General features: G+C 36.6%; 3 protein-coding genes across 3 annotated transcripts; 1 reads left to right on the top strand and 2 right to left on the bottom strand.

The window, feature by feature from the left end:
• Positions 1-30,008: 30,008 nt before the first annotated feature.
• LOC130746325 (uncharacterized) lies at positions 30,009-30,491 on the top strand. The gene has a single exon (XM_057598920.1). It carries the CDS (start codon positions 30,009-30,011, stop codon positions 30,489-30,491), a length of 483 nt encoding a protein of 160 aa, XP_057454903.1.
• Positions 30,492-38,344: 7,853 nt separating this feature from the next.
• On the bottom strand, positions 38,345-40,932 carry LOC130710773 (LOB domain-containing protein 15-like). The gene is made up of 3 exons (XM_057560127.1): positions 40,563-40,932; positions 40,067-40,316; positions 38,345-39,708 (listed from the first exon to the last, which is right to left on the bottom strand). The coding sequence occupies exons 1-3, from the start codon at positions 40,574-40,576 to the stop codon at positions 39,328-39,330; spliced, it is 645 nt and encodes a 214-aa protein (XP_057416110.1). The 5' UTR covers positions 40,577-40,932; the 3' UTR covers positions 38,345-39,327.
• A 5,923-nt stretch (positions 40,933-46,855) lies between these two features.
• On the bottom strand, positions 46,856-48,723 carry LOC130710779 (uncharacterized). Its single transcript, XM_057560136.1, has 4 exons — positions 48,370-48,723; positions 47,996-48,049; positions 47,333-47,389; positions 46,856-47,231 (listed from the first exon to the last, which is right to left on the bottom strand). The coding sequence occupies exons 1-4, from the start codon at positions 48,487-48,489 to the stop codon at positions 47,085-47,087; spliced, it is 378 nt and encodes a 125-aa protein (XP_057416119.1). The 5' UTR covers positions 48,490-48,723; the 3' UTR covers positions 46,856-47,084.
• Between the last annotated feature and the right edge of the window lie 23,366 nt (positions 48,724-72,089).

Here is a 72,089-nt window from a genome sequence, read left to right as displayed (position 1 = left end):
TGTAAATAAGTTTACACATGTTCAACCATATCTCAATTTTTGGCTCATAATTAATTTTAAATTTAATAATATTTAAAATAGGAAATAGAAGGTTGTGATTAAAGATTGTGTAAAACTTTTTATACTGTTAGTGCATAAAAATTAACATCAACGAAATAACCTGATTTTAATTTTTGGCGCTTAAAATTAAAATTTTCCCGCTCATATTTTGATTTTTTTGAGATTAAAACACTGATTTTAGTCAATTGATTTTACATGTGAGCTCCTCCTTTTTTGGCTTATTTTAATCTTTCTGCTCCTTTCAGAGTTCCCGTTCTTCCTTCTTTTAGTTTCCCTCTCTTATTCATCTGTCAAAGTATTCAGGACTCAATTGGAGAGAGGAAAAATAAAAGATTATAGAAATCTTATCTCTATCGTACTTGAGATTTTCTATCTCACTAATTTGTCCTTTTCATCTTACTCTCACATTTTCACTATCTCATTATCTCTACCTCTTCTGCATCTCCTTATCACTATACAGTTGGATCCGGTTCCTCTCCGGCGTCTTACCGCACACAGCCGTTGAAGCTCATGACCGCGTCGCGTCTCATCGTTCTATCACCGCTCTCGGTGCTGGCCTGCTCACCATATTCCATTCTTCTTCTCCTTCTCTCACGACAGCCAACATGGCTCCTCCTTCCTCCACAGAGCCAAGCACCATCGTCGCCTCTTCTGTTCCAGGCGAGCCACACCCACACCACCAGCAAACCGCGAGCTCCTTCCCTTCCATGGCCGTGAAGCCATCACCACTCCCAAGCTCCATCACTTGGTTACTCAGATAGTGAACAATGACCCTCCACTTGTTCACCTTCGTCGTTTTGCAGTCCTCCGATGTCGTTTTGGGTTTTTTTTTGCAGGATGCAAAAGTGTTCATGGTTGGCACTGGCGGAATTGGCTACAGACTCCTCAAGACTCTAGCCCTATCCTGTTTCTCTGACATAAACATCGTCAGGTTCATTTCTTCTCTTGTTTTTAAGGGTTTTTCAGAATTTGAAATATCGGTTTCTTTTTTAGGGTTTTGAGTAAATGGGGTTTCTGTGTTTTTGTTTATTTTTCATGGGTATTTACTTTTGTGGGTATCTGTGGAAACCTGCAAAATCTTAGCTTTATGGTGTTTGATTGTAAGTCTGAAATGTTACCCATGTTGAAATTTTTGAAAACTAAGTCATGGATACAGCAAGGAGATGCCTTTTGTGCTTTGAGAACCTTGTTTTGTGTATTGGAGGAATGCAAAATTGTTTTTTTTTCTTTAACGGATGAAGTATTAGCTTAGCTTGGATAATGACTATTGTTTGTGGTATATTGCTGAATAAGAAAATATCTATTTGCTTAAATCTGAATTATAAGGATAATTACTATTGTTTGTGTTGTGGTATATTGTTGAATCTGAAAATCTTTATTTGCTTGAAATTATCAATATATCTCTATTATATGATGAATCTCCCCCACCCCCTAAATAGTATCATGTTCAATTAATAGCTGATTTTTGGTCCTAAAATTGATGTCACTTATCACTGTTTTTTGAAATTTTAACTAAGCTAGAGAATCTATTTGCCAAATTCTTAACTAAACCGGTCAACAACGGTGCAAGCCCGGAAAAACTGAAAATCCAGTGGTTAATCAATTTTAACTAGATCCAAATCTACATGCTCAGGCGGCACAGTTCCTTCACTTCTATCAGTTCCAATTAACACCTTTTTATGTGAATTTATTGTTAGAATATAAATTAGACTTGACCTTTATTACTTTTTGAATTATAAGGACAAATGCAACACTATAGCCTAGGGAGTAGATATCAACACTGTTGGGGTTGATTGTCAAGTCCCACATTGCCCAAGTTTCTAAAATAAAGAAGGAGGTTAAAAATTAGCTATTGGAGAAGTCCCACATCGCTTAGTGTGGTGAAGCAAGGGGAAGACCAAGGCTATATATTGGACCTAGGTTCTTTGTTTTTAGATGCACCAGTCAGTAGCACTTTAAGCTTATATCTGACTTAGTTTAATATTTGCTTTGTGAGAGTGTGGTTGTACTGGGGCATTGGGGTGAGAGTGAGAGAAGTCTATGTGTTGTAACAATTTTCACTAGTGATATTTCTCTGGTTGTCGGTTTAGACAACGGTCGTGGTTTTTTCTCCGGTTTTGGAGTTTCCACGTAATTTTCTTGTGTTGTGATTGTGTTTTATTTTTTCTTCAGCTCTGTTGTTTCCCAACAGTGGTATCAAGAGCTTCGGTTCGATGAGATATCACAATTCTTAGTATGCTCTGTGGTCGCAGAATTATCTGATCTTCCACACCAGAAAAGAAGTGTGATATTGTGGAGGTGCTGAAGAAGAAGTTTGCAGCTGCTATGTCTTACTCGAGCGCTATGAAGTTTGACATAGAGAAGTTTGATGGAAGAATCAACTTTGGCTTGTGGAAAGTACAAGTCAAGGATGTGCTGATACAATCAGGATTACACAAGGCGCTGAAAGGAAACACTTCTAACATGGAGGCCGACAAGTGGGAGGAACTAGATTTGAGGGCTGCAAGTGCAATTCGTCTGTGTTTGCAAAAAAATGTTCTTGCAAATGTGCAGAATTTATCATCAGCCAAGGAGCTCTGGGAGAAGCTTGAAGGGTTATATCAGGCAAAGGGCATCTCAAATCGGTTGTTGCTGAAGGAGCAATTCCACAATCTGCGCATGGATGAAGGTACGAAAATATCTGATCATCTGAGTACTTTGAATAATATTATCTCCGAGCTGGAATCTATCAAAGTAGAGATTGATGATGAAGATAAAGCGTTAAGGCTCATTTTGTCCCTTCCATCTTCCTATGTTCATCTTAAACCTGTTTTGATGTATGGGAAGGAAAGTTTGAGTTTTGAAGAAGTTGCAACTAAAATTATTTCGGAAGAAAGGAGAATGAAAAATGATGAAAGCACTTCAACAAGCTCAATATTGCTAACTGGAGGTGGGGCTAATGGGAAGAAGATCCTTGCAAAGAATCTGGCGTGCTGGAAGTGTGGAAAGTCTGGGCATGTGAAGAGAAATTGTCCAGGTGGAGCAGTATCTGAAAAAGACTCTGAGGTAAGTGCTAGCACTGTCTCCCTTGTTTTGGGAGATGATGGTGATGATCTCATCTAGAAGATACAGTTTGTCCTTATGGTATTTCCGCTATACCATGGAAAAGGACAAGTTATTGCTAGCGGATTCAGAAACAACACACGGGCATTGGTTGGCATTGATGCAAGGTGTGTGGTGAAAGGTGTCGATGGCTGAAGAACTTCCTGGAAGCCAACATGGGAGTTGCACCATAAAATTTCAGCAAGGTTTCGACATGTGGAAATTCTTGGAATGGTTTAGTTCCAAGTGAAGAAAATTCTTGGGATGGTTTATTTCCAAGTAAAGTGTACTCTTTTATGGTGGAGTATGATTGTCGGTATAGACAATGCAAGCGGAAGATGTGTAACTCTTACAATCAAGGTGGAGATTGTTGGGGTTGATTGTCAAGTCCCACATTGCCCAAGTTTCTAAAATAAAGAAGGAGGTTAAAAATTAGCTATTGGAGAAGTCCCACATCGCTTAGTGTGGTGAAGCAAGGGGAAGACCAAGGCTATATATTGGACCTAGGTTCTTTGTTTTTAGTGCACCAGTCAGTAGCACTTTAAGCTTATATCTGACTTAGTTTAATATTTGCTTTGTGAGAGTGTGGTTGTACTGGGGCATTGGGGTGAGAGTGAGAGAAGTCTATGTGTTGTAACAATTTTCACATAGTGATATTTCTCTGGTTGTCGGTTTAGACAACGGTCGTGGTTTTTTCTCCGGTTTTGGAGTTTCCACGTAATTTTCTTGTGTTGTGATTGTGTTTTATTTTTTCTTCAGCTCTGTTGTTTCCCAACAAACACTAGATATCAAAGATGAGTAAAGAATAGCATCAACAACTTCACGTTGATGTTTCCTTTTTGAAATTTCAGCAGCTTTATTGTGATTAGGAGCTCTACCTTGACTATTTGCATCTCTGGTCTCTCTTTTTATGGTGGAAGCAGAAACTTTTGTAGAACCGGTTATTGGAACTGGCTTTTGTAGAAGTAGCATTGGTGTTATTAATAAAACTCTTTAATTAGCCTTGAAATTGGTTAATATTGAATCTGAAACTATAAATTTGTGCTATATACAGGTGGATCACACAAGAACCCATTTGTGATTGAAGCATAGTGGTGACTAGAATTACAAACTCAAGTGTGAAGAATTTCCACCAAAGCAACTAAAGTTTCAACTTTGAAGTTGAAAAATCAAGTGTGAAGAACATCTATCAAGAACAAGACTTTGTACTCATTTCATTAGTATAAGATAGCAAGAACATGATATTTGAACTCCTTGTACTCGTTACCTGTACCATGTTGTAACAAAAGTGAAGATAACAATAAAATTATTTTGTCCAATTCCTTGTGACAGAATTTATTCTTAACTAGGTAATATGGGATAATTATATCTTCACACCTCAAAAATGAGGTGTGGAGAAGTGGAGGAAGAGAGAGATAGGAAGAAAGGAAAGAGAGAGTAAAGATGTGATAGATGATTTGATTGATAGAAAAAAGAGAAATAGATAGAAATGAAGGTGGAAAATAAGTGGAAATGTGTGTATATATCATAATTCGGTAATATGTGATATGTAGGGGGCGATAAGTAATAAGATCAAATTTATAATCAATTCTTAAACTAGTTTTCTTTGCACAAGACATTGTTAGGAATTGGATGATACTTGACCGAACTGCAAATAGCATATTCAGGCTCTCAATATAGTATAGCTTAAAATCTAGTGTTTCACAAAGTCAACAAAAAATTTTGAAAAAAAAAAGAAGAGGTAATGATTCAAGTGCTACACAAAGTCAAGAAACTACTATGTTAACTCAAGATGCGCCTACAGAAGTAATGACACTTTAAGCCAATTTGACATCAATAATTCCACTAGTTTATTTGTTGTACAAATTTTATGATCACATACAGCTAGTGAAAAACCAAATCTCAGCAATCAGAGATGGCGTATGAATATAGAAGAGTTGAGATAAGGTCCAACGAAATATGTGAGAAGATGTGTTTAAGTGCATTGTTAAGTGTGTGGATATGAAGTAATGGAGCACAATGACATAAAGTTGAAGTGCATCAGGAAGCGTGTCGACATAAAACTGACATAAAGATGATGACATCGTATAGCGTGTTGACATAAATGGTAAATGGTGTAACCTAATTAATTGAGTAAGGATTTATTCACACCTTAATTTCACTTTTACTTCACTTTTTTTATTTATTTGTCTCTTATCTTTCAATCATATTATCACATATCACATGAGTAATGATATATACACACCTCATTTTTAAAACACTTCATTTCCACCTCTTTTTGTTTCTATCTCTCTCCTCTTACCATCTATCACATCTCATACTTTCTCTCCCTTACTTTTTCTTTTCTTCCTATCTTTCTCATCATTCCACCTCACACACCTCAAAAGAGAGGTGTGTGAGTAACATTATTCCATATCACATCTCTTATTTTTTTTCTCTCTCTCTTTCTTTCTATAACTCTATTCTTTCCACCTCTTTCACACTTTTGATGTTTCTGCAAGGTGGCTCAGACCACAGTCATATCAATGTGACGTATTGGTAGCCAAGGAAATCCTATAATGCACCCTAAACACACACGTGGTTTCACTTGCACCATTCATGAATGTACTTCAATGCAAGAAATTCTATTTTATTTGGTCTGTCCAGTTTTTAGACTTGGAGTGTCTATTGCACAAGGACTGTCAGATTGATTTGAGGTTCATTTAATTACAGCGCCACTTTACTTTGTAACTTATGTCATTTATGCAATTTGGTAAAAGAAATATATATTTACTATTCTGAGTATTTTCCTCTTTCTCTTTTATAGCAACGAATAATAGCATTGGGTACAGATTGTACTGTACAATCTTAATGTGCATATGGAGCTCACTTTTACAAAATTTGGTGCAATATTGGGCATATTCACAAAACTATGGTATACAGGAAAATTGAAAAAAGAGATGGCTTCTGATTTACGTTGTTAGCATAATAATTAAATCTGGTCTAAGATCAGGAAGCATATGAATTTCGAGGTAGCCTTGTAATTAAGAATGGTGGTCTCTTAAATTTGCACCCAGGAATAATTACATAGACAGTTCTTGTTGGTCTTTAATGGTCCTATTGGCCTAGCTTACTACCTCTGACAAAGTAGTTTCAACAGATCTGTAATACAAACTTCAGCCCCTTTGACTTTAAATTTAAATTTACATCTTCCTAAACCTTTGTTTTTCCCTGTTTCAAATTTATCCCTTTTTTTTTGGAAAAAAAACCTGGCTTTGTTGTTAAAAATAAAATTATACAAAAAGAAAGTAGTACATAGGGAACTAATTCTTTGGAAATTAAATGGACGCAAGACTTGTTTAACTAAGCTGAGAAAAGAAAGTTGAACAGCCACAATAACCGTTAAAAACTGGCCACGCTAGTCATTCCACTAAAAAAAAAGACAATCTAGAGAGCAGAATCTAAAAGTTAAAGTTACATTAAAAATGTAGGAGCTTAATACAGTGACACACAATAATTACCATTCTGACAAAGTAATGCTACTAAATTAAGGGTAAATAGCTCCCAACTTGCACAAATTTTCTTCAATTTGAGGCGAAGAAGAGGAAGAACTATAGAACTCTCATACTAAAAACAATAGACAAATTATATGAGTCACTTACAAAGAACACATTTGAAAAGTCAAAGCAACGTAAACATAATTTAGATAAGAGGCTAACTTTGCCGGTTAACAGTGGAGGCATAAAATCAAAGTGTATGGAGCATAAAATTTCAACAACAATAAAAAGATAAACATAACATTATGATGAAATGTAACTCATGGAAACTCAAAAACTTACTCAATGACTCTTAATAAAGTGCAATCAAAGTATATAAAGCATAAAATTTCAACAGCAATAAAAAGACAAACATAACATAACGATGAAATGTAACTCATGGAAACTCAAAAGCTTACTACATGACTCTTAATAAAGTGCAATACCATTGACTTTATAACTGAATCTTAAAAGCACTTTTACTTTGTAACTGACTAAAGACACTTTAAGCAAGATTAAAAGTAGGAAACATAACTGGCATTCAGCATTATTTCTAATAGTTATAAGCAAGTAGAAAAATGATTAATATTATTCATGACTTATCAACTAATGAATGAGGAAAGCATAACAAAAAATTATGAGAAGGCAATTTTCCTGCATATAGCATGGAGTTGTCAGATTCTTTCTACTTCAATGGTACTTCAAAAGAGCTATGAAGAAAACACAATTTCATTAAACAAAAGATCAGTTGCAGCTAGTCATCCCCGTTAGTTTTAGTTTTAGGCTATAAACCATTAAATAGTAATTTTAAATCTGAATTTTATGAAAAGGAATTTCATTCTGGAAGTTACTAATATATGTATATACTATATAGTACCTTTAGTGGCATGAAGTATGGATATACATGACCTTGGAGAAGGAGGGAGGGAAGAGAAGATTGAGATCACAGAGAGAGTCCTCATCTTTGACAACCCCCCTTTCTCTGCCGCTTGCACCCTGCCATGGATGACCCATCTTCTCAATCTCCCCTTGCTTTGAAATCAAAACCATAGATTTAGCACCCAAGATTGTTATAGTCTAATTGAAATCATAATAAACTAAAGGGTGATGTTATGCTTCACCATATTGCCAAATGAATAGCATACTTGTAATACCAAAAAGAAGGAAGGAAGAATGGTTAGTAGAATACGTTCTTCCCCAAATTTCTAACAGAAGAAAAAAGGATCAAGTAAAATCATAAAACACGAAACATATTTGAAAATCAATTGAATCACGTACCTCGATAAATCCATGCCACCAAGAACCATTTTTTTCAACGAATAAAAATATTCACATCCCAAAGGTGAATTTCCGAGGATGAATCTCACTTCAAACACAAACACAAATTCAATTCATAAGACAAAGCAATCACTGAGCCCATACTTTGTTAGCTTCCAGCACTGGTCTTGCATCAAGCTTATCAAGGGTGAAATCACAACCACCACTTTCCCAATTAACAATGAGGAATCTGAAAGCACAGGGACTTACCTGCATAGAAAAAACCTTCCTGTAAATAAATACACAATTACTAAGAAGCACACAAGATTAATCAGAGAGAAATAACAAAACCAGATCCTGTTGCAGCAAGAACAAGACAATCTTCATTTGCAACCCAAGCAGCTAGGGCTTCCTTCTGAAAACTTTTCAATGCTGAAAACCAAAAATGCTTTTGCAACAGCTTGCTAACTCTGTGCTCCCAATCAGATACTACATCCAAATCTCCATTCACATCAGAGTCGCTGACGACAAAGGGAAACTCTGGGACGGTCTCACGACCAGTTCCTCAAGACACGGCGGAGCACTGGTGGCCGGCGCGGCGGGAGACGGCGAAAGGCTGGCGACTGTTTTTGGAGATGTTGAAATGGGCGAAATTTCCAATGTCAGGACGGATTGAAGCTCTCATGACATTAGGGATGGAATGGTGGTGGCAGCATCGGCGGACGCATCGTCTCTTTTTCTGGTGGTGTGGTCGTGGCTGTTGTGGCTCGCCTGGAATAGAGGAGGATGTTGTGGCTCGCCTGGAACAGAGGAGGAGACGATGGTGCACAACTCTGTCGAGGAAGGAGGAGCCATAGAAGAAGAGTGGAACATGGTGATGTTTCAGCAGAAAGAAAACGAGAGAGAAGGAGAGTGATGAGAGAGTGATGAGAGAGTGAGAGCATGAATCAGTTAGATGAGGGAGAGAGTAAGCGGATCTGATTTGATGAGAGAGGAGAGATATGTGCTTGAGATGAAAGTATTGAGATAAGGAGGAGAGAGAGTACATAGGTGCCTACATCTCATTGGTTGAAGGGTAAAGTTGAGAGGGAAAGTTATGAGGGAAAATTGGGAGGGAAAGTTAAGAGGGAAAGTTGGGGGGAAAGTCAAGAGGGAAAGTTGAGAGGGAAAGTTGAGAGAGAAAGTTGAAAATTTGAGCACCTAAAATCAGGCTGTTTCAGCTATTTCGTTTGTTAAATGATTAAAGATATATGCAATGACGGTGTAAACTTTGTTTACACAAACATCTAATTAAATTTGGTTTGGTCAAAAAATGTGTTTTTATTTTAATTGAACTTAAAAATGAATGTAATTCTCTTTTCTATGTTGTATACATTGATTAGATTGTTTCAACAAGTCGAGTTGGCTAATCTTAGTAACTTATCAACCTTAAAAGCTTAATTAGGTTGTTTCGACAGGTCAATCTTAACCAAAATATCTAATCTTAAGAACTTAAAAGCCTCATATGCTTAATTATGTAATTTTGGCATATCGATCTTGCATGAACTAGTTAATATTATGAACTTAAGATCAAGGTTAGCTAACTATGTGTTGGTTCAATATCGGGTTCGTCCTTATTATCTATCGGGTTCATTCTAATCATCCATCAGGATCATATTGACCACCCATCATGATCATCCATCATTGTAATCCTAATCATCCATCATGAGGTTCTTTGAAGTGTCTCAAAACCATTAATGGTCCAAATCAAAGAGTTCAATCATCATCATGCTACTCCTTTATATATGGATGAACATGCACGTGACCTATTGGTTACTAGAATATCTAATCTTAAGAACTTTAAAGCCTCATATGCTTAATTATGTTATTTTTACATATCGATCTTGCATGAACTAACCTTAAGTGATCATATTGACCACTCTAATCATTCTAAACATCCACCGGGATCATATTGACCACCCATCATGATCATCGTTCATTATGATCCTAATCATTCATCATGTAAATTTCTAATCATTCATCCTGATTGAATATTCTTTACAAATGCAATAAATGTGGCATGTCCTACCAAGATGGTCATTAGAATAGATGCCCTAGTTTAACCGAGACTATTAAAATAACTAACTTTAAGTTGAGAGTGTAACTAGAATAACTAACTCTAGCCATGGACTATTGAATAACTAACCTTAGGTTATTAAAGTCATCAGAATAGATAACCATAGTTTAATCATGACTATTAAATAACTAACCATAGCTTAATCAAGACTATTAAATAACTAACCCTAGTTTAATCAGGACTATTAAATAACTAATCATAGTTTAATCAAGACTATTAAATAACTAACCTTAGTTTAATCATAGTCAAACCTTTATATATTATTAATGTTCACCACTAATCACTACTGATGCTGCAGTTCAACTGGCAGCACGTGTCTGTTCCTAGGAACCCACAGGTCACGAGTTCGAATCTAGCTGATGCTTTTTGCTAAAAAATTGAAAAACAAATTATGAAAAAATTTGGGCCTTTTTTGCTGCTGACCCCTCATTTTTTTGTGCCAAAAATTATTTGGGCCTTTTTGCATTAGTCCATTCTGGTTGTTTTCAATCACCTACGTTAATAATTCATGGCTTAAATACTCTCTTGGTCCCTGAAATTGTAAAGGGAATCAAATCTGATCCTAATTTTCGCATCAAATTGAGTCCCTAAAATTATTTTTTTAATCTAATTAGGTCCAAAGTGTGTCAAGGTCTGATGTGGCTTGATTTTAATCTCACTCAGCTTTTCCACGTGGCTTTTTCTTTTTTTTTAAATATTATTAATTCCAACTCAGATTTAATCTAAACCTAAAAAATTAAAATCCTTGATTCCTCACATTCCAGAAATCCAAATCTCAGTTCAAGTAAATGACAGATTGAAACCCGTTGAGCTTCCATGGCAAACCCGTTGAGATTCCTCAAAACCCTTGATTCCTCCACTTCCCATCTCCAATTCCCTCCCCCCGTCCAAGACTCCAAATTTCACTACCCAAAGGCCGAAACCCCACTCAAATTGAAACTCCCAATCCCAAATCTCAATGGCGGAGTTTCTTCTGCTTCACCTCTGAACAGTGTGAAGGACATGTCGTCGGAGGTGAAGCAGCTGGAGGAGCAGGCGAACGCGATGTTGAAGACGGCGCATGCGGAGATATCGGCGGCGCTGAGTAAGGTTTTTGTGTGGGTCTCACGATTTGGGAATATCCACCTGTTACCACCGTGTGTTCGCCCACTTCAGTAACCACCACCATCCAAACTCAATCCCATAACCACTGATCTGCTGCACAAGATAGGCTTCATGGTTCTGTGGGTTTTTCTTCTGGGCATTTTCCATAACTGGGTATCTGTGTTTTCAGGGTGTGTTTTGATAATTAATCAAATGAAATTGAAAAGAAATAGAAGAAGGAAGGAAAGAAAGTAGTCTAGCAAGCAATACGATCGATTTTTTTTGTTTGTTTACACAATAGGATTGATTTAGATCTTTCAGTTTTTTTCTTTGAAATTTGTTGTTAGAAGTTCATTTGACAAAATACCATTTTGCACTACTTTGATCCAATTAGAACACTAAACGATGAAATATGATGTTTATAGGTCTTAAAAAGTAAAAACACATATAACTAGAATTTGCAAACCACTTGCCTTGAAGAGTTTAAAAGTATCTATCTTTACCTAAATCTTTAAGTATATTTTTATTTATTTCACATTTAAGAAATATGCATTTTAAAATACATATGTATCTGTTAATCTAAATAGCAAAAAGTTGAATTACATTTTTGTGGTCATTTGGCCACCAGTCTCCACCGGGAAAAGGAGAAAGTTCAATTTCATTAAACATATAGTCTTCAATTCAAGTTATATGAATAAGAAACACTAAAAATGGTAGGGAAGAATTAACTCCATCTAAACGTTACTTAGATTAAGTAGGATTAGGAAGTCGCTTTGGTGCTTTGCCAACGCAATTCAAATTAGCAAAAAACACATATCTGGGCCTTTTTGCATTAGCCCATTCTGTTGGTTTTTTTTGTTTGGCCAATGGACCTTCACTTTTCTATAAGGATTTGATTTTTTTTTCTTGGGCTAGATTTTTTTGCTGCTGACCCCTCCTTTTTTGGTGCAAAAAACGCATATCTGGGCTCTTTTGCATTAGCCAATTCTGTTGGTATTTTGTTTGGCTGATGGCCCTTTTTTTCATACTATGACTCTTTTTTTGCGCTAACACAAGTTGACTAATCTTAAGTTAAGAAAACCACTATAATAGATAAACCTGATTTAAGCTCTAGTTTAACTGAGACTATAGAATAACAAGCTCTAGTTTAACTGAGACTATAGAATAACAGACTCTAGTCTAACTAAGACTATAGTATAACTAAGCTTCAATTAGGAGGGTCATTAGAATAACTAACCATAGTCTAATCGAGATAATAGTATAACTAACATTCGTTTAAAATGGTCAATGGAATAACTAACGTTAAGTTAAGAGGTCTAGAAAATGGATAATCCTAGTTTAACGTAGACTTTAGAATAACTAAATTAGGTTAAAAGTGTCATTATCCATCAATTCACTAGTATTCATTTAAATATTAGAATTGATCTAATCATATCCGCAAATTTGGAAAGATTTTCATGAAACGAATACCACCGTTGCTTCTGGAATGGTCGAAACCCTTAGAATCGGCTCCTCTTGGACCCAAAACGGATAAAAATGACCAAAATTATTAAAAAAACACATTACTTAAGTTTATTCAAAGGCCAATATCTGGTCCTATTTGCAAATTTGGAAAGATTTTCAAGAAACGAACCACGCCATTGCGTCCGGAACGGTCGAAAACCATAGAATCGACTCCTCTTGGACCCAAAACGGATAAAAATGACCCAAAATTTCCAAAAAACACATTCTGCCACATGTCAGCACGAGAACAAGTCACGTCAGCGTCTCTGACGTCATCAGGCGCGTGTGTCTCACAGCTGAGAGTGGCCGCCACTCTCCTTCTTCCTCTAGGGCGAGTGGGGAGCGTGGCCGAGAGTGAGCTCACTCTCCGGCCACCTCACCGGCAAGTGCGGGAGAGTGTAGCTTCGTCCGGGCTCCGTTTGAGATTCCGGAACTTGTTCCGGACTCTTCTCAACCTTCTGAATCCATCTATGACCTCATATTTTCATTTCGGGAACTTTTAAAAATGGGTCATTTTCGAAAATGATGATTCCGGCCACCTCGAGTCACCACCAAAGCTCTAGTATGACTTGTTGGGACCGTGACTTGACGAGGAACATCAAGGAGACAAAGATTTTGCACAAATTCTCACCAAACATTGAACAAACAACAACATAAAATTATTTTTCCTAGCTAGTTACCACTTATGGAACCCAGAAAGTGGATTTTTTTTTTAATATTGTAAAAAAAAAAAATTTGTCAAAATATGGTCTTTCAAAAAATATTTGCCAAAGTATAGTACTTTTGGCCAAGTAGGATGGTGGGACGCGTGCCTGCAGGTTTTGTTTGACCCAACATTGATCACATGGAGACTGCAGACCAACGTGGGGAACATGATTTGACCACTCCCTGAAAACTCTTGGAACGAAGCGTTTAAAGTAGAAGGGAGACTTCTAGGTCCAGGCGACGTTGACCACGTGTGTTCCCTATGCCTCAGCTGCTGGGTTCGACAAGACAAGGGCTGAAAGCTCCTAAAACGAGGCGCTGACACTGCAAGGAAGTCGCCTGGAATGAAGCGGCTTTCTCAGAAGGAATCTCACGGGGAATCTCGCGTGGGAATCTCGCCTGTTCCCCATGTGGCTGACGTCATCGACGCTTCACAGCAGGAGTCTTCCATGAAACTTAAATGCCTCAGGTGGGGAGTCTTTGAGCCATTAAATTCCCTCCCTCCTCCCACACGCAAACAACCCTCTTTTCAGTATTTACCCACCCTCATACTAAATTACAATCAGATTTTTGCTAAGTACCTGAGAATTAAAGTACCAAATCCTTCTCTTTTCCTCCTGTTTTCAAGCACCTGATCTGTTTTTTTCTCCCCCATTATTTCGTTGGTTCTGTTTTGGGTTCCCTTATGTAAGTTATCTTTTCTTAATGTCCTCTTTTTTTTTCTTCCCTAAAGCTCTTAATGCCCTCTTAAGTTTCATAATATACTACTTCTCAATGCCCACATTAAATAATAAATTGTTTAGCTTACATGATGTTTACTACCTTTGCACTGTTATATTTTGAAGTAAAAAATATAATCCTTTCATGTGTGCATCATTGTGATATTCAAACTTTAATTCAAGTTGATAAACTTCAATAAAGAATAACGAAGATTAATATTTTTTTACGTTACATTGTTGTTAGTTTTTAATTTTTAATTTTAATGACTAATTAAAAATTCTCTTATTTGTCTATCCTTCAAATTTTTCGTGTAGGCATTGCAAAAAATGGCTGAAGAATCAATTATTCATCCTGGACCATATAATCTTTCACTATTGAATAAGCAAAATGTACATGTTTCTGAATTTGTTTGGAATGGGGAAAATAGAGTGTTACGGGTGAGACGTGCACAGGATTCTCGGTCGGACAAGTTGATAAGCACTGTGCCGCATCCAATTATACCACTCCTCCAAACTGTCGGACTTTACTATATTGCTTGTGTTAAGGATGTAAGCCCAAATCATGGGTTGATATCTGCTTTGGTCGAGAGATGGAGACCGGAAACCCACACGTTTCACCTTCCGGTGGGGGAGTGCACCATAACATTGTAAGATGTTGCACTCCAACTTGGGTTGAGGATTGACGGTCGGTCAGTGACCGGGGTGACAACTCATGATAATTGGAGGGCTCTTGCTTACGAGCTACTTGGAAAGACTCCTAATGAAAGTGATATGAAAGAGAGTCGACTAAAAATGTCTTGGTTGAATGAAAATTTTAGTAATGTGGGGGATTTTGTTGAGGATATGACATCCTTGACACGCTACACACGCGCGTACATATTACGTTTGTTTGGGGGTCTCATGTTTCCTGACAGCTCTGGTTCGCTTGTATCTTTGAGATATTTGCCGTTGCTACAAAACTTTAGCGAGACTCGGGCTTACAGTTGGGGGTCTGCAGTGTTGGCCCATTTGTACAAATCTCTTTGTAGTGCGACAGATGTTCAGAAAAAGGAACTTAATGGGTGCAATTTGCTAGTTCAGCTTTGGGCTTATGACCGAATTCGTGGAATCGGTATGGAGGAGGATGCCCTTGTAACTGTTCCGAACCAACCTCTTGGAGCTAGGTATGGTTGATCTTACAGTAAAAAATTTAAACACTTTAATTTTATATGGTTACATTGTATTTGTTACATTTTCAACAGGTGGAAGAAAGAGATAACTTGTCCAAGTTATCCACTCCAGTGGTACCGTAGGAAACTGGATACACTGCGTGAATCAGAAGTAAGTTACTATTTTTCAATATAGCGATGTGTGCATAGTATTACTTATGAATAATTGTGCATAGTATTACTTACATTGTATTTGTTACATTTTTGTGTAGTTTGTTTGGCAACCATATCCAGAGCATGTCCTCGATCTTCTCCCTCCTCAGTGTGTCCAGGATAGAGCTTTGTGGAAAGCTGTGGTGCCTTTACTATGCTTTCATGTCAACGAGTATCACCACCCAGATCGAGTTTTGAGGCAGTTCGGAGAGGAGCAGCATGTTCCTGATCCGCCCCGTCAGGATGATCGTCTACATGATCTATCCTTGAGAGGAAAGATTGATAAAGATTGGGGACACGAGATGCGGCAATATATACGACTTTGGGAGGAGAGACACCGACATGTGTACCCGAATCAACCTGTATTCCAACGTCAGACCGACCCAAGTGACGAGTATATGATGTGGTACAACCAACACACACGCCGCTGGATGACGCATGATGTTGCTGCTGTCGTGACTATGGTGACGATATTTTACATTAGCTTACCATTTTTTAGGATTATCATTTTGAATTGATTACAATGTGACCTAATTATATATGTTATTGTAGACTGAGAAACTCCATTATCTCTGGTACATGCTAAGGCCTGAAAGACGTGCCACGTACGACATTGAGCTCATATACCAGGAGATCGGTCGTTGCCTAGGAATCATCGGGGAGCTAAATTGAATTTTGTCACCTTCACATGATGCTCCTCCTCCGACGATGAACTTGCCGCAGTTAAACAAGGATGAGTTCCCAGATGTTGGAAAGAAAGAAGGAGACGGTATTCATCGTGGTCGGAAGACGTTGACTACTAAAGTCCTTACGGTTGAGCGAGCTGGGGATCCACCACCGGGTCGGTACCATGTTCCTCCACAACACATTGGTGCTGGATATACTTCATATGATATTCCATTCGGACAGTCGTCTGGTACGTCGGGGTATCAGGACTTTGCACAGCCGACTAGCACCCATGACTTTGTATAGCCGACTAGCACCCAGGACTTTGTGCAGCTGACTAGCACTCATCAGACTGATCCCATAGGGTTGCAAGACTATGGTGTGCAGTCAACCCCGTCCGTCTTCGAGATGGAAGATTTGTCTCACAACAGCAGCAGACGGTGCCCTCACAACAGACCTTTGACCAGGGCATGTTTTACACGCCGGATTTTCCTATAGCCAGATGCAGACGACCCCTGGGGCACCTGTTCGTCAAGCTGGCGGGTTGGATTCTTATCATGACTGGGCTACGGTTAGTGGCGCCAATCTATTTGCTGGTTTTGGCGAGGGGTCCAGCAGTCATACACAGAATGCCACCGAGGTTGACTTGAATATGACATTGGCTTCAGGTGGAGATGATAACCCTGTGAGGGAGACTGCCCGGAGGTATGACACTAGGCAGTCACGACAGTACCAGTAGTGTGGATTGATGTTGGAATGATTTGATGTTGTAATAAATTTATGTTGTAATGATGTGATGCTATAATTTAGAACTATTTTAATGGAAAAGCAACTAGGATTGCATGTTTTCAAATTGAAGTCTTATTACAATTACAAATATGACATTTATGGGTCATACACATTGTCGTCCTCGAACAAATCATTCATGGTTGTATTCACACTCGCATGTAAAGATGGGCAACCAGCTCGATTGTGGCCTCGCTGACCGCATTGTTCGCACCTATGTTGAGATGGTCCGGTCTCTACCAAGTCCATCTCATTCCGGATGCGAGTAGACCTCGGACGCCCCTTACCAAGCTTGGTTGCAGGATCTGGCACAATACGAGGCCCCATCCTCGGGGGCATGTTTAGGTCATTGCCAATTGGGAACCACTCAAATTGGTATGCTTGTGCTACATTCTCAATAGAATAAGCAGGGTCCACAAACTAATAAAAGTCCACTGCCACGTGGGCGCATGACGCAATCACGTGAGAGCATGGGTACCGGTAAGCTTTCCACCTTCCACACTCACAGACTCCGTTGATCAGGTCGACTTTCCACTTCATGCCACCACGCTGAGTTACAGGGTTTAAAGGTTCCTGGACTTCAAATCTAGATCTCTGGTGGTCAAACTGGGTCACATGTTGTGCGCATGATTTAGCTTGATTTTCTTGCAATTTTTCCATGACAGTCTGACAGTACACATTGCCCTTTGCCAATTCAGCTCTTGCTCGACCAAGTCTGTTGACAAAGTATGAAACGAGCCTCGTGTATGTGAACTTCACTAAAGCTGTGATTGGTAAATTTCTAGCACCTTTCAAAACCTTGTTAACAGCTTCAGATAAGTTGGTCGTCATGTGTCCAAATCTACGACCACCTTCGTCGCAAGCAAGACTCCATGTCTCATTTGGTATGTCATCAATCCACTGTCTGATAGCCTCAGTGTTCTCATCACGAAACCTTGCCAATTTTTTCTGAAAAAAATATGGACAAGGCTCGTAACCTGCATTGTTTGAACAAGATTAACAATTTCACAAAACATGAGCTAACATGGACTATATGAAATCATAAATTTACCTAGCGATATCAACTCTTCTTTCAATTTTGTGTTCTTGAATTTCTGGTTGAAGTTGCTTGCAATGTGGCAAATGCAGTAGACATGATATGCATTGGGTGGCTTCCACTCTGGAGCACGTGCGACATCAGCCTTTATACTTTGGTGCCTGTCAGATATGAGACATATACCTTGCTTACTAGTCACATGAAGACGTATTAACTTTAGAAACCATGACCAAGCACCCAATGTTTCTCCTTCAACAATTGCAAAAGCAATGGGCAAGACATGACTGTTCCCGTCTTGTGTCGTAGCGATCAGAAGCGTTCCACTATACTTCCCATAAAGGAAGGTCCCGTCAATTTGTATCATCGGCTTGCAATAGTCAAAAGCCTGGGAACATTACAATAAATTAGTAAGTGAATCATAATTATTTAACTATCTAGTACTTTAATAAGTAAATCATCATGATGAAGAGAGAATTTCATACCTAATATGCAAGAACAAATGAACTCAGAATCACACTTGTTATGATCTTGGGTATACATACGGTTCACACAAGTGTGCGCTCCGCCCCACTTAGTTACTTTCCATGTATTTGATTTTTTTGACAGATAAGCTCTCATCCTCCAAGGGCAAGGGGAATCCTCTGTGGAATTCGGACACTTTACATTCAAAAGTGTTGGTGTGGATTCAACCGCTCGAAATGATTGATGAATCTTCATTGAGTAGTGCTGAAGAGGCCGTTGCACGGCTTGTTTGTTTTCAAAGCGTTGGCCAACATATAACTCTTGACCAATCTACCAAGTGCCATCCACATCCATACCAGGGAAATCTGTTTCTTGGTCTGGGTGATCCCAATCAATGTAGGTATAATATGAAGAAGAACTCCAAAATGGGACGTTCGTCGTATCTAAACATGGAAGCTTAAATCAATAACAATAAACTCAACAAAAAAGCACATGAAGAGAGATAAGTATTTTAAACACACCTTGTGGAATTGGGGGTGCAGGTGTCATCGATGGAATTGGGGGTACAAGTGCCATCGATGGAATTGGGTGTACAGGTGCCATCGGTGGAATTGGGTGTGCAGCTGCCATCGGTGGAATTGGGGATGCATGTGCCATCGGTGGAATTGGGGATGCATGTTCTATCGGTGGTTGGTCATTAGAATCGAAGTCACCCTCTACGTCTGTGTCTGATGACTCTCCATTTGGAATTTGACCTTCCGCTCGTTCATCTTCATCTTCTGAATAATAAGCGTCTGGATGCACTTCATAATCGTTGTGGTAATCATCACCATCGTCACCCAAGTTAACATTGGTATCAACATTGTCATGTGTTGATCCATCCCCTGTCTCGCCCATTTGTCTAACAACTTCATTAGTCAATGTTTGCGGTGTAAGCATGGGATATGTGTGGATAGGGGCTGATGAACTTCCAACCTCATCAATATCAACGTACAACTCCAAGATATTCATCGAAGCTTGTTGACTGAAGGCGTTGATCATGCATGCTACATCTTCATCGTCGGATACTTGAGCACCTGAAAAATACTTTGGATTCTGTGACATCAAAATTCTACAAGTTACACCAGAAATCACCTGATTGCATTCAAGCTTCAACTTGCTATGAATTCTTTGCTTCAGGTTATCCATACTCATTTTCCGTTTGAGGTGCATGGTTCTCTTCTGACCTTCGAACGTCAGACCTTCATTGCCTTCAAATTTTCTACCATTATAGTAGACAAAAGCAACAATATGATTCATAGTGTTGGACATGAAGAATCACAACGACTTGCAAAAAAAAATGAAGAAGGAAGTAGAAAATCGTAGAAGGGAGAAGAAAATGGTTAGTGAAGTGTGAAATTTTCGGATATGGAGTTCTGGTAGTTATACAGTACAAAACGTCCAGCTGTAGGCGTTCTACGTAAGACTCCTGAGTTAAGAAGTTTATGGTACACATGAGACTCCTGGAATGAGGAGACTGATTTGACAAGAGGACCCCTCACATGGGGAGTCTTTGTTCCATTCCCAACCACCCAGCGTCATTATGATGACGCGATTGACGAGTTAAAACTGAACTCCTCACGTGAGGAGTCTTTCCTGCAGTGATGACTCCTAGGTCTAGAAGTCTCTCTCATACTAGAGACTTCTCAAACTAAGAGCTTGACTTCAAAGCGAAACTTCTCATATGAGGAGTCTTCATCAGAACCCCAGCTACCCCACCAACCGGAGTCAAGGTAATAATGATGATATTATTGACTACGAAAGCTCCTAGTTTTGAGCGTTTTTATGATGAATTGGACGCCCCAAATAAAGAGTCTTCACAAAAGCTGACCCACTCGGCCAAAAGTACTATACTTTGACAAATATTTTTTGAAAGACAATATTTTGACAATTTTTTTTTACAATATTAAAAAAAAATCCAGAAAGTGAGAATAATTTTATGCAATTATAATTTCTATTCTTTCACTATGAGGGACTGAATATGAATCAAACAAAAATAAGGGACTGAATATAAATAAAACAAAAATAAGGGGCTAAAAGTGGGAAGCAGAATTTAATTTTTAAATAGGCCCTTGGCGCATTTACATTAATGGCGTCGAAAAAATAATAATTTGACTTTCAGTCCTTTTTTTTTGGGGCACCTGTGCCTCTCCAGAAAAATGGCATACGTAAGCTTTCCCCTATTTTTTTAATGGAAAATAATTGTTTAAATTCATTTTGGAGAAAAATAAGAATATTCTCTAGTATAACAATTGTAAGAAACATGGTCCTATCCTAACTAATACAGCATCTTGCTTATCAAGGTCATATAGAAATTATTCATTTTTAAAGCTTATTTTCAGAGTCTACTATTATTTAAGGAATATAAATTTATTATTTATTTAAAAATTTTTACTTATTTTTGAATAGTATTTTCAAAAAATTGTATTTTTAAAGAAACTATAATCTATACATTTTGACAATTTCTGCCCAAATTTATTAATATTAAAAAAAGAAATAGAATTTATTTCTTCCCAAAGAAAATTATTTTTGAAATATTTTTTTTATTCTTTTATATATAGTAAATAATTTTATACTAAAACATAAATTCTATTTTTTATTTTCGTCTATTTACAGTAAATCTTTTTAAAGGAGTCTGTTTTACATTTATCGTAAATTAAATAATTATCATTTGTATCTTTGTATCATTATTTAAAATAATTTTTTTTATAAAAATGTTAATTCAGTCATTTATAGGATAAATTCATTTAGTTTACTTTTAAGTCATTTCCAAATTAGTTCATTTATTTTTATAAATAAAGAAATAAAATCGATTTTTTTGTTATAAGAGAAAGGCAAATTAAATCAATTATGAAGCAACATGAACCATTAATAATTAAAATTTACGATTATTTATTTCATTAATTAAAAATATTTGAATAGGAATTCAAGCCAAGAAAATAACACTATTAATGATTTAATTAAATTTTTTTTATGGTGGGGCAAAGCCTCGAAAGTGAAACAACGCTAGGCTATAGGAGCATAGAGGGAAGCTCGAGCCTCATTTACATCCTGATATAACAGGTGACGACACTCTGCATAATATTGAAATAAAAATGGAATTAATTTTATATTTTAATTATTTTTTAGAAATATCAACTAAATTGATTTTTTTTAATTTATTTAATATTGTTTTGGTATTTATTTAATTTTATATATAATTTGAATATCCTAAGAATATTTATGAGATAAACTAATTTTTTTTTCATATAAGGACTAAGGTAATAGTTGTTCTCATGTAATTTTATCATTCCATAACTTATTTTGTGTATTCTTGTAGACAATTGAGGACTTTTGTTTTTGTCTTCCTCTTTGTCCTGTTCTCAAACTTTTTTTTTTGAAAAATGAAATATGATATATTGATAACGGGCCAAGCCCAAGAAGATACAAGAAAGAACACAAAAAGAGAAAACAGAAAAACAGAACGGGATCCAGGAAACAACAGAAAACAGAAGGGAGATATAACAAAATAAACAAAGGCTAAAGAGAATCCAGGGAAGGCAGAAAACAAAGCACCACACGCCTCACACAACACCTCTTCATGTCTCAGCCACGAACCCAGCGATAGGAGTTACGAAGGCAGGGTCTCCGTGCACCACCACAAATTGTTGGTTCTGTTGCATCCCGCTTTCGCCAAAGTGTCCGCTTCAGTGTTAGCTTCTCTGAAGATATGCGCCACACTGATGCAATTAACCTCTTGGATTAGCTGGTCTATTTGATTCAGTTCGTTGAGTAGTTTCCATGGTCGATTGCTTTTAGAGTTGATCCATCCCACTGATAAAGCAGAATCACTTTCCAGCACAATGTTTTTCAACAAGAAATGTTGGCAAAAAATCAAAGCCCTTAGTATTGCTTTAATTTCTGCCTCAAATGCCCAGGCATTGCCAATGTTCATGGAAAAGAATCCCAGAATATGATTCCTTGAGTCTCGAACAATACCACCAATTCCACTAGGCCCTGGATTTCCTTGAGATGCTCCATCAACATTGAATTTTAAAACACCGATTGAAGGAGGAGACCAGGAAGATGATCTTGTTCGTGGATTATCTCTTTTGACTCTGATATTGCAGAAATTCCTGGAGAATTGTTCCATGGTGTATGGACAGCCTTTCCATACTCCTTTTACCCACCAAATTATTCTGAGAATGTGGAGATCCCATACTTCCTGAGGATCGAATTTAAGGTCCTTGAATACCACATTGTTGCGGGCCAACCAAATAGACCAGATGAGTGAATAGGGTATTAGTTTCCACAAAGTAACGTCTGTTTGAGCTGCCAATTGATCCCATTCCAGTAGCATCGATTCCATAGATGCTGGGATCACCCACGCAATACCCTCCCTATTAATAACCGTCATCCACAAACTCCAGGAGGATCTGCAGTGGATAAACAGATGAGCTGAGGATTCCAATTCCCTCCATGCAGATTACACATGCCCCATTATCATCAAGCTGAAAGCCCCTGCGGATCAGATTCTGTTTGGAAGCAATTTTGTTATTACTTGCTTGCCAAACTAGCAGCCCTACCTTTGGAGGAATCATTTTCCTCAATTGGTTAGGAATGTTCCATTTATCTACCTCAAAGACTCTCTTTTCAACCCAAAGGCATAAGGATTTCACAGTAAATATTCCAGAATTGTCATGGCACCAATACAATTTGTCATCAGAAGAATTGGAAGGATAACAGGTATTTATCACAGTAAGAAAAGAGTCATAAATTGGTACCTCCCAGTCAAAGAAGGGTCTGCGGAATTGTAAATCCCATACCCACTTACCATTAGAGAATAGGCCCACATCTGAAATCATGGCGTTTTTATTTAGGCATGTTGCAAAGACTCGGGGAAATTTAGTGCGAAGGCATTCAGAATCAGCCCATGGATCGTTCCAAAAACGAGTATACCTTCCATTTCCCACACCAATCATTAATCCTTCTTTTAATCCCGAGGATATCAATGACTCTTCTTTGATCACATTCACTAAGTCCTGCATAATGAGTGACCAATTTTTCTCTTCTTCCATGGCAGAGTGAAACACTAATATTTTCTCGTTCAGCTTGTACTTGTTTGTAAGGATTCTCCTCCAAAGACTGTCTTTTTCCACTCCATAACGCCAGGCCCATTTCAGTAGGAGTGCTTTATTTTTCCACCCGATGAACCCAATTCCTAACCCTCCTGTCGTTTGGGATTGGCAAACCATTTGCCATGGAATCCAGATTGCTTTCCTCTCCCCTTCTCCCACCCCCCAGAGAAAGCTTCTTAGGATTTTCTCAATCTCACCTATCACTCCGATTGGTGCTTTAAACACTACCATGAGGAATAATGGGATAGAACTAAGTGCAGCTTTCAACAACACAAGTCGACCGCTTAAGGACACAAACTTGGATTCTCATGTTCTTCTTTTCTTCCTGAGTTTGACAAGCATATCGTCCCAGAAATTCTTCCTACGTGGATTTCCCCCCAATGGAGTCCCTAAGTATGTTATGGGGAATTGGCACGCACTCCATCCATAATTCATAGCCAATCGCTCCACCTCTGAATGTTCCATGTTACAACCCAGCAGCGTAGTTTTACCCAAATTTATCTTTAACCCGGATGCATAGAGGAATGCTATCAATGTGTTACATAGGAGTTCCAGTTGATCTTCATTGTTTTCACAGAACAGCAAAGTATCATCTGCAAATTGCAGATGATTTATCGATAATTGAGGTCCAATCTTCACACCGCTAAAAGAGGATTCTTGTAGAAGCTGGTTGAGCATGCAGGACAGTCCATTAGCTACGATATTGAAGAGGAGAGGCGACAATGGGTCTCCTTGACGTAGGCCCTTCTGAATATCAAAGAATTCGGAGGGAGACCCATTAACCAATATGGCAAGAGACGCTGAGGTGATACAATTTCTGATCCAATTTATCCATCGTTCCCCAAAGTTCATCTCATGCAAGGTATCAAGGAGGAAATCCCATTCAACACTGTTGTATGCTTTGGCGAAATCGATTTTCAGTAGCAACCCTCCTCTCTCACTTCTCCTCAAATGATCCACAACCTCATTCGCTATAAGAATACAATCTGATATTTGACGACCATGAGTAAAAGCGAACTGGTTCTCAGAAATCAATGACGGCATCATCTGTTGCAATCGGGAGGCCAACACTTTGGATATCAGTTTGTAGGCGCTACCAATCAAACTGATTGGTCTATAGTCCGACACAGATAGAGGAGCATTGTGTTTGGGTATTAAAGCGATGAATGCTGAGTTGAGTCCCCTGACTAATTTTCCAGAGGTGTGAAATTCCTCGAAAAATTTTAAGATATCCTCTTTCACCACTGGCCAGAATTTCTTAAAAAAGTTAATATTGAACCCGTCCGGTCCTGGTGCACGGTTGCCGTCACAAGTCCTTATCACATTCCAGATTTCCAGTTCAGAAAAAGGTTGCTCTAAGGCTTCCTTCTCCCGTCGCTTTAATCTGTATAAATTGCTGCACTTCAGCTTTGGCCTCTGCTTCACATCACGATGGAAGAAAGATTTGAAATGGTTTAGAATGGCTTCCTTTATCTGCCCTGGATCTTCAATAATCTCCTCTTGAACCAGTAATTTGTGAATTTGCTTCCTTGCTTGACGAACCTTGCAGGTGGAATGAAAAAATGCTGTATTCTTATCTCCCTCTTTGATCCACCGCACACGAGCTTTCTGTCTCCATTTACTTTCCTCCACTCTATATTCTTGCCATAGGTGCCCCAGAATTTCAGCCCTATTCTTTCTCAAATCATCAGTCGTTCCTTCTGTCCCCAATCTGTCCATTACCTCTTGCAGGTTAGATTCGAGAGAGCTCAATCTTTCACTGTTGTTATGCCCTGAATAGCCTCTCCACCCTTTAATTGCAGTTTTCAGCCCTTTCAGCTTTTGAAGGAGAACGTATCCTGACCACCCTGTTACTGTCTGAGAGCTCCACCAATTTTTCACTAGGGTATCAAACTCCTTGTCTAACAGCCAGCTATTGAAGAACATGAACGGTTTGGGCCCAAAATTTACTGCTCCCATTGTTAGTACCACAGGCCTGTTGTCAGATAATCCCCAATTCTCTGTTGCCTGACATAAGCCTTCAAATCTATTTATCGCTTCTTCACTGACAAGCCATCGATCAATACGACTCCAAACTCCTCCATTCCGAGAGCTATACCATGTAAATTTTGAGTCTTGCAGAGGTAAGTCAATCAGATTATTCCTTGTCACAAAATTGTTGAAGGTTGTATCAACATCACCACTGAAACTGCTTCGTTCTCCTATGTTAAGGATGTTGTTAAAGTCGCCCCCAATCATCCAACAACAGTTGAAATTCCTCAACTTCTCAGATAAAGTGGAGAAGAAAATCTCCTTTTCTGCATCAAGGTTGGGCCCATATACGTTTCCAAGCAGCAAGGTTTCATTGTTAAGTCTCATGATGAGCCCCAAAAATCTATCCTCTTTTATGACATGCTCTACTGTTAGATTATTTCCTTTCCAGAGAGTCATTAGACCTCCCGCTGAGCCAGTAGCAGGGATGAACTCAAATTCACAATTCAAGCTTTTTGAGAAGCACTGAATCTCCTTCAATCGACTAATATCAAGTTTAGTTTCCTGTAGTATAATTACCTCTGGATTGAGTTTGCGAATAGAATCCTTCACCGACCTCCTTTTCTCGGCTCCCCCAAGACCCCTCACGTTCCACGACATCCATCTTCTTCGATTCATCAGCTTAACCTCTAGTTAATGCAACCAATTCGTCGGAGATTCCTTTTATTGCTTGATCATCTGAGCCTTGAAATTCCAGCCCCAAAGATTTCCCCAGTAGCCATGCTTTTGTTGCTCTGGTAAAATAAGGTTCTCTATTTTGATCTGAGCTTTGGGCTTGAGGGTGGGGGTCAGAGGAGGGACCGCCGCTGATAAGCTCTCTTGACCTCGGTGAAGAGGGAATTCCTCCGGATTTAGGCTGCCTTGAGCTGGAGGAGGCAGAATAGTTTTTATGAATGGGGCCTCTATTTGCTGTGGTATTTTTTCTTGGACGCCCTCTCCCCCTTTTCTGAATGGTTATTTGTTCGGTTTGGGCCTCATGTGTTTCTGGCCCACAAAGAGGATTTTGTTGTCCTGGGCCCTCTACCTCTGTAGGATTTTCATTTAGTCTGCTAGGGTTCAAATCAAACTCTCTATATCCCTGTTCTTCAATCAGAAGTTGACCTTGGTTCCCTTCTAGTTGTGTTGCTCTGTTACTCGTGTAGCCCCTTTTCTGCTGAGTGACAGTTAGCACCAGCATTTACCTTCTGACCCAATCCCACATACTTTCCCATCTGTTCCTTTCCTCTGTTATTGAGCTTGGTATTCCTGTCCCCAAGGTTATCTTTTTGAGAAAGATATCAGTCTCACAGCTAATGAAAATAGGCTTTACTCTACTCTGCTCATCCCTGTTTTCTGGCATGCCCACTGTAATTTTGAAAATGTTACCTAGAGAAGGTATATTCATCTGCTCCCCAAAAGGAGACAGTTGGACGTACCTTGTTGTGGTTACAGGGCCCACCATTGTTTCTCCGACACTCTCCCCCATGTCTTCGACCCCTTCACCGTTTGGCTCCACCGGCATAGACTCCGCCGGAGATCCAACTACCCCTTCCTCGTCGTTCTCCAGAGATGATTCGCTGACCACCGTGTCCCCTGATAACGCTTCCACACTTGCCCTCGTGTTAGAAGCCCTTAGTGAAGATGAACCAGACTTTTCGCATTCCTCAAAATTCGGGTGGTCAAAATCAGTGCAAGGGTCTTCTTTTAGTGAAATAGTCTTCCAATGATCATTGATTTTCACTCTTATGGATGAGGTTTGGATGCCTGGTAAGGACGACGAGATTAAGACTCTCGCAACGTCATAACGTCTATGGAGTCTAGTATCATCATCCATAGCCACATATGTTCCAAATGCGCATACTATGGTGGAAAAGAAAGATTCGCTCCAAGCTCCGATTGGGACATTTCGAATTTGTACCCAGAGCATGTGTCTGAAAGGTACATCTAAAGGTGTGGCTGTCCGGAATCCCACGAATTTTTCTCCCAGAAGTCTTCCCTGCCCAGCCATGAAGGATAACAAGGCATCATTGCTCTCAAAGGCCAATGCTACTTCTGATGTCCCCCAAGCTTTGACCTCTACATTGGATACTCCCTGTGCCTCTATGTAGGAGTGTAACGCTTTTGCATTTGCTCTTCCCCTGGTGGACGCGATAATGATTTTTCCCATATTCGTCATGTCTTCATCCTTTAGTTTGTAGCAACATTCGTATACTAAGTTACCATGTATTTGAGCCCTCGCCGTTTTTCCTGATAGTTTTGCAACTTTAGGATTATGAAACGGTTCTCGATGGAAAAAGGGATATCTGGCTCTAGTCACAGACAATCTTGTTCCAAAAAGAAACCTTCCATTCAATTGGTTAATGGCCCTTGTCATTGCTGCCATCGTCGAGAATCTGACGAAACCAAACTTAAAATCTTTGTTCCTTTTTCTCTCTTTTTGGATAAACAATCCTTCTATTCTCCCAAATCTCTTCAGTTGTCCTTTCATCTGCTGGTAAGTCACCGTCTCTTTCAACCCATCTATGAACAGGGTTGGAACTTCAATCACCTTTTGGTCTTCTTCTCTCCTCTTTTCTCCGGGATTCTTCCATGCCTTGGATGTCTCCGCCGCCGTATTATGCCTCCATGGTTCTCGACCTCCATCGTACGCAGCCTTGTTTTTTCTCAGAGCCTTCAAATTCCCATTGCTCCCTAGAGAGAGGTTGGAGCTTCTCTCTCTAAAACCCATTTAAATTCGTGTTGTTTTTCATCTCTCCTGTTCTCAAACTTAGCCGCTCTCTTCTCTATTATTATTAATATATTAATATATTTGAATGAAAAAAAATATCTTGGCTTTAGGATTTTTTTATTAATAAATAATTTTGTTTAATTACTGTATATGGTAATAATTTATTTAATTATTATTTATAAATATGCTATCCTATTTGGTGTGTTAATTTTAATTGAAATTAATTAAATGAAGAATAAAATTTAACTTTTGATATAGAAATGGAAAACCATATAAAAGTTACAATTCATTTAAATTGAATATTTTTATGGAATAAATTTTTATTATTTATTGAAAATTAATTTATATCTTTACAATCGCATACAGTAATATTGCATAGATAGAAAAACGAAAAACTAAAGAAAACATTAACTATTTATTTTAGTAATTAAAAGTATTTAAATATGAATTCAAGTTTAGAAAATAAAATAAGAAAGAATTTAATTAAATAATGGACAATAATTTTAAAATTCATTTTGGATAACAACGGCAAGAAACGTGGTCTTCCTGGTTATTACTTATTAGTTATCACTAGACACTAGCTATATATACAATATACACCATGCTCCACCATTTACTTTTAAGTTTTTGAGCCTTTTTTCAGAGCATCAAGATTCTCTCATTCACGTCCGGAAGAGGAGGTTCCTTAATCATTCACAAAGCAGGTCAGATCAATCACCTTATTTGTAAAAATAAAAAATATTAATGAAATTTATCCTTTTATTTTAAATTCAAGAGTTGATTTTATCCTTTTCTCTTGTTACAAGAATAGATTTTATCTGTTTTCCGATACATAAAAAAAGAATAGATTTTATACACAAGATATTTTTTAAAAAATAATTTAAAAATAAATCAAAAGTTTTTTTTTGATTTATTTCAAAAAAATCAAAAGCTTATCTTAAAAGTTGATAAAACTATTGTTTTATTTTAAACATAAGCTTATTTGTGTTTGCCTACACTAATTAATTTTTTTTTTAATTTATGTATCATCTATTATTATACCTCTTTTTATAATTTATTTTTAAAATCAGGGGACATGTGGATTAGGTGGGGATGTTACAATTTATCTTTCCGATGTAAAAAAAATAGTTTATTTAATTTTTTTTATGTTTTTTTCTTCATATAATGGTTATTTTTAAAAGATGAGAAAAACTCTAAAACCGTGGGAAAAATCATATTTTAATTAAAAAAAGATGAAACACGCACTTTATATATTATCTCTCAAATAAATGAAATGTCGTTCAAATAGAAGATAAAATTTTGAGGGACAGAAAATAAATTATTAAATTGGAATTTGACATTTTAGAATTAGATAAAGATAAATAAATCTATGTCAAAAAAAAGATGAATAAATCAAAATATGAAAATAAAAAATATACGCGTACTTATTTTAGTTTGAATTTTCTTGACTATTCAGACTTTATGATCTTATTAGGATTATGGGAAAATTGTTTTAGTCAAAGTTTTTTTCGAAAATAAAAATATATTGATTAATGATTGCGTGAAATTAAGATCGGTTGTTGCATGTATTTTTTTAAGAGACGTTGCATGATTTTGCTTGTTTTTCGTATTTACAAATTATTATATATGTACAGGATATCTAAATCTATTACATAAATTAACTAATTAACCTTCTCTTAATCTTACTGTTCTATTTTCTATAACATACCGTTATTTTTTTCCATGCAGAGTTTATTTAATCTCAAACTCAACATCTTATCAACCATGGCTAGTTCAAGATCAATGAAGAAGGAAACGGACAAGAGACCAAACACTCTGAATAATGACAGACACTCTTCTGTAGTTGCTATAAAATCACTTCCAAGAGATTTGTTAGTAGAAGTGGTTGCAAGCGTAGCTTCTCATTCTTTCATTGATCTTCACAACCTGAAAATGTGTTCAAAAGATTTTCTTGATGCTACTGAGGATAAATATGTGTGGCAGCAAGTTTCTTTGGATGCTTTTCCTTTAATTCAATGGTCTTCAAATGACAAAACATCATCGTTCTTGGAGCAATGTAGAAAAAGTGAAAACATAGAGAGCTTGTATAGAGAAGGGCTACTTGAATATTCAAAGAGCTTGTATAGAGAAGGGCTACTTGAATATTCTAATTATTCTGGTGGAAATATTGATGGTCTTGAAATTTTGAAGATTGCTGCTCAAAAGGGCCACAAGGAAGCAAATTATGTGTGCGTGAAGGAGGCCTAACTCAACCCGAAAGCTAGCTCAAGAGTTAAGGTTTGCACAACCATATATAAGCAATTGCTTGGCCACATCTCTAGCCAATGTGGGACTCTAACACACCTTCTCACGCCCAGTGTAGAACATCTGGAGCGTGGAATGAAACGGGTGGCCCAAATATGGGAGGTCTCCACAACAAATGGATCTAGGATAGGGGCCCATGCCCATGGTCAAACAACCATTGGCTCTGATACCATGAAGGAGGCCTAACTCAACCCAAAAGAGCAAGGATCGAACTCTAGACCTCTTGGCCATAGAGGCTCTGATACCATGTCAAACAACCACTTATCCCAAAAGCTTAAGCTGTTGGGTAATGGTTACTTTTATGGTTTTATATTATACTATAATAGTGCGGCATAATTTTGTTATGCTCCAAAGATGATGAGTTGAGAAAACAAGGTCTCGAGCATATGCGTTTTTTGAGGAAGTCTAAGTGTGTTGTAAGATGCAGGAAGAAAGTGAAACAATTGTTAAGTTCTACGTGGAAGAAAAATGCAATGCTTATGCGCACTGAAAGCTCTCTATGCAACTCTAAGAGTACATGCAGAGGGTGGAGAGTGAAGAAAGATAGATGGGTATTAATAGATGATGACGACGATGATATTAGCTCATGTGAGGGTTGCAGATGAGATCATGAGTTAGAGCTCTTTTACAAGTTGTTCAATGTTCAGTAGTTTGTGTGGACTTTCTTCTTAGTTGGGCAATATTTGAACTATATCAAGAAGTGACTTTTTATTCTGTAACGGATGATAAGGTTTTTTTATACATGATATTCATGGACACATTTGTGATTTTCTTTATACTCATTAACTTTTTTTTTTTATACCGGAAAGCTAACAACAAGAGAAACAACTAACATTACTAACAACTAAAGGGTGAAGGGTAAAGGGTGAAGGGTCCAGGGTTCGAACCTTGAGGATGACTAATTTATTAACATTACTAACAACTAAAATTTGCCAATAAAAAAAAAACAAGAGAAAAAAACAACTATAAATTGGCCAAACGATCCATCAGAATAAGAATCTCTAAGTCCCATGGTGGAACCTCCATTAGACACCAAACAACTGTTGGGGAAGATGCACCTCTTCTAGCTAGCCAATCCGCTGGTTCATTACATTCTCTACCAACAATGCTCAACATCACCGTCCAACGTCGATCCAAGAGCTCTCAAATCTCATCCATAATGGGGAGAAAAATTATGTTATCATCATCCTCCAAAGCTTGAAGAAGCTCACTGCAATCCAATTGCATTTTACCTCCCTATAACCTCTTTCTCACACAACCCCCAGTCAAAGTTTCCGTGCTGTGGCCTCTATTATCCAAGCGTTTCCTCCAACCTGAAATCCATGAGTTTCCTCCCTACAAACTCTTTTCTCTCTATTTCCACATATATTATTATTAGAATATATTTACTTTTGATAGTTAGAACGGTTGAAAGTATGCAGACATGTATGAGTTTGTTCTATCATGTTAGGACGTATTGGAACTTTATGTCGTAACATTATGAGTATGATTGTTGTACTCACTGACTCATTTGGACTTTTGGAAAAGTTCTCTGGGTTAGAGATGAAGCTAAACTTGTTTGTATCAACTTTTAACTCCTCTTCTCCGAACGCAACTTCCTCATTGATCTAGAGTATGCTTCCCCTCCATAACCTGTCATGTCTCCCCCTCCACATCAGACTCCCAAGAGGGGTTTCTAGTTCCACCATATTTCTAATTGGATCGATTCTGAAGTATTGTCAACTAGGCCCTATTTTAAGGCAGAGGGTTAATCATTGCTCTATTTTTGCTTGACTTTGACAGAGGAAGGATTTAGGGACGATGAGTTCGTCGTAGAAATTTTGGGTCCTCACGATCGCATATGTGACTAGCGAATTGGTCATGAACATTTTATGTATGTCTACGATTACATGTTCACCACACTAGGTGTTCATCTCCCTTTTACAACATTCAAACCTTAAATGCCGAATCATCTTAGAGTCTCACCTTCACAACTCCACAAGGGTTCGATGTTTTCAAATATTATTATGGGCTCTAGGTTTTGAGCCATTTCACCGATTGGTCTTTCACTTGTTTGGTGTCTATCATCCAACGAGGAATGCCTAGGCGAATCTTGAGGCGATTTCAGAGTTCTGTTGATTGCTACCCTTTGTATATTCATACAAGCGAAAAAGTTTCTTGTTTAAGAGAAAGTTATGCCGAGTAGTAATGGCCTTGAAAGTCGCCCTTTTTTTTTGGAAGACCCGAAGCACGATGCCCCTGAGTAGAAGCTTATCTGGCTAGGACCCATTAGGATTTCTCCCTGAGAATTGGTAAGGGAAGACCAACTAATTTGAATGAGTTGACGTTGAAGGAGGTTTTGATGGCTAACGTTGCAAAGAGGGGATAACCCTTTGAGATTCACGCTCTAGTTGATGTATCTCCCACAAGCATTGAAGGCCTCAATGGCGCGAAGATCTTTATAATTTAATTGATATTTGTATACCCATTTTTAATCTTCACATTTTACTTTTCCAACTATGCCTTACACCATTCATGGAATATCGAGCTAAGAGATCTGGCGTGGCTATGAAGAAGCTCTGCCGCCCGAGGCAACACGAGAAGGGAACAACTTCTCATATTTCAGGATCTGAAAATGCTCATCCTCCCACTAGCATGGGAAGTGTCTCTAATGCTCAGATTATGGTTATGTAATCTGAGCCTAATACTGTTGGTAAAATCCGCAAGTGTACGGAATCCACCCGATTTTAAATATCGAACCACAGGGATTGTGAGTGACTAAATTCAGCTTAAGCCTTGAGTATGAAGGTTTGAATTATTGAATAAGAGATATGTTGAAATAGTAATAAGGAAAAGGAAAAATAAAAAGACAATTCAGAAAATAACATGCTTTGGGTTCTTGTTCAACTAGTCAATTCAAGTACATCATTCTAAGCACATGTTCTCATGGATCTCTCCTTGATGATATAGCCTAGTTACTCACTTATTGATTCCTCACATAAGCAATTCTCTCATACTAAAAGCTAAGCCCAATTCCTTGTGTACTTAGTCATTTATATGAGGTTTTAGATCATGCAAATTCAGGCCATCAAACCCCAACCCTTCCTCTATTCCTAGTAGCAAGCATAGAAGGGGTAATCCCAAATCGGTTTCCTAATCTATAACAAACTTCCGTTCTGATTATAGAAAAGCAAAAAGCAAGCATGCATACAAGCTTAGATTGATGTTCAGAAAATGGGATTCAAGGAAAGAAGAAGAATATGTGGGAAAGAACTTAAGATTATAACTTAAAGATGAAAAGTCTTACATGAAAACCAAAGCATAAGTAGAGAGAGGCCATGCTTGGCTAAGAACCTGAATTACAAGCTTGGAAACCCTCTCTCACTCTCCCAGATGACCCTCTACCTCTGAATTTTTACAAAGTATCAAAAGATTACAAAAGAAAATGACTAAAATCCTATTTATAGGCAAAATTCCCGAGTCTGGGCTGTTCTGGGCGCTCAGGCGCCAATTCAGAGCGCCTGAGCGCCAATTGCATGCCCAAAACATGCTTTATGGAGCTAATTGGCACCTAGGCGCCCATTCCCAGCGCCTAGGCGCTTAAGCTCGCCTGAAAAGGACTTTTTGGCTTCTGAAACTCCTCTTTTCAATCCTCTTTAACACTATGTTTGGTAGGGTAGAGAGAGATAGAGAAGAGAGAGTAGAGAAGAGAGAGATTGAGTAGAGAGAAATATGTGAGAAATAGAGTGGATTTAAGAGGTTGTTTGGTATGATAGAGATAGAGGAGAGAGAGATGAGAAATAATGAGGTGGAATAGAGAGAAAAGATTAACTTTAGATTAAAATAATATTTTTTTGAAAAAAAGTAATAAAGTGGGGGTTAAAAACCGCCACTAAGTTGGATAAAAGTAGAAAAAAAAAATAAAAAAATGCAGCCCACAGTTACTGTTCAATTTCTCTCCAAATTGGAGAGACTCCAAAAAGGGGTGGGCCCCACCTCTACAACCCCCTCCTCCCTCCCTCCTCTCTCCCACCAAACAAGGTTACTTCCCCCATCTCTCTCCTATCTCTCTCTCTTGCATCTCTCTCTCTTCTATCTCTCTCCTAACAAACAAAGCATAAGTTCTTCATCAATTCCATGCTTCTTGGCCTTCTTTCTTCTTCAGTTTCTGCTCTCCAAACCTAACCAACAAGTCAAGGAAGATTCTAGAAGCTCCAAGAGCTCATTAGCACAAGAGGTCCTTCATAAAACACAACAAAACCATGCAAGTCCTAAACTTTACTTAAAATGCAAGAAAACTACCTATAAAACTACTAAATTACCAAAAAAAAATAAAGACTAAAGAAAAGAATAAAAATGCATGAGAATGCATGAAACACTACATGAGACACAAGGAAAAGACTCAAAACCTACAAGGAAAAACCATAAAAACATCATATAAACCCGGGTCATCAAATACTGAGGCACAAATTGTGTGTCTAGAGGGAGTGTCTCCCTCAGATGGAAATGAAAAACCATCCTCATTAGGCCAGTTGAAGAAAAGAAGCCTTTATGAAGATGTTGTTGTTACTGTGGATGACTTTAGCCTTGAGGATGAAGTTGAGAATCTGAAGGACTACAAGGATCCATGACTGGCTTGGTATCTCAAGCGTCCCATCAATGAGAGGGGCTTAAAGAAACCTTGTACTCATCATTGGGATAAGTTGTGTAAGCCAATGAGGAACGGGGGTTGGGATTGAAGGACTATACTTGTAGTTTCAGGTTCTTACTTCTAAACATAACCATGATCACCCAAAAGCTTATACTTGGTGGGGTGATTTGCACAACGTTTGTTTTGGTGAGGGAGAAGACAACATGATCTGATGGTTAAAACGAGGTGCTATTATAGAATGATGATTGTCTAAGACTAGGAAGATTTCGTGGAAATTCCACAGGTTATATAATTTGTCCACACAGAAATGTTGCCCTATTCAGGAAATGGTTCCTTGCTAAACGAAAAATTGGAATTGGAACTTCAATGGAGGGCGAATCTGTTGGATATAGAAATCTGTTTGCTGAAGAGTTAAAACGGGTACTGAATGTATTCTCACCAAGGGTAGGCGGGGGTGATGAGTGGATTTGGATCCTTGAACAAGAGGGATCATATTTAGTAAATCTGCTTACTCTTTTTTTTCTTTCAGGAAAATAGCGTGGAGGTTAGGTACCATGTGTTCAAAAAACTGTGAGTGATCCATGCTCCCTCAAATTTTTTTCTTGGAATATTTTGTTGGACCGAGTCCGGTCTAGAGAAAATATGAGGAGAAGGAGAGCGATTCAAGATGTAGATGTGGTTTGTCCATTATGTGAGAAAGTGGAGGAGACTAGATTCCATGTCCTATTCTCATGTAGCGTCTCTTGGTATGTTTTGGCAGCATGTTACAAGTGGTTGATGATGCTCGCACACATGTCTTGCAACATGTTTTGTTTTGCAGGTCACGAAATCAGAGCAAGGGTGCTTGGCCTGTGTGGATAGCGAATCATCAAAGCGAACAAGGAAATTAATAATCGTTTTCAATTACCTCCATATCCTATTTCGGTTGCCATGGCCTATGTAGACAAATCTGTAGAAATCTCAAGCCCACTCTCGGACCCAAGATCTTAAACAATCATTGGCCTCCTCCAAGGTTGGCAGATTCAATTTCGTTCCTCTTGGGAAATCTTAACAATAGAGAACAAGGGGTCGACCCCAACAGGTGCATCCTCCATCATCGTCATATCCTCTACAGCATTGGGAATTCCAGATCCAGATTCCCTTCCAGATTATCCCATTCACCCTCATTAGTTGGTAACTGGACTCGCCCATTTATTGCGAGGCAAGCTTCCTTATAGGAGTTTGCAGGTTTCCTATCAATCGCGCACAGGAAAAACCTCAAACCAAAACTAACATCGTGAGCAACATTCAAAGACCCATTATTAGCCCCATAAGAGACCAAAAGGTCACCCAATTCCATCATCTTAGTTCTACTACAAAAACGACATTGGGTAAGCGTTCAATTGGCAGTGGTTGGATTTAACCGCTGCCAAGTGTTATTTTGTAGTAGTGTAGGCCTATCCGTACTCATGGACAAAAGATCAGCCCACTGCATCAAGTGACACCGCTTCATCCGCTATGGAAGAAAGAAAAAACAAAGATAGAGGGCAAAGAGAGAAACTTTTCGAGCATGCTGATAATTTTTTCTACTTATGAAGCGCGACTAAATTAACAAAATTTATGGTGCATAGACCCTTATGTTTTCATTTCAGTTGATATTTATTTTTTATATAATTATGAAATGTCGCTGATGAAAACAATATTTGATGTTTCCACTATTTCTTTAAATTCTATCAAATAGAAAACTAAATGAAAGGGTGATTTTTTTTAGTAAAAGGATATCAACTGAAAAAGAAATAAAAACAAACATTTTGGATTTGATTAGGCCCCTCTAAAATCATGTCACGTCAGCTTCAGTTAAGTGATTCAGCACTCAATTGATGGAAGGTGACGATAGAGATTTAAATCTAGTATTATTTTCCTCATTATATTAATCAATATTCATTTTAAAAAAATTAAAATTTACTTGATATTATTATTTTAAAGGACTAATTTAATTTAAAAATGAATACCTACTTTTATAAAATGTTAAATAATTGAAGATTCTGATAAGATTAATTAAAAGGGTAGTAACTTTTATATGTAGAGAAAGATTGTTTCTCAATCAATTTTTCATCGTTGTTTTGAATACGCTTTAAAAATACTTCTATACATATATGTAACATAACCAAAAAAATTATTTGATGGTAGACAACCCTATGCACGTGGCAAATATTGGAAGGAGAGCTGAGTGAGATGCAAGTAAGCAAGCTCGTTGAATAGCTTAATTATCTTGCAGGAGTCTCCTCTCTCTCTCTCTCATGTATGCATTTATAAGATCGAGAACTAGGGAAAAATTGATACAGCTGCTTGCTTAACCTTACTTACTCCAGGATCAAACCCATATACAATGATAAACTTTCAATATACTCGTAACGTCGACATCAATCGTGACTTTGAATGGAGCAAAAATAAAATACCTTATATGGTTTGGAAATGGTAAAAGGAAGGTCACAAACTCGCTCAAATACAAGGAATAATGATGATGATCGGTTTACGTCAACACCATGAAGATGCCAAGAGTTTAAGCAATCATGACATGGGACCAATACATGTCACATTACATATATAATTAAGGGTTATTCTAAGTCATTTGAACAAGGTTCAAAAGCAATAACATGTACACGAGTATATGGTTTTGTGCATCATGCAGCTAGAAAAAGAAAGGTCTAAATTAAAATAGAATAAAGTGCAAGTCTTTTTCTTTCTTTATATTTTCTTGCTTATACGATTAAGATTTCCTCCTCTTCCCTAGCTGAAATCCTCACGCCAAGGAAACCCACTCTTGAGAAATTATTTAACTGTCAATGGAGTATGACCATTCACCAAATACGTCACAAATATCTAATTTCAACCTATTTGCAGCTACCCTTGTTTCTTTCTTTTTATGTTTTCAACTTCAATTATATCACATCTCACACTCACCTCCACTGATATTCTCTCAAGTTACACACATAATAAGGACCACAAAAATGTACGTAGTAAATTTCTAGAGAATTCATGAAGCATGCTGCAGCATGAACATATAAAGGACTTTGTATATATTTCAACCAATGTGTCAATGAGAAAATTTCTTTTCTTGATCAAAAGATGCTATATATTCAGTCAAAAAAAGAGTGACTAGTTTTTCTAATCAAATGTAAATTAAAATACTAAATTCCACACATTGGATCATTATTTTGGTACTCATTAATATTGGTTGCAGTGAATAAAAGTAGTTGTTTAAAAATTTAGGTTGAAATTTCAACTTTCTAGTGCCGCATCAAAGAATGTAGTTAATCTAATTAATTAGGCAGTGACATTGTTTTGATAGGACATGCGTGCATTTATCTTGAAACTGCCAAGTTCAACTACTAATATTTAAGGAAACTGATAATGAGTCTTATCATATTCTCCAAAATCATAAAACAGCAAATGAGTGTGTCTAGAAACTAAAGCTGTCTCACATAGTAAAATACTATTTTGCTGGTAAATAAAATAATTTGAGATTAATTTCCACATTCATACTTCCTCAGGTCTAATGTATGTACGTTCTTTTATGTGTGATTTTGGATAAAGTTAATTCATTATTCATATGTGTTTGGACAATGAAAACTAATTGAGTGCAACATAAACAGATTTTTTTATTTCAATTCATAAGAAGAGATCCGGTTACATTTTTGTCTTGAAATGCATGTAAACGGTTTGCATCACCGACAATGAATATCCCATCACAAATTTTGAACTTAAACTGCTTCAGATAGAGAAAGAACAAGAGTGTGTACAGTAAACTCAGATTTGATTGTAATTGATATAGTTTTACTGTATAATACAAATGATAGATAAGAAGAAATAAAATTGCTCAGTAATAAATATGGTTCTCAATTCCCATATAAATTAACCAAATTTCTCACAAGTTAAATTCTGAACACTCAACATGGAAAAGATGGCAAGCATACCTTTTGTCTCCCGCAGCTTCAGACAGCAAACTCAGATTCTTCAGTGGCACAGAATAACATGTTAACATAAATAGTCACGAACATCCAGAGATGTACGTCACTTGCTAAATTAATTCTAAATTGAAATAGAATTCATGCAATTGATGCATCTTTAGAGAGAAACAAATGGAATACTTGATTTCAGCCAGCAAATTTAACCAAAATAAGGAAGATTATCAGTAGAAATTCTGCTATAATTGGTGGGATCTCTCTGTTGTTGGATGTACATGGAAGAAGAGGAAGAATTTGGAGGAAGAGGAGGAGGTGGTGGCGGTGGTGGTGGAGGAGTAGCAATTGAAACAGACCCAGAAGATTGGAGCATTGGGACATGAGAGGAAGATATCATGCTAGCTTCCCTGAGTTTGTATTTAAGTATTTCACCTCTCACTACATTGACTTCAGCTTGCAAAGATTGAACTTGTTGTTGCAAAGCAGAAATTGCACCCATGCATCCATACACAGGGTCTCTTAGCCTCACATTGGCCTCATAAACTAGACTATTTGCAGCATCAGCTCTCTGACACTCTGGTACCTCCTAAAACAAACACATCATAGAAGAAATTATTGCTTAGGTTTTGTCTATTAGTGGAAAACACATAATACAATTAATCGAAAATGATTTGTAGACATCTGCATATTGCATTGCAGACTCACAACAAACATCCAGCAAGAGAAATGAAGAAAAGAAAAAGAAGTAATGAATGCAATGCTATCATAAGAGACAAATAGAGAGAAAAAAATGAGGTGTCTGTGCTCACTACGCTGATTTAGGTGTCTAAGTACCATTGATAATAGATTACCATTAGCTAGTGTTTAGGTGTCTAAGTATCATTGATAATTGATTACCATTAGCTAGTGTTTTTTTGTGTGTGTTTGTGTATGAATTTTTTTACCATGAGCATCTTTGAGACATTGCTGGCACCAAAAACTTTGTGGACAGAAGCAAACTTTTGGGGCTCATGAGGAGAGAAATATGGAGAAAAGGGGCACTCTTGAGCACATCTTCTTCTGAGAAGCTTACATGCTGCACAAGGGGTGATGGTGTTTAGGGTTCCAGGAGGTCCCAACATGTGTCTTCTTCCCATTTGAGAAGAAACATCTCCTTCCCTCTTCAGCTTCTTGCCTATCTCATCAAATCTCTCCCTACCAAAAAAAAGCATGAAAAAATATTAGTAATTAGCTACCATCATTTTTCAAGGGATAATTAACAAATGATCACTCCCAAATGGACTAAATTAAGACTTTGACATAGAGCATCAATCCACTATATTGTATGAAAAAATAAGAGTCAACATGAAGGAAGAAGTTTAAAACTTGGAAAGTTGTGTGTGCAAGAAAGTAGTGAGAGCATGAGGCTTAAGAGATGAAGACAAGATTTCTGTCTGTTACCTTTCTCTGGACATTCAGGCATGCCCTCTGAGTATGAAGCAGTAGCAATCACTTTGGGAGAGAATAGAGAGAGGTTCTAGAGAAGAGAGTCCAGAAGGAAAGAAGAAAGGAAAATACGGGTAGAAAGTAAGTGTGCTTATAAGGCAAGGCATACAAAGACAAAAAAAAGTCCAGCTATATATTTAATTTAAAAAGAACTTGAACCAAAGGGGTTATGTTATATAGAGAGAGAAATGTAAAGAAAAGAAGCGTGAGAGAAAGTGTGATATGGAGAAGAAGATACTTGTTTTTTGTTTGGTGTTGCTGTTTTGAATTTCTCTAGCTAGTTTTAAGTACTAGCTAGGATTTCAGGGGTTATAGACTACTATTAGGAAAGCCATAATCTCTGAGATAAAAAACAGTTCATGGAAGAAAAGTGAAAGAGGAGAATATATTGTTTATGTTTGTTCAAATGCCAGCTCAATGAGTGCTTGCACTCGTGTGGGTTCTTTAAATGTGTTTTGACTTTCTTAATCAGCTTCTGATTCAATTGCAGTCATGCATGTGGGTCTTGCTTCTTATTGAGGCAGCTTGAATCATTCTTTTATTGGTTTAAACCACATGTATCATTGTATTCTCCATCAAGATAATTCTGTTTGAGCCGGTAGGACCATTATTCTTTTATCTTGTATTTTTTATTAAAACTTTGGCCTATTCAAAAAAAAAAAAACTCTCTACCGAATATTTCACGCTAGTATTCACAGAAACTCAAATCACCTTTACTTAAGTTAGAACAACTTCAATCAGTTGATCTCGGCATTTACCAAATTGGCATTCTTCCTATAGCATATACTATCAATAATTTGAGCATGTTTGTGCTAATATCATCTTATTGATGGGGTAAGAACTTCATAATACAAGTGATTAGCGACTAAACAAACATAAACCCCAGTTGTACTTCAATTTAAAATGGCCAAATTCAAAATAATCACTTCTCTAGACTATAGTTGGTGTCTAGCTCGTTTTCAAGAAAAATCTGTAATATTATTATTTCCAATCACCGTATAGAAACCGCAAGCTGACCCTTCAAATTAACATGGCAAGATGCAACTCTGTCACTGACTCTGTTGAACAGTCCTCAACATCCTCACCTCTAGATATTGTTATTAATGACGATTTATAGTTATACCATTACATAAACATATATAATTTCCACTGAACTTTTGTTTATTTCAGCTAGAGTTGTAATTTGCGTGCTCAAAAGGTTTTAGATCCTTCCCTTCCTTGCTGTTCTACATTAATTGAGGAAGTGTTTGATAAAAAAAGAATGTGTTACCGACACCACACATTAATTCTTTCAAGTTTACATTTATGAAATTGCTTCCCAACTTTTAAGCCAGCTGAAAACAACTCCTCCTTAGTTAATATATACTATGTTACTGCCATAAGGAAAAAGATTGGACATCTTTCAAGATAAGTTGATAATCTTTAGAAGAAAATGACTTTTGTCATTTATGTGACTTGGGACATCTCACCCAAGCTCATATGATATGGGAAAATCATTTTCACATATAACAATCCAACACATGAGTTGCTTGATTTCAGTTTCACATTTTAATTCCTTGTAGATGAGGAGGACAGTTAACTGCTTAACTATATTTGTCCTGCTACATTTTCCCTTAAAGCACACCTTAGCTTAGTACAAAGAAACCAAAAGCTACCTTTCAATTGCATATTTATGATGAAAAAGTCTAGAACTATTCTAACTCAGTCCACCTAGAATTGTGATTAATATCATGTACTTTATCAATGAAAAGAATCTAAGTTAGATTATGCAGAGATTAGTGCAGATTTACAAAGTTGGCAATGATGACTAATCTCTACTATTTGTTGGCATGATGAGACCATATTAGGATTACTATTTACTAATGAGTCAATTATTTGTTTCTTTTCTTTTTCTTCTTTTGCTAGGATCTTGAAAAGTGTTTCTATCAAAGTGGGTGGTATTAAATTAAATTATGTACAAAGGGAATGCTTAGACTCTAAGGAAGTGGCACCATCCATTCTTGTTTGACCCTTATTTTAAGGCTTACAATTCGCTCTATTGTTCTCTCACTGCCAACCCAACTTAACAATACTTAAAAACTTAATCCTCCTTCTAAATGAGTGCACCAAAACCCAGAACACATCATCATATCAACACCATTTCTTCTGCATTCATTCAGCTTTTTTCTAATTCAATGCTACTTAAAATTAAATGAGCCCTGAAAACTCTTGGTGGATCATTTCCAATTCTTTAAGTACTATTTATATAAGCCAAGCCAACATATAGGAGTATATAGAACATTCGTTTTATAGTTCAAAAGTTTTTTGAGTACGAAGTCAATATTACATGTGAAAGTTTTGTCAAAGGAATTTTGGCCTTGACCTCAGACTGAACATTCTCATTTCTAGTGTCACTGTCGAGAGCTTGAGCTTTTCAAAAAAAATAAAAAACTGTCGAGAGCTTGAATCCGGGGGCATTGCACTATTGCCTTATCACCTCTGGATTTCCTTTGCAAAGGGGCATGGAGAGAAGACGATTCAGCCCATTAATTAAAATTACCTTACTAAATTAGAGAGCATAGTAGATTTTTTCTTCTTCTTGAGAGCGGGCCAATATAACATTGATATATATATATATATATATATTTGAAAACAATAACATTGATATATTATTCTAACAATAGTTTAAGATTTAAAATTATGTTATATGGACTCGTTATAGTTCCAACCAGTGATATCAGACTCGGACCGGTGATCGACTCGGTCGAGGCACTGGGTCAATGAGTCAATGGTTCAACCACTGGGTCACTGGTTGAACCGTTTGACTCGGTTGACAATAAAAAAAAATTCAAAATACCATAACAATAAAACATACAAGGTTCCATTATTTTCCAATGTTTTATGTATATGGGCCTGTGTATTTCAACTATATCCTTTGTAACCGTTTGGGCTTTGCCCTTTCAATAACCAACCTTTGACCAAAGTGCCTAGCAGTTGTTTTTTTTTTCCTTTTCAATAGTGCCTGCCAGTTGTTAAAAGGTAACGCATTGAAAAAAGTAAAGTAAACAACATATATTTCTGTAAAGTAGCTTTAGAAACAGATCTGGATCCGTATGTCTTCATCCATTTACAAACCTTGCTAAGTTTCAACCGATTGTTCATGTGTGCAGCAAGCTTGCCTCTCAAAACTGAAAGAAACCCAGAAAGCATAGTAGACAGATGATCAGTTTGCACACAAATCCCTCCTCCTTCCTCCCACACCCCTCTCCCCTCAACTATTTTGCCAACGGAGCCAAGCCATCATATCATAAAAATTAGCAATGAACCTGAACGTGATTGAAACAGGAGCTAAGCTTAAAATAGGAAGGAGAAGCAGCTCACCAGGAAGAAGAAGCGGTGAACCGTGAACCGTGAGCAAGGCGTGGTGGAGCGGCGGCGGGCCACGGCTACAGGCGGTGGAGCGGCGGCGGCGGCGAAGGCTTGGAAGTTGGAAGCCGCGATGAGGAAGAATGGGTGAAGGAAGTGGTGAACCACTAAAGTCTGAACCGTGAACGTGAGTTTGAAACCCTACTCCTGAAGGGCTGAAACGACAGTGTTTTGTTCTGTTTTACAATTTGTGTTTTCTGGTTTTTTTTTTAAATAGCGAATCGGTTCAACCGTAAGGACCGAGTCACTGGTTTTTTGACTGAACCGGCCGGTTTTTTCCGGTTCACAGCGAGTGGATTGCATGGCCGATCCGATGCTCGGCTCGAACCGGCTTAGGGTCCGGTTCCCGGCTCAACCGGTCGAACCGGCCGGTTCGAGCCGAGTTTTATAACACTGGTTCCAACCATTTTTTTTTTCCAACATGGGTAAAAGTTAAAACACCTTTACTTTGTATTTTTCGGCATCGGTGCGTGAATCACTAGTGGTTTCAGAACACTCATTTTGATAGTAATTTTAGACTGCTACGAAGTAAAAAGATGTTTGTAATCATTATTATTTCGAAGATCGGAAACAAGTATGTTGTACTTGCAAAAATGGTGAATTTTATTGTGCCTGTGGGAAAATGTGGGTCCACGCCTTCATTTGGTATATCAAATAGGAAAGAGACATGTGACAATTATTATACCAGATTTTTTTATTTTCCATCAATTTCTGTTTTTTTTTTAAATTTGAAATAAATTATGATATTAATTTTGAGAAGGGTTTTTTAGCAATTGTTAGAAAGTTTCCTCTGGTTAATATGAATTTTTACCATGAATGAGATTTAGTTTGAAGATTGAAACAGACATTGCTGGTTCATCTTCTATTGTTCTTGGTTCATCTTCAACACACTAGTAAACCCTAATCATCTCACACTTCTTCATCTTTCAGAGAGGAGGAACCCAAACATCACCTATTCGTCTTCCATTTTCGTTCTCTTTCCCTGATTAAGAGAAGATCCATAAATCGCACAACACAAGACATGAAGATGAACGAAAATAGATAAATTGCATTCAAAAATCAAAACCGTATGAACATAAACCCAGTAATTTCTGAACACAGTTCCGGAGATTCATTCAAAATTCAAAACTTTTATGAAGATCATGAAGCAATAACGAAAGGCCATGAAAAAAGAGAAGAGATTAATTGATGTTTGTGAAGAAAACAAAACAATCAAACCCTAAAACAATCAATAATGAATATTAGCAAGGAAGATAAACAAACAAAAAGCTTGAATCTTTTTTTAGCTTGAAGAAAAAAAATCAATCTTTCTCACCTAAGAGAGCCACCAAGGGAATTAATGAAAAGCTTGAATCTTTTTTAAGCTGAGCCAAACTTGTATATATATAAAGCACAAGATGGGCCAAGAGTAACAAATAGTACAGACTCAAGGCTAGAGAAACGAACCAGAGAAAAAAGGGAGAAAGGGAAGAAAAAGGGGGGGGGGGGGGAATAGAGAACACGATACTCTCCCTCATCAACAGCCTCATGGCATCTGTTTCGCGCCTTTCATGGTCGTGGCCGACGTCTGGGGCGAATACATCTGAAAGTGATTCCGGGTTTCAGAGATTCGGACTCAAAGGTTCTTCTCTGCAACTTGATTCTCCTCCTTCCCATGAGAAGAACAATTGTAAAATCACTTGAATGGGAGGGAGGTTAAAAAATTACTTTTACGGTAGTAACTGATTTAGTTAGGGATCTGTTAGTAATTATAAAAACTTTTTTTCTAAAACAATATTATTTAAAAATTAATTTAGAATAAATGAAAAAGACACCCCATTTAATACATGTTTTGTTGCTACTGGTCCAACTAGGCAAAGGCACCATACCTGTATCTGGGAGGAGGCACCAAGCAGGCACCTGCAAAAATAGATATAATATAAGTGACTATTTATGGGTCAAGGTTGCAAAATGAGCTCAATCAATCTAAATTGGAACTAAGAGCATCTCCAATGCAAGGTTCTTAGTTCTTATTTTTGAGTTAAGAACTAAAAACTAAGAATTTTACCATTGAAGGTGCTGACATGAAGCTCTTAGTTCTTAAAAATAAGAACTCAGTTCTTATATAATGAGTTTTACTTTTTGAGTTCTTAGCTTAAAATATTAATTATTTCTCTCTCATTCAAATTACTTTAGTACTTTATGAATTTTGTTTTCTTACTTTATCAAAATAAAAAGTAGACATTATGTGATTGGTGAGACCAAATGAATAGTGGTAAGAACTAAGAACTCATGGTTGGAGCAAAATTACTTGAGAGTTGCTTAAACAAATGTGGTAATACGAGCTCACATAAATAGTGTTACGAACTATAAGAAATAAGAACTAGCATTGAAGATGCTCTAAGTGTGACGATTATGGAAAAACTATTCCACTTCAACAATAATGACTCGTACAGTATTATGAGTCCAATTATTACTGTTAGCCTATGAAAAAAGGACAGGTAAGTTATTTTTTCTCTCCCACTATCTCCATCCATTAGCATCGATGTTTTTTTTTGAACGACATTAGCATCGATGTTACTCACTTACTCAGACTCTCTTCTCTCTGCAACGTTAAATACATTTTTAATTATAATAAAATGCATGGAGTAACTTTACTGATAAAGAATAATTTCATGATAGTCAATAATTTTTTTTAACAAATGACGTTTAATAGATATCTCATTTGGCTTAGCATTAATTATTTGAAGGTACAAATGAAAAATTTCTTTTGTTACCATAACTATGTAATTAATTAATATTGATTTAATATAATTTAAGATGTTGAAGGTAAACACATAAACAAAGTATGACATATAACTTGAGATTGAAGTGATGAAATTCCAATTTAATATATAAGACTAGAATACATCATAATCATTCACAGATACATATATATAGTAAAGCATGACTTGAATGTCTACCATTTTTAAGTAATTCATGAATAAAGATAATTGTTCACTATTTTATGATGTGAACTAAATTAACTTCCCACTACACTAGACAAATCCTTCTTTTTCCCTGCGACATGTAGCTAGCTAGTTAGTTCTTTGTTTAATTTTTTTCTTCCTCGTCTTTCTGAATTTTCATAGCAGCATCTGCGAGCAACATAATTCCATTAGTAATGCTTGAAGATTCCATAACAGCCTTCTTTTTCTTCTTCCCCTTTGCACCACCAGCACCAACTATAGTTTTCACTTCCTAAAACCATTTAAACAATAAAATATCCAACATCAATCATTTAAGAATTGAAGATTCTAAAAAATTGCCTTTTACATTGAACTATTTATCAAAAGACTTACAGAGGATGTGTTCTCAGGAATTTTTGTCTCATTAGCAAAATCACAAGCTGCTGAAGCCTATAGATTATTATACACATCATGAATAAACGCAAAAATAAAATAAAATTAATGTAATTAATATAAAAAAAATCATAAATATGAAACTTATGTCCCAAATTGTGTCTCATTCTGTCTATCCTGCTAATGAAGTTTCTGCACATCACTAACAATGATGTAATTAATGTAAGTTAATTGTACTGCCTCGGGACATATTAAAATTTTATGGGTGAAACAAGATAATGAGATACAAAGATTTTTTTTTTGAAAACAGAAATGTATAGATATAAGGATGGGGAAATTGACCAAGATGTACACCCTCCTCATAAGGGATCAAAAAACATCAAGACCAGGAATCAACACCGACACTCAAGGGAAAACTGCCTAAAGCCTATACACAACGCCGAAGAACAACCAAAATCCCACATGAGATATCCTGAAAGCTCACTTAAACCCTGAATCCCACTAAGACCTCAACTCCAGGTAAAACCCAAAACCCCCAGCAAACAAAACTAAGGATCCCTGCGTGCATATATTTTAGATACAAAGATTAAAAAAATTCAGCATCGACCATGATCGTTTAAATTGAGAATTCTAAAACTAAAGTTATATAATCAAGACACTTACAAAGGATTTGTTCTCCAGACTTTGCTCATTAGCAAAAACACGAGCAGCTGCAGCCTACAGATTTTATACACATCATGAATAAAACCAAAAAAATAATAATTTAGTTAATATTAAAAAGAAATCATAGATATGAAACTAGGAATAAATTTTTTTCCCCAAATTGTGTCTAGTTTTTATGTCCTGCTAATGAAATTTTGACATATCACTAATAATATAATTAAGGGTCCTTGGCCCCGTTTTATCATTAAAAGTTGTAGTAATGTAAGTTTGTAACCTCCTTATGATAATGTTAAAATTTTATCATTGGAACAAGATAATGAGATATATACAAAGATTTTCATCCATTAAACTGCACCCACAATTCATGACCTCACCTTGAATGCTTCCACCTGAACTTGAGTAATTATTTTGATCTCCATGGATCCTGGCCTTGTAAACTTGGTCTCCATATATTCTGGCCTTGTAAACTTTGCAGGCCTCCTGCTATATGCCATTGAAATTCTTACAGAAAATGTTTGTATAGCTACTAATCTTTGGTGTTGTGTGAGAACTTGTATCAATGGTAGTGCTATATAAATAAAGCTCAGGAATTTTGTTCAAGGATAAGGGTGAGGAAAACCATGCAGATTTTGCTAGCTTGATTTCACTTTAGAAGAAAACAAGTTCATGCATGTCTGGCATTCCAGCTAACTTTGTCTCAGCTTCATATTGAAGCTGTCACCGGCCTCAATTCAGATTCATGTGCAAACCATGCATTATAGCAAGTTGTTTTATGAGGTCACTGTTGGGCCCACATGTTGTCCCTATCATGCATACCATGATTTTCTCTTTTGATCCCCTTTTCATTCTCAATTTGAGCCATTAAACAACACTATCAAGAGATCAGAAACCACGTTTTTACCCAAAAAGCTTAAGGCATTGTAAAAGAGTCCCATCTCTGGTACCATGTCCATTTTAAAACAATAAGAGACTCTTGAAAACTCAATATGGTAAAAGAGTCACATCTCTTGTATCGTCACACTTGAAAACTCAACACTCATTGTTCGAGTTTGTGAGATTCATCATATATATAAAATCAGCGGTTGAGATCGTGAATAGAGAGTTGTTGGAAACAATTTTTGGCAGGATAGAAGGAAGATCAACTTAATTTTAGTTTGCAATTAGTGAAGTACACTGAATCTGGAATGTATTATTATAATCCCCTTGGAAACCATGTAAACAAACTACTCCACTACCATTGCTTCTGAAGACAAGTGTACCCAGCTTTTATGGATCTTGGATACATTTAACTCTTGTCAATTTTAACTTTCGGTTACATCCTCACGCAGAGTGGTCAGGGTTGCTCACGTAATACTCACATATATGTTTAATCACTTCAGTATTTTAAGGAAAACATAGACCTTTTTCTGGTTCACGAGTTTGTCTTTGTAGTCAAATTGCGTGTTTAACACTATCTTTCGTTATGTTAGAGAAAAAATTCACTATTGATAAAAAGGTGGTGCAATTACATGCTGTAATAATTAAAAGCCAAAGATCTTGCTAGTTTGATTTCACTTTAGAAGAAAAAAAGTCCATGCATGTCTGGCATTTCAGCTAACTTTGTCTCAGCTTCAAATTGAAGCTGTCACCGGCCTCAATTCAGATTCATGTGCAAACCATGCATTATAGCAAGTTGTTTTATGAGGTCACTGTTGGGCCCACATGTTGTCCCTGTCATGCATACCATGATTTGCTCGTTTGATCCCCTTTTCTTCCTCAATTTGAGCCGTTAAACAACACTATCAAGAGAGCAGAAACCACGTTTTTACCCAAAAAGCTTAAGGCATTGTAAAAGAGTCCCATCTCTGGTATCATGTCAATTTTTAAACAATGTGAGACTCTTGAAAACTCTATATGGTAAAAGAGTCACATATCTTGTATCGTCCCACTTGAAAACTCAACACTCATCGTTCGAAATTGCGAGATCCATCATATATATAAAATCAACGGTTGAGATCGCGAATAGAGAGTTGTTGGAAACAATTTTTGGCAGGATAGAAGGAAGATCAACATGATTTTAGTTTGCAATTAGTGGAGTACACTGAATCTGGAATGTATTACTATAATCCCCTTGGAAACCATGTAAACACACTACTCCACTACCATTGCTTCTGAAGACAAGTGTACCCAGTTTTTATGGATCTTGGATATATTTAACTCTTGTCAATTTTAACTTTCGGTTACATCCTCACGCAGAGTGGTCAGGGTTGCTCACGTAATACTCACATATATGTTTAATCACTTCAGTATTTTAAGGAAAACATAGACCTTTTTCTGGTTCACGAGTTTGTCTTTGTAGTCAAATTGCGTGTTTAACACTATCTTTCGTTATGTTAGAGAAACAATTCACTATTGATAAAAAGGTGGTGCAATTACTTGCTGTAATAATTAAAAGCCAAAGATCTTGCTAGTTTGATTTCACTTTAGAAGAAAAAAAGTCCATGCATGTCTGGCATTTCAGCTAACTTTGTCTCAGCTTCAAATTGAAGCTGTCACCGGCCTCAATTCAGATTCATGTGCAAACCATGCATTATAGCAAGTTGTTTTATGAGGTCACTGTTGGGCCCACATGTTGTCCCTGTCATGCATACCATGATTTGCTCGTTTGATCCCCTTTTCTTCCTCAATTTGAGCCGTTAAACAACACTATCAAGAGAGCAGAAACCACGTTTTTACCCAAAAAGCTTAAGGCATTGTAAAAGAGTCCCATCTCTGGTACCATGTCCATTTTAAAACAATAAGAGACTCTTGAAAACTCAATATGGTAAAAGAGTCACATCTCTTGTATCGTCACACTTGAAAACTCAACACTCATTGTTCGAGTTTGTGAGATTCATCATATATATAAAATCAGCGGTTGAGATCGTGAATAGAGAGTTGTTGGAAACAATTTTTGGCAGGATAGAAGGAAGATCAACTTAATTTTAGTTTGCAATTAGTGAAGTACACTGAATCTGGAATGTATTATTATAATCCCCTTGGAAACCATGTAAACAAACTACTCCACTACCATTGCTTCTGAAGACAAGTGTACCCAGCTTTTATGGATCTTGGATACATTTAACTCTTGTCAATTTTAACTTTCGGTTACATCCTCACGCAGAGTGGTCAGGGTTGCTCACGTAATACTCATATATATGTTTAATCACTTCAGTATTTTAAGGAAAACATAGACCTTTTTCTGGTTCACGAGTTTGTCTTTGTAGTCAAATTGCGTGTTTAACACTATCTTTCGTTATGTTAGAGAAAAAATTCACTATTGATAAAAAGGTGGTGCAATTACTTGCTGTAATAATTAAAAGCCAAAGATCTTGCTAGTTTGATTTCACTTTAGAAGAAAAAAAGTCCATGCATGTCTGGCATTTCAGCTAACTTTGTCTCAACTTCAAATTGAAGCTGTCACCGGCCTCAATTCAGATTCATGTGCAAACCATGCATTATAGCAAGTTGTTTTATGAGGTCACTGTTGGGCCCACATGTTGTCCCTGTCATGCATACCATGATTTGCTCGTTTGATCCCCTTTTCTTCCTCAATTTGAGCCGTTAAACAACACTATCAAGAGAGCAGAAACCACGTTTTTACCCAAAAAGCTTAAGGCATTGTAAAAGAGTCCCATCTCTGGTATCATGTCAATTTTTAAACAATGTGAGACTCTTGAAAACTCTATATGGTAAAAGAGTCACATATCTTGTATCGTCCCACTTGAAAACTCAACACTCATCGTTCGAGATTGTGAGATCCATCATATATATAAAATCAACGGTTGAGATCGCGAATAGAGAGTTGTTGGAAACAATTTTTGGCAGGATAGAAGGAAGATCAACATGATTTTAGTTTGCAATTAGTGGAGTACACTGAATCTGGAATGTATTACTATAATCCCCTTGGAAACCATGTAAACACACTACTCCACTACCATTGCTTCTGAAGACAAGTGTACCCAGTTTTTATGGATCTTGGATATATTTAACTCTTGTCAATTTTAACTTTCGGTTACATCCTCACGCAGAGTGGTCAGGGTTGCTCACGTAATACTCACATATATGTTTAACCACTTCAGTATTTTAAGGAAAACATAGATCTTTTTCTGGTTCACGAGTTTGTCTTTGTAGTCAAATTGCGTGTTTAACACTATCTTTCGTTATGTTAGAGAAAAAATTCACTATTGATAAAAAGGTGGTGCAATTACTTGCTGTAATAATTAAAAGCCAAAGATCTTGCTAGTTTGATTTCACTTTAGAAGAAAAAAAGTCCATGCATATCTGGCATTTCAGCTAACTTTGTCTCAGCTTCAAATTGAAGTTGTCACCGGCCTCAATTCAGATTCATGTGCAAACCATGCATTATAGCAAGTTGTTTTATGAGGTCACTGTTGGGCCCACATGTTGTCCCTGTCATGCATACCATGATTTGCTCGTTTGATCCCCTTTTCATCCTCAATTTGAGCTGTTAAACAACACTATCAAGAGAGTAGAAACCACGTTTTTACCCAAAAAGCTTAAGGCATTGTAAAAGAGTCCCATCTCTGGTATCATGTCAATTTTTAAACAATGTGAGACTCTTGAAAACTCTATATGGTAAAAGAGTCACATATCTTGTATCGTCACACTTGAAAACTCAACACTCATCGTTCGAGATTGTGAGATCCATCATATATATAAAATCAACGGTTGAGATCGCGAATAGAGAGTTGTTGGAAACAATTTTTGGCACGATAGAAGGAAGATCAACATGATTTTAGTTTGCAATTAGTGGAGTACACTGAATCTGGAATGTATTACTATAATCCCCTTGGAAACCATGTAAACACACTACTCCACTACCATTGCTTCTGAAGACAAGTGTACCCAGTTTTTATGGATCTTGGATACATTTAACTCTTATCAATTTTAACTTTCGGTTACATCCTCACGCAAAGTGGTCAGGGTTGTCACGTAATACTCACATATATGTTTAACCACTTCAGTATTTTAAGGAAAACATAGGCCTTTTTCATGTTCACGAGAGTGTCTTTGTAGTCAAATTGCGTGTTTAACAATATCTTTCGTTATGTTAGAGAAAAAATTCATTATTGATAAAAGGTGGTACAATTACTTGCTGTAATAATTAAAAGCCAAAGATCTCATTTTCAATTACTTTTAACTACTACGATCGACACTTATTAAATATTCTAATCCAATTTTATGCATAGTACGTAAAAACGAAAAGAACATTGGCATCAGTTTACAGTGCTTTTCAATTTTTTTTTTGGTCATCTTCACTTATATCATACACTTAATTACAAGTTTTCAAAGTCCTAAGTTTTGTTTTCTCTTCATTTATATGGAAAGGATTTTATGTACTCTAGTTGAGCCCAATGCATCGAGTAACTTCAAAGGAATAGTTGTATTTTGTGTGTTTTTAGTGTTGGATAAAAAGATAAAACAATTCAATCTACTTGGACACTGGACAGAAGATTTAAAGTTTGGTTGTGAATCTTTTTTGTAAGTAAAAAAACCATGTGATATATATGTACCTTAAAAACTAGTAAAAATTAAATTTCTTGTAAAAAAAGTCTTCGGGAATCTTAAGATTCGTCCTAATTGTTATTACTTTTTCAAAGAAAAATTATTTTTGTAATTAAATAGTATGCTTAAAAATTCTTCAATAAAAAAATTTTTACGAGAAGAAATTATTTTTACTTTTCAATAATAATCAATATCAATCAATTAATAGTCAATCAATCAATAATACATATAAGTAAATTTCACTTCTGCTACACATTAATAAAAGAGAAAAAGTTTGATGCACCGACGGTGTAAAGTTTTTTTACACCGTCAACCAATCAGATTTCAAGGATGTGAGAAAATCTCTCTTTTCATTTAATTTTTTTAATTGACATGTCACATCCTTGAAATCTGATTGGTTGACGGTGTAAAAAAACTTTACACCGTCGGTGCATCAAAATTAAACTCTTAATAAAAATATTAATTAGTTTTAAATGAATATTAATTAGTTATTCAAACCATTTTATATTCTTCAATACATTAATCACTAATGGTAAATTTTTAAATTTTAATATTTATCACAACATTAATAAAAGTAAAATTGACTCACATTAATACAAATATTAATTAGTTATTACTAAAACTTTATATTATTCATTATATTAATCATCAATAGTAAAATAATTTAATTTATTATATTTAATATTAAATATTATTATTGTTTAAATTTAATCACTGATCACAACTTGGGAATTTCTTTTTACTTGACCTTTTGATTAATAAAAGTATTAATTAGCAATTAATAATATTTTATATTTACTAATTTGAGAAATTTTTATATTTCTCATATATTAAAAGTAAGGTTGATATCATTTTAATTTAATTATTATTACATGTTGAGGAAATTTTAATAAATAATATAAATTAGAATAATGACTGTTGATGTATATGTATAAGGGAAATTCACATGATAAGATTAATTAGTTATTTATTTTCGTTTTTATAATGATTTGCCTATTAATTATAAAACTTCTTATACATATAATTAAAAAATTAAGGCTTAAATAAGTTTTTGGTCCCTATCCTTTACAAAATGCCTGGTTTTCGTCCCTCGCCGGAGCAAAGGTGGGTTTTAGTCCCTAACCTTTGCCAAAAGGTTTGGTTTTCATCCCTCCGGAGCTCTTAGTCAACGCTGGAGCTCCGGTGACCCATGTGGCAATGCCACATGGGATTAATGATGCCAGGTGTTATTTTTTTTTAAAAAAAAAGGAAATTAACTCAATAATTAAAAACCTTTAACTCACTAATTAAAAATCCCAAATACCCTAAACTAATCCCTCACCTAAACCACCACCACTCTGTTTTCACAAAATTTTCACAGCTTTTTTGTGCTACCCAAATACAACTTTCAGAAAGATCAAATACAAAAAAAATGAATGAAACCCATGAACTTTAGCCGACAAAATTTTCACAGATTAAACTGATTTCAAAGGTTACCACACACACTCTCCTCCTCTCATTGCATTTCTGGTTCAACTAACACCACACAAAAACACTCACATAATCACAAACATCTTTCTGTCTCATTCAAATTCTCAATTCTATTGATCCTCAAACTCGATCGCGTCCCATGGAGGCATCATCATCATCATCATCATTGTGTGCCCAAGACCCATTTGTGTTTTATTCCCATCTAGGTCTTCTCTTCTTCTACGTCAAAGCTTCGAGCTTTCTACTTCTTAGTGAGGGTATGGCTCGATCTGGGTGGGGCTAAGGTTGGGGTGGCTCGATCTGGGAGAGGTGGGGTCGGGGGGTGGTGGCTAAGTGTTGGGGGCGGCTCGATCTGGTTGGGGGTGGCTCGATCTGGGTGGGTTGGGGTTGGGGGTGGTGGCTAAGTGTTGGGGGCAGCTGATCTGGGCGAGGTTGGGGTTTGAATCATCTTCATCTCCATGTTCATCTATTTGTTGTTTTCTGGGTTACAAGTTGTCTCTTCATGATGTTAATATTTGACTTTGATTTATAGACTTGTGTCTGGATATTGAGATTGTAATTCTTCCTTTTCAAAATACTTGATCTGGGTTTTGTTTGCTGTTGTTCTCTTGGTGAAAATAATTTATTTCTAGGGCATCACTATAAAGAATAAAATATGGGTTTTGATGAAGAGATTTGTAATTAATAATTAGGTGAAAGATTTAAATCATATGATGTTGAAGATGATAGGATGAAGATTTAATTTGGGATTTAAGTTTGATGAGTGAAGGATTTCATTTAGGTTAAATGGGTTTTTTATTATTGAGTTAAATTTCTTTTTTTTTTTTTAATAACACCTGGCCTTATTCATCCCATGTGGCATTGCCACATGGGCCACCGGAGCTCTGGCGTTGATCTAGAGCTCCAGAGGGATGAAAACCAAACCTTTTGGCAAAGGTTAGGGACTAAAACCCACCTTTGCTCCGGCGAGGGATGAAAACCAGGCATTTTGTAAAGGATAGGGACCAAAAACTTATTTAAGCCAAAAATTAAATAACCACAAGGGGTGACACAAGTGGTGAATGTGCATTTTCTTAAGGGATTTCATCTAGGCTTCTGGCCTGGGTTCGATCTCCTCTAAGGTAAAAAATAATACATTTGTGGGCAGGGACATCTCTACTGTATTCCGGGGCAGATTTGTCATGTGGGGGCCCCTTTCCCCTGTGGAGACTGGTGGCCAAAGGACAAAAAAATAATAATATAAGAAGTTAAACTATAAATCATCGACCTAAAGTTGAGAAAAATAAATAATTATTGATAAGTATTTTATGTTATTAATTTTATTAAATATTAACTATCAAAATTTTAGTTTCATAATAAATTGAGGAAAAAAATTAAAAAATTAAAATACATTATAGGTAATAATTTTAAATATAAAATTATTAATAATTAAAATTAATTGATACTAAATTACTATTTATTAATACATAGCAAAAAATATTTTTAAAGTTTCAAAATGTTGCTATTAAATATAACGCATGTGTTTTAATTTTTTTTTGAAAAATAAAAGAATTTATTAATACCTTTCGAGTTGATTTATGGAATGAATGTGATGCTACGGTAGAAATCAATAATTTCTCTTGGCGAGCACTTACTATGGAAGAAGGGGAAAACAATATGAATTTGGCGGTTGTATTGGATTTTCTTGCCAAGACAAGGGAAGATGCAAGGATTAGGGAGGCAACAATGAAATAGAAGGCGACCATAAAGAATGACAGCAAAGTCTGGCGAAAAAAGGTGCAAGAAGGTGATTAGCTAAAAAGGCAAACATGATCATAAGGGAACAAACTTAGCCAAAACTGGGGATGTCCCAATAGAATTCTGAAGGTCATTGGATAAGGAGCTTAATTATTACTTTTAGAGTAGTTGGATGGAAGGCGGGTGCCAAGGGCGTGGAATGCTACCATTCTTTGGTATCACTACAACTAGAGGGATCAAAATCAAAATGTAAATAATGACTTACTCTTTTTCTTTTCCGAAAATAAATTTTTTTAACGAGGTGCCAAACGATGTAAGTAAGAAAGTCATTAGCAAAGAGCTATGAATGAAAGTATTTTCAGGAAGTAAAGTTTCAAAAAATAGTTAAGTTACAGTTCGTTGTGGAGTGGGAAATCTCCTCGAAGGGGCGGTTCAAATAAACACAAAACTATGAATTGACCCCGGGAAAGTTCACATAACTACCAGACTCGTTGGCGATGTGTGAGGCAGAAACTACCCACTCGAGTTTTCCCGGAATAAGGTGAGCAAATTCCCGAGCACAACCTTGGCAATTCCAAGTGGCCATTGGAAACCAAGCACATTAGTTCCAAACGAGGCGAGTGCTTCACCAAAGTGAAGTCTTACGCTAGTGAGGATAGGCCTTGGTTGAATTAAGCTAAGTCCAGCCTCAGTCTTTAAACACACATGAAAAGTCGCTACTGTAACTTAATTAAAAAAATTTACTCGCAAGACGAAATAAATAAATAGCATAAAAAAAATAAGTTAATTGTAGGGGAGTCTCCCTATTCGCCTGCTCTTTATCATCTTCCTCTTCTTCTTTTTTCTCCTCGCTGCTCTCACTTTCTCCATTTGTTGCAGCTTGCTGGGCTCGAGGCGATAGGGACCAGGAGGACAAGTAATGCCCTCGGTTCTCACCATCTTGAACATTCCCATGACACCCTGATCCAAATCAAGTGCCAAGGAGTGAACTAGAGCTAGTGCGGCACGAAACCCTGCCTTGAGTTGTCTGGCCCCCACCAAAGTATACTAGTGTTTGAAATCCCCCAATTCCGCAACGATCGTTTCTAGCTCGGAGGCCACCTTGGCACCCTTCACAAGCTCAACCTCTTTCTCTAAGATTAGTTTTTCTTGCTCAACAAGGCTCTTTTCCTTCTTCGCCACGTTCACCTTGAGTTGTTCCAGCTCTTCAGAAATCTGGCTGATTTTTAAAAGTAAGGTTGATATCGTTTTCTTCTTTTTCTTATCCTTCTTCTTAGAGTGAGAAGGTTTGGATTTCTTAGAATGATGGCCTTTTTTCCGCCGAAGACTTGCTTCGGCGTTTTCCAAGGGCTTATCTAGGAATTTTTCGTTGTGGGTGCTGAAATGAAAGACTAAAAAATTGTCACTAGATATTGCATCAGATAATACAATAATTATTTGAATACAACTCCTCATTCTTTAATAATGCTAAATTTATTTATTATTGCGATTTATCGCTTTTATATAGAACTAATACATTTTTGAAAAGATCATTTTCAATCTTGTTGCGAACTTGAGTCTTAATAACTTTTGTTGCAGAAAAATGTCGCTATATAGATTCTATTGAAATAGGAAGTTCCAAAACAAGACATATCAATCTAGCTGAAAGACAAAAAGATCACTATAAAGTAGACATTTTTCCTAAATTAAGATCTCGGGAAACATCTGAATGATAATGTCTTAGCTGAAATGACAAATTTCTTTCGTAGTTGTAAGGACAAAGGGTATCATTGATTCCCAATATTTCTTTAATTGAATTTAACATAAAAGCAAATTCAAAGCCCAACAATTTTCTAGAAGTTGCCCTCAAACAATTAAATGCATTCTCATTTATCAAACTTGTTATAAATTTAAAATGAGAACTCCATCTAGTTTCATCAGGACGTAACCTCAAAACTTTTTAGGGGCCAGAATAAGTCCACAAACAAAACTACATAAAAATACCTATAGTAAGTAAAAAAAGGTAAATTTTTTGCAGGGGTCGTGACCCTTACCAACCCCTCCCTAGATACGCCTCTGGCGTTTTCGTTCTTTTTTCTCTTCAACCTCGGCGTGCAGAAGGGGAAAGAGCCATATGTCCTGGGCGATACAAAAGCAAATGTTAATACAATGAAACATTTAAGAAAGAACAAGTTTCATGGAAATTTATCAGCCGCCTCATACTTGGCATCGTTCAAAAGGGAGTTGTTTTTAATTATGCCAAACTTTGACAGGAAGGCGATGACTTTCTTGTCTGTGTCAGTCAAGGTCTTCAACCTCCAAGCAACCAAAGAAAGATTCCATCCAGTAGAGAGGGAATCTGGTGGTTCCATCAGCGTAAGTGAAGAATTCTGATAGCCCGTATGAACCACGATCCTAAAAAACTTGTTCGCAAAAGCATTTTTCGCATTGTTCTTAAGTGAGGTAAACCCTTGCGGCGAGGTCTTGCTTTGATTGAAACCACAGCCGGAGGTGACCAGCGATTTACGATCGACATCGTAAAAATAAAAATAGTCAGTGCATGGTTGCGACACGTTGATGGCGTTACCAACTATCTCAAAACATATAATAGAGTCCAATGCGTTGGGTGAAGTAGGGTGGGGGGGATTTTTGATGTAGTTTAGAATTTATTAGATAAAGGGCGAAAAGGGTAACCTAATGCTAAGTTCAGTGAAAAAATAACCATATTCAAAAAAGAAATCAGGCGGGGAATCATTAGGTTTCTTACAGAAAAAGATGAGTTCAACTTTGTGGGAACCGCTGACATGGAGGTAATCGTCGTGACCAGAATGGTAGAAGGCTTTGGAGCGACCATACAAGGTCATTATGGTGTTCATATTTCTATTGATGGGCTCTTGGCGAACGGTGTTCAGAACTAACCCCGATTGAACAAATTTTGGGAGAGATTTAAAGGTGTTGAGTATAAAGGTGCGTGGCGAGACCGGTACAGGGTGAAGAACCACCTTGCCGCCGGAGCTAGAAGCTAATTTGGGGTTCGTTCCCTGACCCTCCATATTCATCGATACTGATTTATAACTTAGCGTTGACATGGGTAATTGTTTTTGCAGAAAGAAACGATGAACAAGCATAAAAGAGAAAAGATAAAGGCCAAGAACTCACTGGAGTAGGCAGATGAATGGATGAAAAGAGGATGATACGAAGGAGAATGCGAAAAACACAGTGGCTAGGACAGAGGAGAGGAACAAATAGAGTGCAACTTGAGAGCGGAAGATGAGAAAAGTGAGAAATAAGATGAAGACATGATTTATAGAGGGGAACAAGTTTGAAAGGGGAAGATGATATATTTGGGGTCGAGGCACGTGCAGTGAACGTGTGTCTCTTTACTCGGGTCGAACGGATGCTATTAATGCCAATGATGACAATCTTCAGAAGACGCGAACATTGATGACATGATTTGATGTCGATGTGACAGTTAAGAAGGGGTGTGATTGTGATGCGAAAGCGTGTGAAGAGAGGGCGCATGGATTAGCTAATAGAAGAAGCTACAGCTGACACGCCAATCAAACAAATGGCACACGTGTAGAAAAGCCATGTAAAAATTTTAATTTTGCTTACGAGATTTGTTGTGTCACTAGCAAAAAAACAGGGATTAGGTACAACGAAAATTAAGGAGAAAATCCCAACGATAAACTACCCAAAAAATAAGCCAATGGCTGAAAAAAGGTCAGGAAACAAAGATGACAGACGAATGACGAAGAAAAGGTGATCCATTGGGCAGGGAAGTGATGACATGAATTTAGTTGGTCTTTTCCCCTTTATTTTCTTAGGTTTTATTAACTTTCTAGTTTTTTAATTAGATTCTTTATTTACATTAAGCACTTTTATTATTTTAGAGTCATCATTTGCATAATATTCATTTTTGAGTCTTTTATTGCATTTTAGTCCATAGTAATTGAGTTTTTTTGCATTTAAGTCCTTAGTCTAGATGTTAGAGCAATTAGGGGCATTGTTGGAAAGAATCTTTATAACCAATAATCAGAACTTTCATGGCATTTTATGCATTAGATTAAAGAGGTTTGAGGATACAAAGAATGGATTAATGTGTGTTCAATGTGCAGCCCATATTAAAGGTGTTTAAAGGAAGATTATCCTGTCAAAGGAATCTCATGGATAAATAATTACAAGGGTTTGATGAATCATGAACGAAAAGAGGTTTCAGAATTGAGTATTGAAGGCCAAAAGAGCTGTTGGAGAGGAGTTACAAGTCAATAAATGAAGAAATGAGCTAAAGAATTGAAGATCCCCCGCCAACAAGGTGTGCACGCCTGTGCGTGCACCATACTGCACGCACATGCGTGTAGAGTCAGTAGCTTGGCGTTTTGGAAGGGAAGGCACACATGTGTGTGCACCCCCTTGCACGCACATGCGTGGAGGCAAAACAGCTTGGCTTTTCAGCCAAGTCTGCACGCATGTGCGTGCGCCTAATTTTATATCTTAGTTTTTCTGAAGTTTAAACTTATATAAGGAAATTTGGAGTTTCTCTAAGCCTCTTATTCAAGTTAGAAACATGTTTACCTTCGCCATGCTTGGCTGAGTTTTCTTTTAGCATTTGGGATGTGGAGCCTTTACTTGTGTATGTTTTAACATTCAGAAACTTCATATGGAATAAAGAGTTCTCTTTCTATGAGCCTAATCTACAGTTTCAATATTAGCTTGAATGCATGCAAGTTGTTTTACCTTTCTATGCACAAATGGAAGTTTGGTTTAGAAATGGGGACTTGAGGTTACGTTTACCAGAGCATTTTGCACCTTAGGAATAAGGGCAACGACTAGTAATTGGTCGCCTGAACTTAAAATGAACTTAGACTGCTCATAGGTGGTGAGGAATCAGACTTTTGAAGTCTGGTGTAAGCTCTTTTTTACGTTGGGAATCAGCACTAAGAGAGCTAGGTTATATCAGCAATAAAAAGTATGAAAACTCTATCATTCCTTATGCATTCATATTTCTTAGAACATGACTTGTTTTGATGAAACTAACCCAAATTCCAAGACCTTAAACAATGTTTCTTCTACACTTCTAAACTCTAAGCTCTTACCAACCAACCAATCATATATTTCTTTTACTTTTCTTTTGATTTAAGCCACCATTGCTTATGTAAATCAATCATTCCCCAATCTCTGTGGTTCGACAAACTTTTATATTATTTCGGGCATTCTGTACACTTGTAGAATGGTATCAAGTTTTTGGCGCCATGCTTGGCTGAGTTTTCTTTTAGCATTTGGGATGTGGAGCCTTTGCTTGTTTATGTTTTAACATTCTGAATCTTCATATGGAATAAAGAGTTCTCTTTCTATGAGCCTAACCTACAGTTTCAATATTAGCTTGAATGCATGCAAGTTGTTTTACCTTTCTATGCACAAATGGAAGTTTGGTTTAGAAATGGGGACCTGAGGTTACGTTTACCAGAGCATTTTGCACCTTAGGAATGAGGGCAACGACTAGTAGTTGGTCGCTTGAACTTAGACTGCTCATAGGTGGTGAGGAATCATACTTTTGAAGTCTGATGTAAGCTCTTTTTGACGTGAGGAATCAGCACTAAGAGAGCTAGGTTCTATCAGCAATAAAAAGTATGAAAACTCTGTCATTCCTTATGCATTCATATTTCTTAGAACATGACTTGTTTTGATGAAACTAACCCAAATTCCAAGACCTTATACAATGTTTCTTCTACACTTCTGAACTCTAAGCTCTTACCAACCAAACAATCATATATTTCTTTTACTTTTCTTTTGATTTAAGCCACCATTGCGTGTGTAAATCAGTCATTCCCCAATCTTTGTGGTTCGACAATCTTTTATATTATTTCGGGCATTCTGTACACTTGTAGAATGTGTATCAAGTTTTTGGCGCCATTGCCGAGGATTAAATTGAATTGTTGATTTACATTCGTTTTTGTTGTTTTGAATCTTGTTCCTTTATGCTGACTTTTGTGTTTGGAATATGTGTTTTTGACTGTGTGTTCTTGTATGTGAGGTACAGTGAAATCCTGAATCATTGCTTTTTGATCCAGAGATTGATAGGACGCACATGCGAAGGTTAGCATAGCGGAGAAGAATCATGGCTGGAGAAACCACAACACAACTTGGAGCAAGACTCCGTGCTGAGTTTGATGCTCAGCTCGAACACAAAGTTATCACCCGGTTGCTGAGGCAACAGCAACAAAGGGAAGAGGAGAATGCTCAGAGGTCACTTCGAGACCTCACAGCGCCATGTGTTGACTAAAACTTTTAAGGAAGCATCGTGGTGCCTCATGATGATCCTCAAGACTTCCAAATTCCACCGCACATAATCACTTTGGTCTCTCAAAACCAATTTGGTGGAGGTGCCACGGAAGATGCTCACGCCCACTTGAAGCGATTCACTCGCCAATGCTCCACAATCAGAAGGACCGTGAACCTTGACACAATAAGATTGATGCTCTTCCTTTTCTCACATAGGGATGTTGCAGAAGAGTGACTCATATCACAACCATTTCGGAGCATCATAGGATGACTTGGCGGAGAAGTTTGTGGTTAGATTTTTCCCTTACAGCCGAGTCCGGAAATTGAAGCAGGAGATCAACTCCTTTGTCTAGTTGGATTCTGAGAACCTCCATGAACTTGGGAGAGGTTCAAGGGATTGCTCAGATAATGACCTGGACACAACATCTCCCTAGCTGATCAAGTGAAGAGGAAAAAACTACATAAAGGACAAGCTTGACACTGCTGCCCATTCCATCAACGATTGGATGAACAGGAAAGGAGTCCTTCAACTTGACTCCAATTATGAAAGCATACTGAACAAGCAATCAAACAAAACAAAATTGTCAAAATCCACATACCCATTTCCCCAGACATGTAATTTCAACAGCAGGAGAACACAATAGATCCTATAGATGGAAAAATGCCAAAATCCACATACCCATTTCCCCCAATGAACAAGTTCCAACAAGAAAAGCATGCAAAATGGCAATAACCTTGAGTTGCTGAAGAAAGAGAACAGACGATGAGTGAGGTTGAACAGCGTCATTGAACTTAAGTCCTCGATCGAACAAGAAAACAATGTCGTCATCAAAACCCGTCACAACATTGCCCCTGCCGCTGGAACAACACTCGATCTTCTTCTTCTCGTTCTTCACAACGACATCATCATCCACGGGAACCACGCATTTCGCAGCGTACTTCTCCTCAAAGAACTCGAACTTCCTCCACCGATACATCACGCATTTCTTATGTGGGTCCTCTTCTCTTCTGTTTCCCCTGTTTCAGATGATGGGTAAGAAAAGAGAAGAAGAAGAAGAAGAAGAAAGGAAGAAGAAGAACGGCAAAGGAAGAAGAAGAAGATTGGGAAGGAGAAGAAGAGGAAGAACAGATGAACCCTAATTTTGATTTGATGCAATTGGAAATTGGGTTAATTTGGGAGGGGGGGGGGGGAAATTAGGATAAGTTTGGGAGATTAAATTTGGTTAATTAAATTAGGGTTAGAAATATAAATAGGTTTAATTTTGTTAATTATATGATGTGTAATATTTTTTAGTTTTTTCAAATTCCACGTCAGCTTCATTTATCCAGTCATCCTGCCATTTCATCACTCGCCGGAACTCCGAGCTCCGGCGAGGACTGGCTCTACACATTTTGCATTGATGAGGACGTTTTCCACAAATTTTTTTAGGAGAGACTTAGATCAAACGGCAAGACAAAAACAGAGACTAATTTGAGGATTAAGCCTAAAAATAAAGTTAAGCTTACAAGAAAAACTACAAAGAGGCTTATAATATAGAGAACTCTTGAATATTCAATATGTTTTTAAGGTTTATAATTGAGAAATGCTAATAAATTCTGATAATTACCTTAAAACAAAATTATTGAGTGAAATGGAATAACATTTAATATCTTGCAAATTTAAATATTGTTTTTAATCTAAGTAATAATTAGATGAAGGATGGAGTTTTTTTTTTTATGAGCATTATGAATTATTCTTCTGAAATTACGGAAATAATTTACTTCTCAGGATCAGAGTCGAAGCTTAAACAATTGACCCATAGTTATCCTCTTCTCTTTCCCCATAAATTCTTAGCATGCAACCGATGCAAGTATCATTTTGAATGACATGGCTTCGAAAGAAAATCATAAGCAAATTGAAAGAAATGAAAAAACTTCGTTCCAGTAAAATAATTAGTCGTATGCATTATTTGTTTACGGTCCAAATTAAATCTCACATGTGGGCTGTCATCAGACAAGTTTTTAGGCATGGTCTGATAGTATATTCGATTGCGAGAGGATAAAACACCGGCGAATCTTCACATTAGGCTAATAAGAACAAATTAAAAGTGGATTGGATATCATATCTTTCATCCAAAACCTTAAGGTAATATGTGTATGGATCTTCTCACTTTATAAAGTGCTCAATACACTTCTCTAATCATTTAATGAGACTTCTTACTCACACTTAACATCTAACTGTTTATAATTATAAACTGCCAATGTGGGATGGAATTGGAATAGAAAAAGAATGGGCGTGATCATGAATAAAAGGTCGCACTTGATATTATGAAAGCTCAACATCAGACTTAACTCTGCCAACATCCACTCTTGAAAATAATTGATGATTTCCAAGAAGGAATGTTTCCTTTAACACATCACTTTGAGGATTGACATTTGAGCATATATAGTGTTTGAAGAAACTATTTCTCTCAAATGATAGAATGTAAGGTGCGTGCCTGTAGTTCTCTCAAATGAGTTATAATGATTTATTGATACTTCTGTCCATTAAGTCATTAACATGGCTTGGTCCAATTCTATGTGTAGTCTTAACAAAAGTTCTTAACATCACAAGTTCATTTCATCTTCTCAAAGTCTAAATTAAAACCATTACATGGATTTTAGTGTCCAGGTAAGCTTATTTTATGTGTGTGTAACCTTGTTGGTACCCCACGGTGAGGATGAGAGCATGTTAGAAGTCCTATATTGGCTAGAGATACAAAATAGATAGTCTTTATAAGGGTAGTGCAAACCTCAACTCTTGAACTAGCTTTTGTGGTTGATTATAGGCCTCCCAACTTCTAATATGGTACAACGCCTATCCTATATCCATTTGTTGTTTGTTGTGGATACCTCTCATATTTGGACCACCCATTGTTGTTGATTCTACGTTCCAGTTTGTTTAGTCCTAGACATGAGGGGGTGTATTAGAAGTTTCACATTGGCTAAAGATAAACGATAGATAGCCTTTATTAGGGTAGTGCAAACTTCAACTCTTGAGCTCGCTTTTGTGGTTGAGTATAGACCTCCCAGTTTCTAATAGAGCATTTATCATCTTTTTCTTCAGTGCCTAGCAATGTTGGTGTAACATCCTGATTTGACAACTGAGCTCACACTAACAACACGAGTCTTTACAGCTTTGTCCTCACTTACGTGCTTCTTGGGAAAACTTCTCAATAGGTCACCCATCCCAATATTGCTCCAAGACAAGAACACTTAACCATATAGTTTTTATGAGTTGGGCTCCCGAAAAGAAGATGCATCTTGTTGTTATGAGTAGTACCAATCAAATCTTGTATGCCATTCTCAACTGTATAGTCTCACTCCTATACAGTCTTGGAATACCTCTTGTTCGAGTGCGAGATCGGTTCATTCATGTGTCCCTCTTCCTAGAAGCCTGCTAGGAGTCGCTCCTTGTTCATGCCTCACTGCACTTGCGATCACTCCTCGCCCTCGTCGGCCTCGGGTGTTAGAATTGGCAGTATCCTATGTTCTGAGTGACCGTGAACACACTGCTTGAGACCCTTCCTTCTTGTGAATGGGTACGAAAGAAATCCCATCTTTGCATCACTCCATTCTTGGATTGTGGTCCGGTTCGTTGTCCTTACAAGTGGCCTCTTGCGCTTCTTTTCGAGTCTTTTGGATGGTTGTTTCGTAGGTAGAGGATGAGCCGGTCATTGCTCAGGTACAGACTCTGGTTTATGCAATATGGGAGGCGCATAATAATGTGATTTTTCAGGGGAGAGGTTGGTTGGTGGACGGTGTGCTGCTAGCTTGGAAGCTCGACCGGCGGAGCATGTTCTTGGCCAGTGGCATTCCATGGTGTTGGTTTCGACATCGAAATAGTCAGGTTTAGGCATAGTTAAGCTGAATTTGATGCATTTTTTCGGGATGGGCATGAGGTGTGGGTCTTGGCATGGTAGCGTGAAATGAAAGAGGGAAGGTGATGGCGACGGCTACATCCCACCCTCTTCTTTCTCTCTCGTCCCTCCAAGCTGAGGCATCCAACTTTCGGTGGCAATGGCGCTTGTTATTGATTTGGGACTCCAGTGAGTTTTTTTAAGACGAATTGCTTGCAATTGTTCCAAACGTGGCAGGGAAAGACGGAGAGCATATCATACTTGGATTCTTTTTTAGAGATTTTCGTTCTTTTCTTTCAGTTTTTGATTTGGTTGTCTTAACTTTTGTGAGACCCACTGGTAATTTTTTTGCGGATTTTCTGCCTAGGAACGCGTCCACCTACGCAAATTCTGCTTGGGTGGAGGAGATTCTGTCCTAGGTAAATCATCTTGTGAATGCTGATGTATTGACATCTTTACCTCCTCAAATTTTTTAATATATGCTTCAGCATCTTTAAGGAAAAAAAAAACCTTGTAGATTTCTATTACTTGCAGTGAGTAGACTCTAGCTAGCATATAGATTTATGAATGTATTTGGGATAATACATGTAAATAGCGTATCGACTTAAGCTATTGTTAACTTATTTTCACAACTTGTTAATATTAGCTTATGAATAAATTCTTATACTTATCTATAAACTATTTTCACCTTTTTTGAATAAGTTTCTCAAATTAATTAACTTATGAAATATCCCTTATGTTATAAGAGCTTAATTGAGCTATGTACCAAATGCGCCCTAAGGTAAGATCTTGAGAATATATATATATGCTTATCTTTGCCTCACTTCTAGTAGCTTATCTCAAAATTACTTCTCCTATAAACACGGAAGCCTACCTGATTTACAAACATGAACTAAAGCTTACATAGAATTCAATTTAGTGAATTAGATATTAGGATCGTGAGCATATGTATACTTATCTTTACTCTTTTCTCTTATCTTAGCGACCCTTGTGTTTCATTTTAATATATTTTTGGCTTATTAAAAAAATTAAGATCTCCCATTTTTATCATTAAATATAACAATATTCAGTACTCTGCCACTAGTTAATAGTCGATTATATATAAAAAGATAAAAATACTAGAACACATAATATAGCCAAACACATTGTCATTTATAAGCTAAAAATTATTACTCAAGATTCCTTAACAACAATAGAAGTTTATTATTACTTATGTTGAGATAAAACATTCCATAATTTTCACAGGTAAATCGGGGAGTGATCCCAGTTACCTTCTCCAACCATACTTGGTTCAATAAATTAGCCCTAGTTTCCAACATACCCCGGTGAAGCACAATAATATTGATACACGTTTTTCATTTCTTCATCATTAAGGGGTCTTGTCACCTCATATATATCTGCAAGAGATCGATATTTTATCTTTCTTCCCCATGGATCAACCTCTTCTTCACCAGAGACTCTCTTTCTCTTCTTGCTGCTAACACTAGCATCATTGTTTTTCTTTTTGAAAGCAACACCAGCATCATTGTTATTGTTGTCTTTGTGGCCATATTTCATCTGCATAAGCGTCCTAGCTGCTTGAAGAATTTCAGCATCTTTCCAGGGATCGTTTTCATGGGTTTTGCTTTCATGACAAGGTGCTTGATTTTCCATTGAGGTAGGAAAGAAACTGGAAGTGCAAAGGCTTAATTGTTATCTCTGAACTTGTTTGAGAGTTAGATAAGTCTCATATATATATGCATACTTGTATACATGTGCTAAGCTTTTGGCTAGTTGCTGTGTGGTATTTTTATTTCCTTTATTCAATATAAAATAATAAAATTAATTGTAACATTGACCATCAATTGAATAAAAATTTGAAAATAATAAATTAAAATAATTATTATTTTAAATATATTAAGTAATTAATAATGACAAATTAAAATACTATTTATTAATTGTATTTGACAAATTAGTTAATCATAAATGCAATAAAAATAAAAATTAAATAAAATAAACTAAGTAATATGTGCATATAAATATATATTAAATATAAATATATTTCTTAATAACTGTATTAGGAAATATATTTATGAAATTTTAGATGACTTTGAATGTGATTCACTAATATTCAGATGTACGTGTGTACTATTCAATATATATATATATATATATATATATATATATATATATAATATTAAAAAATATATTTTTATTAGTCACTAATAATGAAATTTTATTTTTGAGAACTGTATTAGGAAAGATATTTTGAAGATTTTACATGACTTTGAATGTTATTCACTATTATTAGGATGTGCTTGTGTATTATTTGGAAAAATAATTTTAAAAATAATATAATTAATTACATAAAAAATTATATAATTCATATTAAAAAAAAAATTAAAATTTTTAAATAATATATAAAATGTTAATTTAGTTGTAACTTTAATCATCAACCAAATAAAATTAAAAGTATTATGAAAAAACAAGTAGTATGTATTGTATATACATGAATAAAATTTAAAATGACTTGAACTATGAATCTAAAAAATATTAATTGTTTCAAAACAAATAAAAAATTATTAATTATTTATTAATTTATATATAAATTATTATTTATATAATTTTTTTATACAACCATTTAAATGCATTATATTAAAGATAAGATATGAAATTAGTTATATAATAATCAATTGAATAAAGTTTAAAAATTACAATTTAAGCTGTGTAATATTTTTAATATATAATAATATTAAATATTAAAATTATTAATAACAGAATATTATTGACTAAAGACACTATTAGAAAAATTATTTTAAGACTCTTAAATGACATTGGATTTAATTTACTATTAATATGATATATATATATATATTATTTATATTTAATAATATATAGTAATATTTTTAATTTTTAATATATAATAATATTAAATATGAAAATTATTAATAACAGAATATTATTGCCTAATGACTCTATTAGGAAAAATATTTTAGACTCTTAAATGACATTAAATTTAATTTACTATTAATATGATATATATATACTATATTTAATCATATATATGGCTTAATTGCATTAATAGAAATACTTAGTTGTTATTTCTAACAATCTATAACATTAATTACATTATCTTTTAATAATAAAATTTTTTATGGTAAAAGAATATAATTAATAATTGATGAAAAATTGTAATATTATTATTTTCTTTAAAAAAATCTTTTTTTTAAAGTCTTTAAAAAAAACTTGGATGTCACCCGGTTTGGAAATATCTCTCCCAACAAATACAATTGACTTATTCAACATTTAAATTAGTGTTCTCATCTTTCTAGGAGTGTATATTGCTTAACACAATATAATTACTTTGATTACTTTATACTATTAATTATATTAACTATTAATTTTACAAGAGGAGCAAGTAATAAGTAAGAAGCACAAAATATAGAAGAAGTAGTACATGAACCAACTTCTTAAGAGCTGAACAAACAGCTAGAAAAGAAGAACCAGAAATAGAAATTGTAGAACTAATCTACAATAACAACCAGCAATTTCCAGCGTAGTCTTCCTTCAACAAATAGCATGCACTCCTACCAGATTTATAGTGCATTAATACACACTCTTGGGTTCCCTATATATCCATTCAAAGATTGAAGCAGTGAAATTTCCTCTCCTTCACTTTTAGCCATAGCCAAACCTTATACTGAATGTTGTCTATTAAGTGATCCCCCTCAACCACCTTGCCGTTGAAGACAAGTCCATTGCCTGCCCCCCACAACGCACCCACTGTTGCAATCCAAATTAAGGACAGGACCCGGATAGATTTCTTATCCCCTTGTAGCACAGAACCATGTAACAGCAGCTGATCTTCAGCAGTTTTGGGGAAAGCCAGAACTACTCCCAACCACCTGTAAGCATCCATCCATACCTTCCAAGCAACTGGGTAGGTAAAAAACAAATGGGAACTTGATTCCACCTCTCCCGCACACAACCCACAAGACAAATCCGCATTACCTTGAAAGACATTTCTCTTTGCTAACTCAACTTTCGATTGCACTCTATTAATCAGCACCCTCCACGCAAACGAGGAGGCATTCGAGGGAGCTTTGCAAGACCAGATCCATTTAAATACCAATTTCTCCTCATCCAAGAGACTTCCGTGCAAGAACTCATATGCTGTCTTCACGGAATAAACCCCTGAACCTTCCTTAGTCCACACCCAGCAATCCTCTATTCCCCTTTTCGGGGAGAAGTTCTTTATCAGTTGCAATAACTCCTGAACCCTCTCTACTTCTCTTTCTTGCAGATCCCTATTCCACCAAAGTTTCCACTGCCAAACTTCATTACTCCACTCTCCCATCTCCTTTATACACCCATCCTTGTGGTCTGATAAAGCAAAGAGTCTTGGGAATTTTTCTTTTAAATCACCACAACCTAACCAATTCTCCTTCCAGAAAGCAACTTTACCACCATCTCCCAGCCTTCTGCAAATTGCATTATCAAACCAGCACCCCTGTCCCTGATCAAAACAGACAGCATTAATGTCTTTCCACCATTGTGAGTCAAGAGGTCGAACTGTACCATTATATTTAGCTGATAAGATTCTACACCATAAGCTATCTTCTTCCTTCAACATTTTCCATCTCCACTTTCCTAGTAAGGACCAATTAAATCGTTTCCAATCCTTCACCCCAAGACCCCCTTCATTGACCGGTCTGCGGATTTTGTCGCACTGAACCCATGCAATCTTCCTATCCCCCTCAGCTCAACCCCACAAGAATCTTAAGAGAATACTTTTGCATTTAGTAGCAACCCCCTGAGGCATCTTAAAAAAAGATAAATAAAAGAGGGGAATAGAGGATAGTACTGATTTAATAAGGCAAACTCTGCCCCCGAAGGACAGGGAGCGTTGCTTCCATCGTGATAATCTCCTCTGAAGCTTCAGAAAAACAGGCTCCCAGAATCGAATCTTCTGAGGATTCCCCCTCCCCCCCACTGGCATGCCTAGATAAGTGAAGGGGAATTGCATCTGTCTGCAGTGTAGCATCGAGGAGAACCCAATTATTGTGGCGTTGTCCACACTTACCCCTGCCACCTTACTTTTAAAAAAGTTCACTTTCAAACCGGCTACCATCTCAAAGCACCTTAATATACACTTTACCGTGAATACATTCTACATTGTAGCTTTCCCAAAGAAAACGGTGTCATCAGCGAATTGCAAGAGG

The sequence above is a fragment of the Lotus japonicus genome, chromosome 1 (genome assembly GCF_012489685.1).
Source record: "Lotus japonicus ecotype B-129 chromosome 1, LjGifu_v1.2".
Classification (NCBI taxonomy): Eukaryota; Viridiplantae; Streptophyta; class Magnoliopsida; order Fabales; family Fabaceae; genus Lotus; species Lotus japonicus.
This window is presented reverse-complemented; position numbering and strand designations above follow the sequence as displayed.

What these genes read in the sequence shown, in the direction of transcription:
- LOC130746325 (XM_057598920.1), top strand. Translation starts at nt 30,009, where the DNA reads ATGGCTAGTTCAAGATCAATGAAGAAGGAAACGGACAAGAGACCAAAC.
- LOC130710779 (XM_057560136.1), bottom strand. Translation starts at nt 48,489, where the DNA reads ATGGCATATAGCAGGAGGCCTGCAAAGTTTACAAGGCCAGAATATATG. An exon ending in TTCAGGTGGAAGCATTCAAG is followed by an intron (nt 48,050 to 48,369) that starts GTGAGGTCATGA and finishes TAAAATCTGTAG; the next exon opens with GCTGCAGCTGCTCGTGTTTT. An exon ending in TTCCTGAGAACACATCCTCT is followed by an intron (nt 47,232 to 47,332) that starts GTAAGTCTTTTG and finishes AAATGGTTTTAG; the next exon opens with GAAGTGAAAACTATAGTTGG.
- LOC130710773 (XM_057560127.1), bottom strand. An exon ending in ATGTCTCAAAGATGCTCATG is followed by an intron (nt 39,709 to 40,066) that starts GTAAAAAAATTC and finishes TGTTTGTTTTAG; the next exon opens with GAGGTACCAGAGTGTCAGAG.